At 37.7% G+C, this 70,649-nt stretch overlaps 1 protein-coding gene across 2 annotated transcripts; it reads right to left on the bottom strand.

Moving 5' to 3' along the window:
• Positions 1-20,816: 20,816 nt before the first annotated feature.
• On the bottom strand, positions 20,817-66,513 carry RAP1B (RAP1B, member of RAS oncogene family). Of its 2 annotated transcripts, XM_027106968.1 has the most exons (9): positions 66,302-66,437; positions 59,222-59,390; positions 30,263-30,344; positions 29,117-29,185; positions 28,391-28,447; positions 27,328-27,468; positions 25,174-25,317; positions 24,380-24,496; positions 20,817-22,141 (listed from the first exon to the last, which is right to left on the bottom strand). In XM_027106968.1, the coding sequence occupies exons 3-8, from the start codon at positions 30,317-30,319 to the stop codon at positions 24,410-24,412; spliced, it is 555 nt and encodes a 184-aa protein (XP_026962769.1). In that variant the 5' UTR covers positions 30,320-30,344; positions 59,222-59,390; positions 66,302-66,437; the 3' UTR covers positions 20,817-22,141; positions 24,380-24,409. The 2 variants fall into 2 exon arrangements, with proteins under 2 accessions (XP_026962769.1, XP_026962768.1); XM_027106967.1 differs by lacking the exon at positions 59,222-59,390 and having other exon boundaries at positions 66,302-66,513.
• Positions 66,514-70,649: the final 4,136 nt, after the last annotated feature.

The following is a 70,649-nucleotide window of genomic DNA, read 5'->3' as shown; positions in this document are numbered from 1 at the left end:
TCCGTGGAGTGGCTGGGCCCGTGAGCCATGGCTGCTGAGCCTGCGTGTCCGGAGCCTATGTGCTGCAACGAGAGAGGCCACAACAGTGAGAGGCCCACGTACCGCAAAAAATTTTTAAAAAACCGAGATGTCAGATGTGCACTGCACATAGCACTCATCGAAATGTTAATTTTCTCCTCCTCCAATCACTACTTGGGTCTCACCCTAGTGCTCTCTCATTTTTCCCATATCCTAATTTTCTTGTACAGAAGAACACTTTTCTCTTATGGAAAATGAAATGTGGTCTTAATGGTTTTTGTCAGTGCCAGAGGCAGGTTTATTCAAAGTATGAGCCAGTGTTTCAGGTTCTTGCCATGTGTCCCCTGGCAAGTGAATTCCAATGCGTTTTATTCATGTAATGTACTTGAAGTGATTGACCTTAAGGCACACAATAAAAGTGAAGAGCAACTTTGGGCAAAGGATTAGCTTAGTGTTCAGTTCATATGCAAAGACGGAACACTTGTTAAAAAGTGCACTGGGGTTCACTTTTGAAGCAATCGACTAGTAGGCATAAACACCATACTGAAACCGCACAACTCGGATGGGAGTCGAACCCAGCCAGAACTCAAACTGGGACTTGAACCCACTTTTTTTTTTTTTTTTTTTTCCCGGTATGCGGGCCTCTCACTGTTGTGGCCTCTCCCGTTGCGGAGCACAGGCTCCGGACGCGCAGGCCCAGCGGCCATGACTCACGGGCCCAGCCGCTCCGCAGCATGTGGGATCCTCCTGGACCGGGGCACAAACTCGTGTCCCCTGCATCGGCAGGCGGACTCTCAACCACTGCGCCACCAGGGAAGCCCTTGAACCCACTTTTAATTGAAATCCGACACCTGGTCTCAGGACTTAATGAAGCTCAGGGTCTTTATGTCTCGTTACAGAAAGAATTCAGTGAGAGACAAAGTGATAGGTAAGGAGTGGATTTATTTAGAGAGAGACACATTCCATAGACAGAATGCAGTCCATCTCAAAAGGCGAGAGTGAGCCCCGAAATATGGGGTGGTTGGTTTATGACTGAGTAATTTCATAGGCTAACAAGTGGGAGGATTATTCCAACTATTTTGGGGAAGGGACGGGGATTTTCAGGAACTGGGCCACGGCCCACTTTTTGGCCTTTTATGGTAGGCCTGGAAACTGTCATGGCATCTGTGGGTGTGTCATTTAGATGCTAATGTATTACAATTACAATGAGTGTATAATGAGACTGGAGGTCTACTGGAAGTTGAATCTTCTGCCATCTTGGACCTAGTTGGTTCTAACCAGTTTATGTCTTGTCCTCAATGGTTAGGCATTCTTTTAATGTGCCCTGCCCCCTTCCTTTCTGTTTCAGTTTTATGCCACTACATTTTGGGGTGGCTTGTTATGTAGCAATAGATAACTGGAACAAGTGGGATCAGACTATAACACTGTTTTATAAACGCTTTTTCACTTAACAGTATGAACATTTTAATCATATCAAATATTTTTCATCTGCAACATTGTTAATTTAGCCAAATATTTTGAAGGAGGAAACTTTGTCTCTATTTACACTGACAATGCAACTTAACACAGTCTGACTTCAACCCTCACTGCTAAAAGAAAACTGCTCCAAACAAGGTCACCAATGCTCTCTTTGTCAGTAAAAGTTTTTCATCTCTCATCATCTTGGGTGCATTTGACACTGCAGACCACTCTCTTCTCTGCCACAGTCCTAGGTCTCATGACTTTCCTCATGAACTTTTTTAAGTCTTCTCTGGCTTCTCTTGACTAGTCTCCTATGTGGGCTTTTGAAATCTGCCTTTCCCTTAAATGTTAATTCATTTTCTGCAGAATTCTGACCTAAGCTCTCTTTTCTTCAACTCTGCAGTATCCTCAGGCTTTAAACTACCAACTCTTTCCTCCCAGATTCCCAATCTATAGGTCTAGCCCATATCTTGCTTTTGTATTCCAGACTCATACATCCAATTGCTTACTGGGCATGTCCATTTTGAGGATACAGAGTATCTGAAATTTAACATGTTCGAATTCTAAAACAGCAGTTTTCTTCTTTGAGCTCAAAACATTGCAAACATGCTATTAAAATTTCATAATATTCTTTTTATCTAAAGAAGTAGAATTACAGTAAGATTAAGTAATTTACTTCAGGTCATGGACTTGAGCTAAATTGAATCACAAGCCAAAAGTATAGTAAATAACATGAATCATGAATTAAATACAAATACCAGTTTTTGGCTGAACTAAAACCACATGTAAGTTTTAAGACCTAGCTTGGCTCAGGAGACAATATTGCCTGGCCTGTTAAGAGCAGTCTTGGAAATCAGGTTTCCCAGGTTTAAATCTCAGTTCTGCAGTTTATCAGCTATTTAACTATTCTAAACCTCACCTCTATAAATGAAAATATTCTCTTAGGGTAATTGTGAGGACTAAATACAAAAATAGCAATAGAGCAAAGTGGTCAAAAGCTCAGACTTGAGAGTTGGATTGACTTGGGTTACATCCTAGCTCCACCACATACCAGCTACATGACCTTGGGTGCAAGTGTGTGCCTCAGTTTATTCTTTTTGGGTGTAATAATAGTATGAAATCATAAAGTTGTTAGGAGGATTTAGTGAGTTGATATGTGTAAAGCCTTAGAATAGTACCAGGCATTAAATGTGTGGCATATTATACATGTTCAAAAATTATCTTATTCTTACAATAATTATCAGTTCATTTTGCAACATCAAACTTAAGACATAGAGAAAGAGACATTAGTAACATAGATTGAACTAATTCCAATCCTTACTTTTCACCTCTGATGCAGAAGCATTTTTCCCTGTTTATATAAAGATCTCAAAATAACTAATACTTTATATTGATAAATATAAATATAATTGCAAAGTCTCCTTTTGTTCTCCATATAAAGTAGCTCAGTGGTTATAATCCTGAAGAATCCTTTATTCAACCATTCACAAATAATTATCAAGTGTCAATTATGTACCAGGCACTGTGCTTGTAGCTGGGAGATATTGACTGGGGAAAAGGACATTTGCTGATTAAAAAAAATAAATCATGTAAACTTACCTATTCAAATATACATAATTGATCACAAACTTGGAATACATAAATATTTTAGATCACCATTATAGTCACCAAATAAAATTTGGCGTTTTTTTTTTTCCTTTGGTCGTGCTGTGGCTTGTGAGATCTTAAGTCCCTGTGGAGTCAACCAATGGACCTTCAGGGAATTCCCTGGCCATTATTTTCTTAAAATATTCTTACTTAAAACCTGTTATGAGGTAAAACCGTTAGATCTCGTAAATTGGTATCAGGGCTTGATTGGCAATGTTTTATTCTTTTTCTTTTCCTTTTTGATGTCGACCAGCTCTTTCAGCTCTTTATTTATTTTAAAAAATTGTGATGACATATATATCACATAAAATTTACCATTTTAGCCATTTCCACGTGTGCAGTTCAGTGGCATTAGGTACATTTCACATTATTGTGCAAGGAAATATTTTAGCCTTAAACATAGAAACCAAATTATAAACCAAAATAAATCCAAAATTATTTTTTATTTAATTTGGCTTCCTGCTCAAGGTGCATCAGATCTTGGTAGTCAGAATAAAATGCTGACACACATTTCATGCATAAGTAGCAGTGATATTGTAAAGCAGTTATACATCAGTGATGGGAAGGAAAACAGAGCTTCGAATGGATTTTAGGGGGAATCTGCAAGATATGAGTTTGGTCCGGAGAGATCAGGGAGCAAAAAAGATAGAAAAAAATGTTAAATTTCAAGAAGAAGCAGCTCATGAATCAGGGGAGTAAATTTAAGTGTGGAGCGTAAACCTTGTGTGCCCTCGAAGATTCAGATGTGTTATCGGAACCTCACATATAGGAGAAATGCTAATGGAAGGACTTCCTGAGACATTGATAGGAGTCTAGGAAAGGATGTGGTCGTGGTGGTGACAGCACGAAGCTATTGATTGAGTACATTATGTCTTTTCCGATATGACATTTTTTGCCGAGGGTGGGGTGGGGTTAGTATCTGGTTTGAAGGAAAATGCTTTACCTTGAGGTCAAATGGGGTCAAAGTTTAAATACGGCACCTAGTTGACCCTTGTGTGTCTATCTTGCCTGTAAAGCAGAGTGTAGTGTAGTGTAGTGTGGTGGGTAGGGTCTTGTCAGTTCATATTTGATGAGTTATTTCACCTCTTTACACTTCAGTTTCCTCTTCTGCAAAACTGAGATAAGAGTACTGTCCTCAGAAGTTTGTACTCGTGATTAAATATTATTTATGTAGCAAATTTTTTTTTTACATCTTTATTGGAGTATAATTATGTAGCAATTTGAGAGGTGGCACAGAACACAGACTCCTTGGGTTGAATCCTGGCTCCTCCACTTACTCAGTGGAGCCTTGAACAAACTACCTCTCTGCTTCTGTATCACATAAATGATAGTACTTACCTGAGAAATTTATCGTGAGGATTAAATGAGTTTACACAGACAAATCACTTAGAACAGCGTTTGGTCTATAATAATAAACATAGACTAATATTACAATGCACCATGTATAGTAAATATTTAGTATGTGTTTGCTCTTTTGTTCAGCTCCAAGAAGGCAGGGACCATATCTGTTTTATTCATCTCTACCTTTTGTCACTTTGTAGGTGCTCAAATTTTTTTGAATGAGTGGGTCATTTCCAATCAATACAACTGCATTCCATTCCTCAACAAATATTCTAATAAGAATATCTACATTTATATAATCAGACTGAATTTATTTTCATTTATATTATATTCTATCATATATAGATATCTCACAGTACTCTCTACCACTTCAAAAGAGTTGTCATCTCAGTCTTGCGGAGCTTAAAAACAGGAAGAACTCTTGAATAATTTATATGTTATAGCTTCTCCTCTTAATCCTTTCAAATTTTGTTCAATGTGAAGAGGAAAACAGAATGGTGAAATGTAAAACTTCATAATTTCAAGTTACTCTGTTATTGCTAAATTGTGATTTAAACAGTGATGTCTGGGAGATTTTTAACATGAAATCATAAATATGTTATTGCTTCTTAGAATTCTGACAGTAAGGGTGAGCTCAATACAGTTTTCACTGCAGCTTGTGCTTCTAGTGTTGAAAGCATAGAGCAGTCAGTGACATTTTTAAGGTGGTAGTGAATTTGCTGACAAAAAGTTTGCTGGACAAATAAATCAATTGCAGTGACTCTTTACAGACATCTTAGGCGTCATCAATAGTGAACATGATCTTGGGGGCGATCAAAAAACTAAAATCGTTAATCCCTGTTGATACAGGACATGCTCCAGCTAAACGAAACTATTATTGCAGCTTCTGCATTTTGCTTTGCTGTTTTCGCATACTTCTCTGCTTGGCATAGAAATTCTGTAAATCAAATACGCACTCGCATTCCTGATGAATGATTTCTTAGGGCCTTTGAGACAGCATTGCTTTGTTCTCTTTTCTCTAAATAGCATGATTTATACTCTGTTTAACTTTTAATATGAAGAGAAGGTAGCTAGCATGAACCTTACCCCATAAATTCGACTGGCTAAGGAAAGTCACATTAAAAATTGTTTTTCTTATAATGGTCTTACTTCTGACTGAGCCCTCATCCTCCCTGGTTTGGTGGGTTGAAGGCAGGAAATTCAACCTCACACATCACAGAGGGTCTTTCCTCTTCTCTAGGGTTTGCATAAGAATCCATGCGGTGGCTTCTGTGGTGCTAAGAACACAGATAATGGCATTCAGCCTTCAGTCCACTTTACCAAATGCAGGTCATTGTCCAGGTCTCTGTGTCTGACAGTCAGAAAGATGCTGCATACCCAGTGAGTTGGAAGAGGGTAGGGAGGGGTTAAAAGAACACAGCGAAAACAAACACATCATTATCTAAATGAAAACCTTTTGAGAAACAATATAACAAGTAATTAAAAAACTTGAATGGATCCCATATATGTAGTTATCTTTTTCTATAAGTAAATATCTCCTAATTAGATCATCTATGAAAATGTATGCTATAAATCTATTCTTTAACAACAACACAATTTTCAAGAGGTTATTTATTTATTTATTTATTGGCCATGCTGTGCGGCATGCGGAATCTTAGTTCCCCAACCAGGGGTCCAACCTGTGTCCCCTGCATTGGGAGTGCAGAGTCTTAACCACTGGACCACCAGGGAAGTCCCAAGGGGTTATTTTAATGATTGAAAATGCAGTATATTTAGTTTGTAAATACTTTGAGGATATTTTGAGCTACAAACATATTGACATATAAGAGCCAACTATGCAGGTTCTATAAATAGAAGAGCATTTAAAATCATAAAATGATATAATGTAAGTATTGGCAGTGCACTATAATGCCAAGAAAAACCTGCGGCTGTCTTGAACACTGCCCTTGAAACTTGTTAGGACGCTGGAGTCTGTGCCGCGAAAGGGCATTAGGTACGTCTGTGCTTAGAAATCTGTCCTGGCTTCCTATTTGCAATTTTTAAAAGATTGAGTTTAATCTTCAGGAAACTGCCTGCCATCCTAGGGGAGTTCTTCTGCTTCTTTGTCCTTCACAAGATCAACTGAAGTTCTTCAGCTGTGTAAGAAGATTGAATTTCAGGTAACAGAAGAAAGTTAAACTCCTTTTGCTTTTTGAATGATGACTTATTTTTTTCTGATTTAGCTATGAAGTTATTACTTAATTACTTAATTTTTTAAAAAATTATTTTTTACTTAAATATAGCATAAGAATGTTAGGGAAAAAGAAATAATTCAAAAGTCATCCATATTACTACGGCTAGGACAGTTATTTTTGTTATAGCACATTATCCCCCATATGTTGATATTCATATTTTACATATAGCAATGAGATTCATACAGCTTTTAAAATTTATATTCCAGAAACTGTTATTTACTTGACACTGACAATGAGGAATTCTCTATGCCTTTGTGATCCTGTTTTGTTTTCCCACAGCTGTATTTTTGCTATTCTTCCCTTATCTACTCAGATCCCCCTAACTCTAACTTCCTCAACCCTCCCCTCCTCTAAAACCATGTTAACAACCTGGAATGTATTTTTCAGTACCTTTCCCAGGCTCATGTAACACACACACACAAACGTAACACAATCCTTCCATGTATTTTGCTTTGTTCACTTTAAATACCTCATAGAAATCCCTCTAAATCAACCATTAAAAATCAAACTTGGACTGCCCTGGTGGCGCAGCGGTTAACAATCGCCTGCCAGTGCAGGGGACACGCGTTCGAGCCCTCGTCTGGGAAGATCCCACATACCGCGGAGCAACTAAGCCTGTGCGCCACAACTACTGAGCCTGTGCTCTAGAGCCTGTAAGACACAACTACTGAGCCCGTGTGCCACAACTACTGAAGCCCGTGTGCCTAGAGCCCGTGCTCTGCAACAAGAGAAGCCAGTGCAATGAGAAGCCCTTGCACCACAACAAAGAGTAGCCCCTGCTCGCAGCAACGAAGACCCAACGCAGCCAAAAATAAATAAATAATTAATTAAAAAAACAAATATCAAACTTTTTTTTTGCCTTGTAGGGTCTTAGTTTCCCGACCAGGGATTGAATTCTGGCCTTCCGCAGTGAGAGTGGCGAGTCAACCACTGGACTGCCAGGGAATCCCCTCAAACTCATTTTTAATGGCTGCATAATATTCTATGTTATGAATGCATCATAATTTATTTAATCATTCTTTTGATGGTCATTCACCCTATTTCTGTTTTTCTACTACACTGTAGCAGTAAAGTACATATATATATATATATATATATATACTTTTATTTCTTTGGTGTAGCTATCAGGAGTAGGATATAGCTGGGTCAAATAAGCCTACTTTGACTTTCAATAGGTAATGGCAGATAGCAAATTAAAATTTTTGCTTACCAAAGGCTCTACAAGGCACATTTCCATCAGCAATATATGACTCCTTTCTTGCCCTCTAACCTCTCTTCTGGGCTTGTAGCGTTATCTCTTTGCAAATTTTCCCCGTGTGTTGGGTTCTTTAGTATATTGTTTTGCATCTCTCTGTCTACAAGTTAGTTTGAGCATTTTTTTTTAATGTTTATGGGCCATTTGAATTTGCTCTCCTCGGAACTGCCTAGTAATATCTTTCGCCCATTTTTCTTTTGGATTGTTTCGTCTCAATTCTTAAGAACATTTTGTATTTTATAGATATTAACCCTATATATTTTGTTATATTTTCCCACATGAACTTTGTAATATATTTTGTCAAATTTTAAATCTATAAATTCTTTAATTTCATTATCTTAATTTAAATATATAAAATATTTTTAGTATATTTATTTATTGGCTGCTTCAGGTCTTAGTTGCGGCATGCAGGATCTTTCGTTGTGGTGCGTGGGCTCTTTGTTGTGGTGCACGGGCTCCTCTCTAGTTGTGGTGCGCAGGCTTAGTTGCCCCCTGGCACGTGGGATCTTAGTTCCCCAACCAGGGATCGAACTGGCATCCCCTGCATTGCAAGACGGATTCTTAACCACCGACCGACCACCAGGGAAGTCCCATAAATATATAAAATATTTTAATTAAAAAATAGCTTTTTAGTTTCTTAAATTGGCTAAGAAAGTCTCCCCTATCTCTAGACTACACTTCCAGTCTCTTAGATTTCTTTCTTTTTGTTTTACTTTATATTTAATTAAAAAAATTTAATATATCTGGAATTTGCTTTTTGTGCGATATAAGGGTTGCACTTCCATTTTCTTCAAATGGATAGCTAGCTGTGCCAGCATTTACTAAGAAACATTCTTTCTTACTGAAATACAACTTTGTCATATATTAATGTTATATACTAGAATCTACTTCTGGACTCAGTTCTACTCTACTAATTAATGTTATTTCTTTTTTAAAAATATTTATTTATTTATTTTTGGCTGTGTTGGGCCTCAGTCACGGCAGGCAGGCTCTTAGTTGTGGCACGTGGGCTTCTCTAGTTGTGTGCAGGCTCAGTAGTCCTGTGCTATGTGGGAGCTTACCTCCCTGACCCGGGATCGAACCTGCGTTTGCTGCATTGGAAGGCAGATTCTTTACCACTGGAGGGCCAGGGAAGTCCCTTAATGTTATTTCTTCTTTCACTTGAACTTTAAGATCATTTAGTTCAATTTCAAAACTTCACCAGTTGAAATTCAAATTGGAATCATATTACATTAAAATGTTAATTTGGGGGAATTGATATTTCATATTGTCTTCCCATTCAAGAATATAGTTTGTTCAGATCTTGATTTATGTTCTTTAATGACTTTTTAGTAGCTCTTTTTTGTTTACTTTATTCCTTGAGACATTTATAATTTTTGTCTGTTACAATATTTACCCTCATATCAACTTTTAAGTGCTTATTGTGAATATAGGAAAAAAAAGCTATTGATTGGCATATTTATTTTGTATCCAGCTACCTTCCTAAGTTCCTGAATAATTCTAATTGACTTTTTGAGCTTTTCAAGTGTTTATTTATAATAACTTCCTTTTCTAGTGTTTATGTTTTATTCTATTGATTTAAGGCATCCATTAGCACTAATTGGGGACACTAATATCCCCTATTTCATAGCATCGTTTTGAAGGCTAAATAAAAACCTGTAAAGTGCTTAGAGCAGTGGGTGGCACATGGTAGGGGTCCAAGAAATAACTAATATTGTTATTACTTCTAAACTATCAGAGTTGATGAGTTCTTGAATCCCAAGTTTCTCATCAGAACATCATGCCAAAGAACAAGAATTCAGCTATCACTTGCTGGTTTTTCTTATTCTTTCATCATTCTGCATTTAAATTGGTTTTGGGGAGCATGGGTAACAGGTTTCTTAAGCTTTTATTTGTGATTCTCTCACCTTGATAGGATGACAGGAAAAGAGAGCAGAGAAATAGTCTATGTTTGGGGATGATTCCATAAATTGTTATTATGTAATAACAGATTAAAAAATAAAAATTATTACATAATTATTATAACAACAATTTCTGGAATCATTATCATTCCACAGGTACCTTCCTTTGGAAAAGAGATGTTATAGTCAAACTAGGTTTAAGGCTAGATACTGAATATGTTTTGGTTTAACTCATGGGGTGGTTTTGAATTTATTGTGTGCAGGTCAAGGAGACCTGTCACAAAATCTTTTGCTTCCTAGAATTTGTTACCTTTCTTCCTCGAAGTGAGATAAAGCAGTTGAGCTGATTGTGACTAATTCTACTGCTCCTCTCAGTGAGTTTCACAAGCAACTGAGCCAAGAAAAAAGTACTTCCTTATGATGTAATAGCCTTGGGGAGATGAACTCTAGGGTAGCTATAGCTCTCTTCCGGCAGACAGTGGGGCAGGGAGGTGGCACTGTAAATTGTCTTCACTTTTCAGGGCTGACATGGTTTGACATTTTAGTTCTTATTTGGATGACAACCTGAGACCTGTCCTCTTTACCCTCCCTGAACAAGAACCTTGGCAGGGGGCCCAGGGCTAACTCTGTATCTGGATTAGCCACATCCTGCTAAGGAGAGGATGCCCTGCCCATCAGAATATCCTGTACTGGTTCAGAATGGAAGGATGAAGGGAGGGGTGATGGGTGCCTCTTCCTTCTTTAGTGCCATCCTTTATGACAGCACTGGTGGAATGAAATTAATGGCATGGTGGTAGCTAGCTAGTATCATCTCTGTTTCTGAACAAGTTAAGAGCTAGCTGTTAGGTGTTTGACATAGTAATTACCAGCTGGTCTAGCTTCTGCAGGAGCCCAAGATGCATTTCAAGAATCATGACTGTCTTTTAGTCTAATAAAATAGACTCTATGTCTCCAGTTAAAATCTTGCACAATCCAAGTCATGCTTTAGTGAAGTCAGAAAACCCAAAGGAATAAATGAACAAAGTGAGAACTTTTTCCAGAATAGTTCTGATAGAGAATGACTGAATCAACTTCTGGGAACTGTAAGTTTGTATCTTAAACACATAAACCCCACAGATGGTTACTGTCCCCTTTTACCATTACTTCAAATAGTTACCAGAAATAACGAACAGATAAGGCCTATCTGGAGAAGGTTCAAATTCATTTTTGAGAAACCTCACAGAAACCTAATGCAGGATGTACTAAAAAATATAAAACCCCCAAATCCCACTGGGTTGAAGTAATCCCTTATTTGCTTGAGTGTTCAATGTACTTTATTCCAACCAAATGAATTTTTATCATTTAATTCTTGTGCCCATCCATTGCTCCCATTTCTAAAAACAAAGAAAGAAAGGCAGTAAATGAAACGTGCAATTCAGTGCAGAGGTTGAATAAAATCTAAATCATGACACTGGTTTCAGAAGCACTCATTTTCTTCTAATATGAATCATGTATGTCTGACTGAAGGTGAGGGGGTGAGGTGGAGGCAAAACCCTTTTTGTTGTGTCTAGAAATGAAAAGCAGAGAAAATAAAGTTTACTATTTATCACTCCTAAAAGTAAGTCAGTAGAAGGGGGAAGTTTCTGTCATCGCTGAATATTATAAAATGTCGGGTAGACTGGATGTGTGCTAACCCAAGTGGAAGGTAATTCAGTGGGATAATGATTAACAGCATTTCATGGACACTATATTGGTTCTGGAATTGTGGAACTAGCCCAGACTGGACCTCTTATTGATTCATGAAGGTCTCCTCTGACTTTAGGTTTCCCTTAGAAGGATCTCTGCAGAGTAGCTTAATTCTGGGGCTTTCCTAGGCGGGATCTTTCTAGGGAGACCCTTAGGTCGACTGATTCAATTTGGCATGTTTCGGATTATCCTAGAGTAGACCCATGCTGGTCTTTGTTACTGCAAAATTAGTAAAACGCTGTGTAGTAGGTTGATAATGGCTTCCAAAGATATGTTCCCATCCTAATCCCCAAACCTGTGAATGTTACCTTCATTTGAAAAAAGGGTCTTTTCAGGTGTGATTAAGGATCTTGAGATTATCCTGGATTATCCGGCTGTGCCCTAAATGCCAACATAAATGTCCTTAAAAGACAGATGAGACACAGAGGCGATAATGAAGATGGAGGCAGTTTGGAGTGATTGCGGCCTAATGCCCAGGAATGCTGGCAGCAAGGAATGACTTCTCTCTTGGAACCGCTAGAGGGAGCGAGGCCTCACCAACACTTTGATTTTGGACTTTTGGCCTCCAGAACCGTCACAGAAAGTTTGTTGCTTTAAGTCACCAAATTTGTGGTAATTTGTTATAGTAGCCCTAGGAACTAACACATACTGCTTAGCTAGGACACCAATGTCTTTTTAGAAAATAACAGAAACAAGTCGACAACATATGAGAACCCACTTAATAAATAATAATTTACCACCCTAATGCATTTTTGTGGGTAAAACACCAAAGTGCCATTTAAAAGAGGAACAAACATGTTTATATCATTGGAAATGCAGGTGGAGAAATATTTCAATGACATGTATTTGAAAGATGCCTTGGGGACGTGGTACAGCTGAATTTGAAAAGAAGTTTGTCAATACTGGCTCTGAAACAGACTTTATACAGGCATACCTCACTTTATTACAATTAGCAGACTACTGTGTTTTTTACAAACCGAAAGTTTGTGGCAACCCTGCAGCAAGCAAGCCTACTGGCACCATTTTTCCTACAGCACTTGCTCACTTCGTGTCTCGGTGTCACATTTTGGTAGTTCTTGCAATATTTCAAACTTTTTCATTATTATTATATTTGTTATGGCAATCTGTGATCAGTGATCTTTGATGTTACTATTTTAATTGTTTGGGGTGCCACAAATCATGCCCATATAAGGCTTCGAACTTAATAAATGTTGTGTGTCTTCTGACTGTTCCACTGATTGGCCATTCCTGTCTTGCCCTTCCCATTCCCTGAGACATAACAGTAGTGAAATTAGGCCAATTAATAACCCTACAATGGCCTCTAAGTGTTCAACTGAAAGAATGTGTTGCATGTCTCTCACTTTAAAAGCCAGAAATGATTAAGCTTAGTGAGGAAGACATGTCCAAAGCCTCTTGTACCAGATAGGCAAATTGTGAGTGCTAAGGAAATTAAAAGTGCTACTCCAACGAACACACAAATGGTAAGAAAATTACACAGCCTTATTGCTGATATGGAGAAAGTTGCAATGGTCTGGATACAAGATTAAACCAGCCACAACATGCCCTTGAAACAAAACCTAATCCAGAGCAAAGCTCTAACTCTCTTCAATTCTAAGACGGCTGAGAGGGGTGAAGAAACTGCAGAATAAAAGTTTGAAGCTGGCAGAGGTTGGTTCTTGAGATTTCAGAAGCCATGTGCATAACATAAAAGTGCAAGGTGAAGCAAGTGCTAATGTAGAACCTGCGGCAAATTATCTAGGAGATCTAGCTAAGATAATTAATGAAGGTGGCCACACTAAACAATACATTTTCAATGTAGACAAAACAGTCTTCTATTGGAAGATGCCATCTAGGACTTTCATAGCTAGAGAGAAGTCAATGCTTGGCTTCAAAGCTTTAAGAGACAGGCTGACTCTCTCGTTAGGAGCTAATGCAGCTGGTGACTTGAAGTTGAAACCAACGCTTATTTACCATTCTGAAAATTCTAGGGCCCTTAAGAATTATGCTAAATCTACTCTGTGATCTATAAATAGAACAGTAAAGCCTGGATGACAGCACATCTGTTTACAACGCGGTTCACTGAGTATTTTCAGCCCACTGTTGAGACCTACTGCTCAAAAAAAAATGTATATGTTCCTTTCAAAATAGTACTGCTCATTGACAATGCACCTGGTCACCCAGGAGCTCTGACAGAGAGGTACAAGGTGATTCATGTTGTTTTCATGCCCACTAACACAACATCCATTCTGCAGCCCATGGATTAAGTAGTAATTTTGACTTTCAAGTCTTATTATTTAAGAAATATATTTCATAAGGCTATAGCTGCCATAGTGATTCCTCTGATGGATCTGGGTAATTTGAAAATCTTCTGGAAAGAATTCACCATTCTAGATGCTATTAAGAACATTCCTGGGCTTCCCTGGTGGCACAGTGGTTAAGAATCTGTCTGCCAATGCAGGGGACATGGGTTTGAGCCCTGTCCGGGAAGATCCCACGTGCCGCGAAGCAACTAAGCCCGTGTGCCACAACTACTGAGTCTGCACTCTAGAGCCCGCAAGCCACAACTACTGAAGCCCACGCACCTAGAGCCCGTGCTCTGCAACAAGAGAAGCCACCGCGATGAGAAGCACACGCACGGCAACGAAGAGTAGCCCCCGCTTGCTGCAACCAGAGAAAGCCCACACAGCAACGAAGACCCGATGCAGCCAAAAATAATTAAATAAATATATTTTAAAAAAAAAAGAACATTCCTGATTCGAATGGCTATCATTAAAAAATCTACAATAAATGCTGGCAAGGGTGTGGAGAAAGGGGAATGCTCCTACACTGTTGGTGGGAATGTAAATTGGTGCAGCCACTATGGAAAACAGTATGGAGGTTCCTTAAAAAACTAAAAACAGAGTTGCCATATGATCCAGCAATCCCACTAATGGATATATACCTGGACAAAACTATATCTGGAAAAGACACATGCACCCCTATGTTCACAGCAGCACTATTTACAGTAGCCAAGACGTGGAAGCAACCTAAATGTCCACTGACAGATGAATGGATAAAGAAGATGTGGCACATATACTACGATGGAATACTATTCAGCCATAAAAAAGCAATAATGCCATTTGCAGCAACATGGATGGACCGAGAGATTATCATACTAAGTGAAGTCAGAAAAAGACAAATACCATGTATCACTTATATTTGGAATCTAAAATATGACACAAATGAACTTATTTACGAAACAGAAACAGACTCACAGACATAGAAAACAGACTTGTGGTTGCCGGTAGGGGGCAGCGGGGAGCGTTGAATTGGGAGTTTAGGATTAGCAGATGCAAGTTATTATATACAGAATGGATAAACAACAAGGTCCTACTGTATACCAAAGGGAATTATAAACCATAATGGAAAAGCAAAAAGAAAGAACATTTCTGACTCAGGGAAAGAGGTCAAAATATTAACATTAACAGGAATCTGGAAGAAGTTGATTCCAGCTCTCACGGATGACTCTGAGGGGTTCAAGATTTCAGTATAGGAAGTAACTGCAGATGTGGTGGAAACAGCAAAAGAACTAGAACTAGATGTGGAGCCCAAAGATGTGACTGAATTGCTGCAATCTCATGATAAAAGTTCAACGGTTGATAATTTGCTTCCTGTGGATCAAGAAAGAGTGGTTTCTTGAGATGGAATCTACTCCTGGTGAAGATGCTGTGAAGACTGTCGAAATGACAACAAAGAATTTTAAATATTACATAAACTTAGCTGATAATACAGCGGCAGGGTTTGAGAAGATTGACTTGAAGTTTCAAAGAAGTTCTACTGTGGGTAAAATGCTATCAAACAGCACTGCATGCCACAGAGAAATCGTTCATGAAGGGAAGAGTTGATCCATGTGGCAAACGTCATGGCTGTCTTATGTTAAGAAATGTCCACAGCCACCCCACCCTTCAGCAGCCATCACCACTGAGGCAAGACCCTCCACCAGCAAAAAGATTACACCTTGCCAAAGGCTCAGATGATGACTAGCATTTTTTTAAGCAATAAAATACTTTTAAATTAAGGTTTGTAGTTTGTTTTAGACATAATGCTACTGCACACTTAATAGACTACAGTATAGTATAACTTTTATATGCATTGGGAAACTAAAAAATTTGTGACTTGCATTATTGCAATATTCACTTTATTGCAGTGGTCTGGAACTAAACCTGCCATATCTCTGAGGTGTGCCTGTAGTTGCTGAATAGACATCCACAGACCTGGTACTAATCCGAGGATGGTATTTCTAAAACTATCCTATCATCTCCTTAGATTAGTAGCTAATTCCCCACCAAGAAGTATATAAAGAGACAGATAGAAATTATGATGCAACGAGAGAATGAACTACTGCTGGCCTTACCAGTGTAAACCAAGTAGAGGGGGACACTGTCTTGCCATTAAGAATGCTGTATTCTCTGGCTATAGAAGGCTATTTGCTGCCTTCTACACCCTTGTCTTTGTAACAGCAATCCTTTGTACTCCAACCTTTCTCCTCCCCATCCCACTGAGGCCAGGCTTTCTTACATTTCTTTCTCTATACTTAATCCTTATGAAAATAATTTCATTCACACTCATGGTTTCAGTTGCCTCCTGTATGTCGATGACTTCAAAGTCTAACTGTTAAAATCCACCTCTCCTCAGAAGATACCCTTTAAAACATTTCACTTAAAATAAACTTCATCATACCAAAAAGTTGTTTCGCTCATGCACTAAAAACCACGATTTCTTGTTGGCTTCTGTATTGTATCATCATTGGTTTCAATCCCTCTGGTTTGGCTCACATAACCCGGTATTTCACTCTTTCCTTCAGCTCCCACATCTAAGCCATTAAACAATTCTCCAGTTATTCCTTTTTAAAACTTTGTGGGCTCTCCTTCTCACCGCAGCTCCAACGCTATCACTTCATGCTTACACACCCAAGCAGCCTCCAAGCTGGCTGGGTTACCTCCAGCTCGACCATTTTACCTCCTGAGCTATCTTTCACACAGCTGTCAGAATCTGCTGATTAGTCATATTACTCCCACTCTATGCTGTAGCCATCTGATCTTGCTCCATTTCCAGTATGGAAAGACACTCATTTTTTTCTGCCAGCCATGTAGTTCTCCATCAGTGGTTGATTTGCTCAGAGAATCTAATTAACACTGACCTGAGTAAAACGCATAGAAATATAAATCAAATAGTCCATACAAGCAAAATACAATTTTTACTCTTAGTCACTTGGATTAGTGTGGATAATGGAGCATGAACTCTCTGTGGTTAGATATGAGGTACTAGATTTTTGCTTATGAGATACTTTCTGATTGGCCTTCCCCACCACTGATACATTAAGCACCTTGCCAGCAGTGACTGGGTTTATTCTCTCATTTACTTTTTCCTACTCCCCTCTCCTCCAAACACAGCACATTTCACATCTGACAGAAACAGAGTTTCCTGTTCTGAACTTAGTGCTCCCAGGGGGCATAAACTACCAAACTATAAATAGAAAGTTCAATGGGTAATAATGGTAGATGACAAAAACACTGAAGGCTTTGATCTCTGCCTATTTAAAAAACTGCTGTACCCTTTTGATTTAAGTGAATACTCTATTCACATTAAAACCTTGTATGATCTGCCTTGTTTAGTATTCAGGAAAAAACGTGCATTTTGACCCAAATGTTGAATATGGATAATTATTTAAGTCACTGTATCAGGAAAATCTGGTTAAACTAGGTTTGTAATATAACAAAACAGTAAAAATTCTCTCCACACCCTTTCAAATAAATCAGAATAGAGAAATTAACTGCCTACAAATGATAACATCTTTATACATATTAAAAACGATACCATGCTTTTCTAAAATCATTAAGTTGTCCCAAATAGAAAGTTCTGAGAGTTTGTTTTACACCAATTGAGTTTTGCTCATTTGTTGACTCCCCCCCTCCCCCCAATAGAATGTAAGCTCCATGTGAGCAGAACATCCCTGCTGTATCCACACTAGCATAGTGAACAGTGCTTGAACCATGGTAAATATGCAATACTCAATGTGTTTGTTGGTTCTTAAGATACAAAAATCAGGTGGATATCCCTAATTCTGGAAAAAATCTTTAATTTTTAAGGTCAGTAATCTATAGGCCACACAAAGGGTGTTTTAAGGGAACAAGTTCAAAGTATGTGCAACATATGGATTACTTCTGTAGCATTTAGAAAACCGACCTATTCAGCAATAAGTATTTTATTTCTACCTTTCAAAGATAAATTAATGTCAAGCCTACAAACTTTGTTGCTCCATTAATAGGTTTAGAATTTTGACAAGTATCATCAATAGCATAAAAAGGACTCATACGTTCTTCTTTCAATGGTCAGTTAACGGAACAGAAGTTTAGTTCTGTTTTCTATTTCACTTCTCTCATACATTCATAAAATACCAGATGTACTGACGCACTGTAACAAATTATAGAACAGATTAAAAAATTTTTGAGTCTTATAAGTCACAATTTGTTAAGGCTCACTGCTAGTTTGAGAGATAAAGACTGCAAACACTGGGACTTCCCTGGTGGTGGTGCAGTGGATAAGAATCCGCCTGCCAATGCAGGGGACAAGGGTTTGATCCCTGGTCCAGGAGGATCCCACATGCTGCAGAGCAACTAAAACTAAGCCCATGCGTCACAACTACTGAGCCTGCGCACCACAACTACTGAGCCTGAGTGCCACAGCTACTGAAGCCCGCGCGCCTAGAGCCCATGCTCCACAAGAGAAGCCACTGCGATGAGAAGCCCACGCACCACAATGAAGAGTAGCCCCCGCTCACCGCAACTAGAGAAAGCCCGTGTGCAGCAACAAAGACCCAATGCAGCCAAAAAATAACATTAAAATTAAAAAAAAAGACTGCAAACACTATGATTATTTCTAAGATAAGGCTGTAGGAGTATTAATTATAAAATACTGTAACTCTACATTTCCATGATTTAAAGAGTGGCAGAATACATGGGGATTAAATTCAATGAAGACACAGACAAACCAGAAGAAAAAATGTTGCAGTAATGAGTTTTGATTCTAAGCTATCTGCCCCACACCTAGAGACGATTTAAAAAAAAGCAAAGCAAAGTTATTCTCATAAGCAGAGGTTTTAAAACTTCCTACTCATAATATCCACGTGTGGTAAAGATTATATATTTAAGGAAAAGAATTGAATCAACATGCAAGTTAAAACAAGGTTTTTACACTTTTTAGAAAAATTACGTGAAATACCACTGTTTTTCTCCAAAAATTTGCTTTTCTCCAAGTATCCTTGGGGACATAAAAAGGGACTCATTAGTTTTCTGACTTAATTATTTTAATATTTTTGTCCATTTAAGTACCAGAAAAGTCAATCTACATATGATTTGCATTCCTAAGCTGCAGTTATTATTTTGTATGGGAGACAATGGTGTTTTTTGCCAAAACCACAGCCCCATTTCTGTTAGCAAAATACAAAATAAAAAGCAAACAAATATTGACCTGGAGGATGACACTGGCCATGTACTTCACTCTCTTTAACTCCTGTGAAGTAGATGCTACTATCATTCCCATTTTACAGGTAAAGCAACTGAGGAAACTAACCAGGGTCACAAGCTAGGAGGTGGCAGAGCTGGGATTAGAAACCTAGGAAATCTGGTTCTGGAGCCCATCCTTATTCACTGTAGTAAACTGTCTTTTTTTTTTTTTTTTTTTGGTGGTATGCGGGCCTCTCACTGTTGTGGCCTCTCCCATTGTGGAGCACAGGCTCTGGACGCGCAGGCTCAGCGGCTATGGCTCATGGGCCCAGCCGCTCTGCGGCATGTGGGATCTTCCCAGACAGGGGCACAAACCCGTGTCCTCTGCATCGGCAGGCGGACTCTCAACCACTGCGCCACCAGGGAAGCCCTAAACTGTTTGCTTTGTACCCCTAACACTCATCTGTAATTAATGTGTTGTTTCCCACCAGATCAACAGTTCTCAACTGGGGCAATTCTGCCCTTTAACACCCCTCTCCCCTTTCCCTGAATCTAACTTGGAGGACACTTGACAATGTGTGGAGACAATTCTGCTTGTCTCAACTTGGGGGCGGGGGTGGTATTACTGACATCTAGTGGGTAGAGTCCAGAGATGCTGCTAAAAACCCTATAATGTACAGGAAAGCCCCCAACAACTCATCATCTAGCATACAGCATCCACAGTGCTGAGGCTGAGAAACCCCAAAGTAAAGTATCAATCCTAGGGGGCCGGGTCCTAAGTTGATCTTGGATGCTGCTCTATCCTCAGACCCAGAATAAATGGCTGACAAGAAATTACTAAATTTATCTGTTGGATATTTATCTGTTTTTAAGAGCCTAGAACGCAGCCTGGCACATAGCTGGTAGGTAACAAACATTTATGAAAGTAACTGAATTAACGGTGGTGCCCTCAAAGAGGGCCAAATGGATGTAACAACAGGACATAATAAATTGAAGTGATTTTAGTGCTCCATAATTCCACCTCTGGCGGATTTAATTTTCTCCCAGTGACTTTAAATAAAACCAGTTCTGCCAAAACAAGTCTCTTAGTTAAGTGGGGTTTCTCAGAGAACATTTTTTTCTTTAGATAACATGGAACCTTTTAATATATGGAACTCTGTGAGTGAAATATGTAAGGAATAAGACATTTTTCTTTTTTAAAATGAAAGCTTTTAAATGTCCCATTCAAATATCAAGTATTTAGGGGATTAGCAGACATCCCTAAATTAGATGGTATCACTAGTTAATTGCTAATATGCTCAGTGGCTGGAAAATATTTTGATAAAAGTTTGAGTTAAGATTCATTTACAGATTTCAAAAAAGAACTGAATTACAGCACATCTAAGACAAACACTCATTATATAAAAAGAAAGTAGCACTTGAGTCCACTTCATTGAAAGATTTTTATGACCACAAGTACAACTGCGCCCTATTGTTTTAAAAATAATCTAAGTGTAACACCTGCCAAAGTATTTTCAATTCTTCCTCCTATACCTCAAAGAGCTACTGAACACTGCCCAGAAAGCATACGTTCATAAGTAATATTGCTTGATTTACAAAATTCTTTCCAAAGGAAAAATTCAAAAGATGGTTATGTGGATATTCAAACAATACTAAGAACAATATCTGACTTCTTTCTCTCATCATTTCTGTAATTAATGAGTCTGCCCAAATGTTAAATTATGAAACCACGCTATGCAAAATGCACCCATTCCATTTAAAAAGAAGTTAAACCCATATTTATTTACTAGCACTGTTAAACATTACACAAAACACATTCAAGTGGCAAGTAATTATAATGCAAGCCCTTGCATGGCAATCCAAATTTATTGAACTACTGATGCTAAGTTATACAAAATTGCACCACTTTAATTAAGGCTTTTAGTTTACATTTGGCCACCTCAAAAGTAGTTGTAACATTAGGTTGGTCAATTTAAATACTGTGGCTCCCTGTTGGATAGACACACAATCTTTACACCCAAACGTTAATGCATACAAAGCAACAAGGCATTGTTAAATAAAACAGCAATAGTTACTGCAACTTAGGCCTTGTGACCAATTACACATGATTAAAATTACTTCCCACATTCACATCCACAGTACTCGTCCACCATTTAACATCTCAACCAAAACGTTACACATGTGAAACAATCACTAACAGGCAAAAATACTAAACCTGTATATTTGGTATTGCAAATACACTTATGCATGAGCAAGCAGGGGATTCACAGTGAGAATCTACAGCTGCAGAAGCCTGAAAATGATTTACAAAAATTGTTAAATCATTAAAAAATTGTTTGAAAATATACACTTCTTGTTGTAGACCCCCACTGTACACACAACTATAAACATTGTTCCCTATGTAAACAAAAAAGGAAACATATAATAAAAGATTTGAAAAGTCTGGACATTTCCTTCCCAACAGATATTAAAGGCAACGTCTTTAATCTAAGACATACTGAAAGGACTATCATATTTTAAAGACAAGATCACTGTCTCCACAGGTTTTTAAAAATTAAAAAAACTATATAGCTGTGTTAATCAAAGCGCTTATTTGTACAATACAATGATAATGACCTTGAATTTCTTAAAAAAAATTACAATAAGCTACAAGTATCAAAGAAGCGAAGTTATCTGGAGTAGTCTATATAGGAGCTCTTTGGACTTTCTTTTATTATGCTAAAATAGTGGTGCTTTTAGGATTTACATTATTGTACTCTCCAATACAAAGTATAGGGCGTGTTAAAGTATACAGTACACCATTTTCATACATGTACAACATTGGTGGATGAAAAATGTCTCTTAGCAGTAATACTGGATTGTAGCCTCTGGTTTTACCAGCTGCATACTCTAGGACTATTATATAAGTAAAAATCTCTCTTGTGATACTGGAAAGTTATTAGAATGTGCAAACTGATGTAGTAGCTTTCATCCGCCTCTTAAAGGGTACCACCACAGAAAGTCCATTTAAGATGTTGGTAGGTTTAACAAAGTTGGAATGCTGGCACTGTTGAATTGGGCAACAGTTCTTCAGACCTGTCAAAATGAGAAAATTAAATTAATTGAAAACATGGGGTGTAAACAGCACACTAAAGATCCAAAGGACATATTAAGACAACAGTGCTAAAGTGTCAGAAATAAATATAATACAGGTTCTTATCCTCGTCATTACATTATGACCAGGTACCACGATTCATGGCAAAGCATAGGTAGACATTTTCATCTTTTTTGGAATGACTTCATCTATTCTGCTGCCTTCTTGAAAGTCAGTCAAATGTAAGTTGAGTGTACCTTAATGCAAATTTCTTTGTATTACCTTCCAAAGATTAAAAGCAAGGAAAAAAAAAAACCACCACATTAAAATTGTACATTAGGTCACCTTTACTAGAATTAGGATTATAAAACAGACATCAATATTAACAAAATGGCTGATCTATAAGTGTTTACAACCCTAGAATTACATGAGGAATACAGAATGCACATCTAACCAGGCTTTCTAGTATTAGAAAATCAAGACTTTTCTTCTCTACTCTTCCAATAAGAGTGGCTAAAAAGCTGGTGCAGAGAAGTGAACAAGATAGAATTTATTTCACGAAGGCTCTCTACAGTTGACAGCTATATACTTTTTAATTCTATATAAACAGATTCTACCAACTCTAAGATAGATGTCAGAAAAGGCTGTTATTACACTAAAATCATACCAAATTAAACTTAAAAAAATTTGAGTGATGTAAAGAAGGTAAAATCAGAACTCACGGGTCTGTCATTTATTTATTTAACTTTGGATGATTTTCTGCACACACGCCTGGGCTAAAAAAATGTTTCTTTTTTTTTTTTTAACTGGTTTTCTGGGAATCAGATTTGTTGCAAGCTTCAGAAACGTTGTTAATATAGATGTAGCTGATGAAATAATTTCCACAAATGCTTTGAACTTTAAGCCCTCGTTTGGAGTCTGAATGAGTTTTCTAAGTTTCCTAAATCTTAGCAGGTTGAATGTAGCAAATTGGAAAGGACAGATGGGAGTGTGTGAGCTCAGGCACATGTGTGCTGCTAAGAATGGGCATGTGGTTAGAAATGAGAGGATATAGAACATGAGAGGTTGTATCTCTAAACAGAAAGCCTTAAATGGAGAGTAGGGACAAAAACTCTAGAGAGATACAGAATCAGAGTTCTATGGTAGTATAGGGCCATTTAACACAGGAAGCAGCAGAGCTACAAACATTCAAAGTTCCCAAGGATAAGAGTACAGTAAGATATGGTTTAACAATACCTGGCAAACAGCAGCTAATAGGTAAGGGTTTACCATGTGCCAGACACTGAACTAACTGCTTTACAAGTATTAACTCATTTAATATGACTGTTTTCAAAAACTATGTTACAGTGTTGTATGCTCAGTTTTCCTTTGCTGTCTCATCTCAGGGTTGTATTTGTGGTTCTCTCTTCCTGGGAACTCTTCATCCCCTACACAATTTCTACTTATCCATCAGATTTCGACTTACATGTATCTCACTCTGACAGACTTTCCCTGAATCCACAGTTCACATCTGACTGGTCTGGTGCCCCAGTTAAATGCTCCAATAGCACCCATAATAGTGACTAATTATGGACTTGGGAGACAGATCACAGTTCAAATTCTGAGCGATGTACTCAGATCACTAGATTCAATTCTGACTAGGCTATTCACTAATTGCAGGGCTTGAACAAGTAACAATCTTTCTGTGCCTCAGTTCACTCATCTGTAATATGGGAATTATAATAATTCTGCCTCACAGGATTGTTGTGAGAGTGCAATTAACATATATAGGCAGTACTTAAGACTGCCTGGCACATAATATATAAGGGGTTTTTTATTATCAGTACCATGCTGGACTTATTCTGCAATAGCATTTATCACATTTTGCAAATGTTTGTCTAATTCTCCAACTAGACCTTAGTTAGCTTAAGGCAACAAAGAAGAAAGCAGAGAAGAATGGTTTTCATCACCACTGTATTGTCAACACAAACCAGTGACCCACTGAGGCATGAGTATATACTGGATAAACTCATCTAGAATTCTCACTTATGTGGAATACCTTACTTCTGATGATGATATATAAATGAAATAATTATTTTAATTACTAGGATATCATATTAACTCGTATCTTAAAAGGGAAGTAACCATTTCTCTTTCAGGAAAAAAAATCCTATATTTACTTTCTTAACCCTTAATAAAGTTGAGGTTAAAAATTAGAGGAAACAAACAAACAAAACAGAGGAAAAGATAAATCAACATACCTGGCTCAGAGCTACAATGCATTTAGTATATTAAAGCAGCTGACATGACGACTTTTTGCGGGCCTTCCCAGGCACTGGAGTTTTTCTGTTAATTTGCCGCACTAGGTCATAAAAGATCTGCAAACACATTAAATTTTTAAAAAAATTTACAGGGGAAAAAAAGCCCCCAAAGAACTAAAAGTGAAAGAGTAAAATGAAAAAATTGAACTTTCCATGAACTTTTCCCCAGAAAGCAAATATTCTGTTCAGTTAAGGAATGAGAGTAAAGCCAGGTATTCTTATAATCGCCAAGTTCTTTTCTGTTTATTTTTTGGGAGGGCTAAAAATCGTTCTCCTCAAAATAAATACGGAGTTGAAGGAGCTGCAGGGATCTTAGTTCAGACAGAACATTTACCACCATCCAAAGAGAACAATTATGTACTCTTCTTCAACTCTATGTATCCTTATTCTACAACATTATTTTAAGTCCCTTCAAGGCAACAACCGTTCATGCCTTTTTGAATTTGTCCTTGCCTTCATATACCTGAAGACTTAATCTGTCTTCCCCACCCCTATTATTTTCTGTCCAGTTTTCCTTCATTTTATGGTAAATTCCACTGTACCAGTATTTAATAAAGAGGCTCAAAGAGCATTATTGCTTATTAACATGCATTTACTTAACACAAGACTTCTGCCTATATGATCAACAAAGCACCCTGAGTACTAATTAACCTGGGGTTGTGTTAATATAGACTCATTATTTTCCATTAATTTTGAATGCTAAATTCCAAATCATGAGTTCTATTTCACCATACCTCATTAACATTTATTTTTGATTTTGCAGAGGATTCTAAGAATGCACAGTTGTTCCATTGTCTTGCTAAATTTTGACCTTGTTCCTTTCCTACAACTCTTTCATCTTCCAAGTCACACTTATTACCAACCAGAATCATTGGAACCTAAAAAGGGTAAAAACAAGTAAACAAATATGCAATATAAATTCAAATCAAAATTCAAATTAAAATATTTCTAAGGATTACTTTTTATACTATGCCAGAAAAAATGCTAAGTTAATAACGTGTAATAAAATTTACAGTTAAATATGAAAGCCTTGACAATGTTAATTTAAGAACTTTTCACATGAAATTTTTTTAGAAAACAAGCTATGATCTACTTATAAAAGAGGGTGAAAAACCCTTAAAATTATAACACAATGGACTTTTATTTTATTTCGGCCATACCGCATAGCACGCGGGATCTTAGTTCCCCAACCAGGGATTGAACCCGTGCCCCCTGCAGTGGAAGCTCAGAGTCTTAACTGATGGACCGCCAGGGAAGTCCCTCACAGTGGACTTTTAACTAATTATAGTAAGCAAAACACAAAACCTTTTTAAAAGGAAGTGCAAAAGGGTATACCATAAAAAGCCAATATATTCCAAAATTTTAAAATGTTTCTCCAAGGGACATAAATCAATTTAAAATTTTCTGGTTTTCTAACATGTATTTATTAAATAGTCATTCCCAATTTCATAACACAAAAAGGAGAAATCTGGAAAGCCCCCAAAGCAGAACTTTTAGCTTCTCATACAGTGTATATTAAAAAGCCAAAAAGTAAAATCATCTTAATTTACTAAAAATCTAGACCATATTAATCACGTGTTTGGATACATGTGATGTTTGTAATTTTAGAAGGACACTACAGGGAAAAATACTACGTATGCTGCAAAACTCCTATTAATCATTTAGAGATTGTCTTTCTAAAGAAGTTTTGGAAAAAATCCAAACTAGAAAATCAAGAATTTTGGCTTTTTACACAACTACTGAGCCTGCGTGTCTGGAGCCTGTGCCCCGCAACAAGAGAGGCCGCGACAGTGAAAGGCCCACGCACCGCGATGAAGAGTGGCCCCCGCTCGCCGCAAGTAGAGAAAGCCCTCGCACAGAAATGAAGACCCAACACAGCCAAAAATAAAAAAAAATAAAAAAAAAATTTTAAGAATTTTGGCTTTTTAAGGAACAGATATATAGTATTATATTAATAAATACCTGTTTAATGCAACTGACAGAAAACCATAGTAGTTACCAGAGACACTGGTAAACAAACAGCTTTACCGAGGTTGCTGTAAGTATGTCAGGGTCCCCCAAAGTTCTCCTGCTTTAGAAGTCCAGGAAATGGCAGCATTTCCCATAGGTGCCCTCAAGCTCTCGAAATATTTGCTATAATTAAACTATACATAGTACAGTGGTTCTTAAACGTGAAGTGCCCAGACCAGCAGCATCAACACCATTTGGAAATCTGTTAGAAATACAAATTCTTAAGCCCTATCCCAGACCTACTGAATCAGAAACTCTGAGAGTGAGGCCTGGCAATCTAACCAGCTTTACAGGTGATTCTGATGCAAGATCAATTCGATGCAAGATGAATTTATATATAGTGAAGAGGAATTAAAATAATCCATTTGAAGTTTCCTAAAGGGATTAAACTCCATTATGGTGTACTCTGAAGGGGCATGTGAATTTACATTAGAATCGAATGTATCTGTTGCCTTTCTTTAAAAATTATTATTATCATTATGCTCCTTCTGTCATAGTTGCTTGAGATCTGTTCATATGTTGTTTTGATTCATGTTAAAAAGGCTCTTAAATCTGCCAGAAATGTGGCCAGAACATCATATGCTCTATTAGTAATATTTGCCACCAACACCTCTCCTTCTTCACCAAATCATGATTTTAAAACAGGAAGGGTATAAAGTTTATTTTACACAGGGGAGAGGAGGGTATTTCTCACTTTTTACATTATATATAGTGTTAAAGATATGTTTTTCCCCATCAAGGAAAAGCTTTTGAAAAACAAACAAAGCCCCCCAAATACATTAACTTTAAACTGGATTTAAATTCAAACCTTTAAGTTGGATATCACTATAATAAGGGTTTGAAACAAAATATATTTATTTATTACGAAGCCAGCTTACATCATCAGTGTCTTTAACTCGAAGAATCTGTTCTCTCAGATCTTGTAAATCATTAAATGTGGACTGTGCTGTGATGGAATAAACTAATGCAAAGCCTTGTCCGTTTTTCATGTACAAATCCCTCATTGCTGTAAATTGTTCCTACAGTAGAAAGAAAGAACCATTAAAAAAAAAATAATGTTAAAAAAATGTTTTGACATAATTTGACAATTTTCGAAGTCGATAATTAGAGCTCAAAGAAGAATGCAGTAGTGTTATGTAACATCTCTTAAAATTACAGCCTGTGGCTATTTGAAAAAATCAGTATTTCAAGAAATAAGTGTTTTACTTAAAAATAATACACCAGAGCAGATTTATGTGCAGTAAATATACTCAAGTGGAACAGAAATGTCCTGTGTCCAAATGCTAAAGGCAGCTTTTTAATATATCATAATGTGTAAGGCACCCAAATCACATCACCACGTTACCCACAGCTAGCTCACAACGCTCTAGTTCTATGGGGGCCACCAGCACGTTACCTGTATCTTGCCATTTTCCCACACTTTTCCTCCTTCACTAAACTGTAAGCCTTTGAGTGTAAGAATACAATACACAGCACATATCAGGTACTCAAACATTAGTTGAATGAATACCACATATCCAGAATAAATTTTCCCTTCACCTTCAGATACCAACAAATCTAGTTGGTCTGTAAATATATTGAAGGAGGAAAGATAGCATTCAAAATACTTCATACAGCCACTGAGGAATAAATGTACACTCTAATATTATTTTCCACATTATTTAATAAATGGTAATACAGTTTAACTTGTTTTAAAAGTACTAGCGGGACTATGAAAACTTTCATACAAAATTTCTACTTATTTCTTCAATAAATGACCCACTGCAATGGCAAAGCACACACACAAGAAAAGAATTCAAGAGGATAAGGAAAACAGCTTTAAGATTTAATGCAAGCAGTACTTTTAAATAAGCTTAACTAATGTTTGTCTACAGAATACTAGCATCTAAAGGTCAATACTGCACAAGCTGTGCATATACTTTGGTACTCTGTTTTACATACCGTTCCTGCAGTATCCAAGATTTCAAGCATACACTGTTGTGCATCTACTTCAACTTGCTTGGGGAAAAATTAAAATAGATATTCATTTTTTTAAACGTATACAAGACTACTTTAGTATACCCAACAGCTAATATGATATTTAAAACAGAGACACAGATTATAGCAACTTCACAACTAATTTCAAGCAATACTCACTTTAACAAAACAGGAGAAAAAAATAGCTAGAAAACAGGTCTACTGACCCCCAAATTGCATTAGGTGCAAAAACCATGTGTTCTGAATTTAACACAAGGATATCTATTGATACAAGATACACAAGATCCAACCTCAATATGAATCACTCAGCACTTAAATCTGGAGAGGAAACGATTTCAAAATAGCTCAAAAAATTATTTTAAAACCAGTAATAGTTCCAATAATACCAGAAGTAACTGTCCATCTCAATTCTCCCATACTTTAGATATATCTTCATTTCTCTAGATAACCACATCCCCTTCATCATATTAGAACAACAAAATTTCTGGGAGCAAGGAAGCAGAGGAGAGCTATCAAATAAATTATATACCCCTGCTACCCTTTTAATAAATAAATTAATTTATTAATTTTATAAATTAACTCTGCTTCTTCGTCCTACTTTGTAAACAACATTTAATAATTATTAAGCTAAAACAAGAATTTATATTTATAGTAAAGTCAAAAGCAAAAGGCCTTCTAAAGTTAACATACCTTTCTATAAGAATCTTCTATCGTAGGATCATATTTTTCAACAAAAATTCCTTGAACAAATTGTACAGTCTGAAAAAAATTAACATACCATTATACTCCCCCCCAAAAGAACATATTCAATTCTGCACATTTTAAAGTATTGACTTCATATAGCTAGTTGTACCATTGATTAAAAAAACATAACCGCAACTATATTTGAACATACGCATGTGGTGGGAAAATTACTTTAGAAAGCTTTTTTAAAAAAAGTTAATAACCACCAAGCTCCTTATTGGTTAAGTCTAAATTTAGAGATCATATATTGAAAAATCATTAAATGGCTCCTGTTTCAGTCCTAAGGGCTTAAATTTGAATTTTAGTTAGAAAGTGGCTAATTATCTTGTGTACACACATATGTGCACACTCACAACACCTCCCCATTACTTTGGATATATTTACAAATGAAAAAGCAGTTCATGCTCCATTGTACACACTTCTCAGTTTGATCCAAGCATGTCAAATTCTGTGCTAGGTGTTTAAGTGGCAAAGTAAGATGGTCAATCTATCTTACTGTGGGGCTTTGCTAAACTCTGAACTGTGCATCAAGTTATTTCCCCTAAGTTTCTCTCCTTCCCCACCCACCACTGTCAAGTTGTGTCTTCTTTCTTGCTTTACTATTTCTTGATACAGAAAACATGGTGGGACAGTCAAAGGTAATCTTTGAAAAAGTTTTTTATATAAGGTGTATTTAATTTTTGTAACAAAATTTGTATTGTAAGCCAACTCACAATGAGATGGACCAAAATTTATTCCTGTCTGGCTCTGAAATGCAGACACCCATTTATATGCGCTGAAAGTCAGTCAGTTAAAGAACGGACTCACTTTGGCATAATACTTCTTTGTGTTAAATCTCTTTATGTGTTCTTTCCCTTCCATGCTTAGTCCAAACTGTATTCTAGTCTGGAACCCATGTTTCAGAGAGAATATGATCTACCCAGATACAACTAAAAGTTGACTAAATTACAAGAAAAATATTATATTACTTCTAAAATCATTACGGGATTTCACCTTAACAAATAAATAAAGACAAATAAGCAAAACCTAAAACTCAACAGAAAAAGAACACGTCTTGGAGTAAATAGCTTGGGTACAGTGAGAATGTCTTACCAGAGCAGATTTTCCAACTCCTCCAGAGCCAAGAACGACTAGCTTATACTCACGCATGGTGCAAATTTGTAAAATCTAGTACCTTATTAAAGAAAAAAAAAAACAAAAAGAATTCTTAAGTACTATCTTTGTATTCATGTCCTTCTTATATAAACAAGACATTCAAGCATTTATTTAAAATGACTACTATACCATATTAATATGGAGCATTTCATAAACAGACTTACTAAAGGATGCTGCTGGTGGTGCCCTTTACAAAACATCAGAGGAGGAAAGAAACTGCAGAATTATAGACGTGACTTTTAGCCCTATCCTAAATTCAATTACAATAAAATATTTACTCCATCAAGAAAAAAAGGGAGGAAGGCTGAAAAACAACATTAAGGGGCCTTCTGTTAGCTATAAGATGGCAATAATAGACATGTTATCCCCCTTTACTGAACCATCTGCAACCCTGAATCACAAGTAGTTGAGTGCCTACTAAGTACAAAGATATACCCAATGAACAAAAAAATTCCTGACCTCAACTGAGCTAACATTCTGGTAAAGATGAACACGATAGGGGAGGGGTCTGCAGACAAATCCAACTGACTACCTGTTTTTGTACATAAAGTTTTACTGAAATACAGCCACACCCATTCATTTGTGTATTGTCAATGGCTGCTATCTTGTAATGGCAGAGCTAAGTCATTATAACAGAGGCTGTCTGGTTCACAAAGCCTAAAATATTTACTATGTGGCATTTATAGAAAAAACTTGCTGGTCTGAGATACATAAACGGTAAGTGAGTTAGCAGAGAAAGCAGACCAAATATATATTCCTGAAGTGGGTGTGGGGTGTGGGGTTGGGGGACAGATGGGGTGGCACAAGGAAACTGAAATGGTCAGGAATCAGAAGATCTCAAGAACACGAAAGCCCAGACTGAAAAAGTCTACTGAGTGTTCAGTATGCTGAAATGGTGGAAATCAAAACAAAATAAAACTGAAAAGAAACAATCCATACCAAGGCTCATCATTAGAAAATTTCAGTACACTAAGGAGAAAGAAAGAGAGATCCCGAAAGTTTCAGGGTGGGGAACAACATGAGAACACAAAGCTCCCACATTCCTAGAGAAAAATAATTGGCCAGTGGCCATGGTACAAAAGTAGCCACCAGAATAGGTTTTAAACCTTCTTAATCAAGAAATGACAGTTCTTTAGTCATAGTAACACAATACCAGGACTGGTTTAAACACATTTAACCAACCAAAAACCATTTGCTTCAGTGAATATGCTTCTGCAAACCAGCCTATTATTGATAGCCCCTTATTTCTGAAAGTCAGTCAGTTAAGAATGGACTCACTTTGGCATAATATTTCTTTGTGTTAAATCTCTTTATACGTTCTTTCCTTCCAGTCCACACTCTTAGAAGATAGCATTTGTTTTACCTATCTCTATATGCCATCTCTTTATTTCTTCTCAAGACGCCATGTCTAATTCCAAGGACTTCTTTTCAAAAATTTCTCCTTCACTCCCACCTTTAAATACATGGATTATTTCCTGTGTTTTCTCCATTCCTTAATGGCGGGGTGGGGGGGTCAGGGAAGCAAATATAAAAACCACCAAAGAAGTCGGCTGCTGACTTTCTCACTTACTAGTTCCTACATTTCTAAACTTACTGAACTCATTATTTCCATAGACTTTTTTCAGTTCCGGAACACTGTCTCCATAACTTTTGTGAACTGCATGGTTCTTACCAGATATGATTTTAGGAAAAAGGATATGAAATAAAAGTTGAATCACCTTTCAGCTTTAAGAATATTCCACATGGTAGTCTGCATTTAATTTGGGACAAATAAATCTTTCTTTGTAAACATATAACTCCAGTCAGGTTTATTTCTTTTAATGTAAAAAATCATTTAAAAATAGAATTACTGGGCTTCCCTGGTGGCGCAGTGGTTGAGAGTCCACCTGCTGATGCAGGGGACACGGGCTCGTGCCCAGGTCCGGGAAGATCCCACATGCCGTGGAGCGGCTGGGCCTGTGAGCCACAACTACTGAGCCTGCGCATCCAGAGCCTGTGCTCCACGACGAGAGAGGCCACAACAGTGAGAGGCCCGCGTACCGCAAAGAAAAAAAAAAGGATTACTTAGGTGATAATTCTATTCAGTTCCATGCACACATTAGCCAACCCCATGGACCTACATTAATATTTGAGAAATATTTAAAAATAAACTTAGGATTTTCATGAAAGATGCCTTCAAATAAATTTTTGTTTCTGAACCCATCTAGAGGGAATATGGTAACTTTGGGGACAAGAATTTCCTAAACATCCCAAAGAGCAAACCAACTAACTGTAACACAAATAAAATTAGACTCATCTCCCTGCATCTTTTATCCTTTAGGTAGCTGGGCTGTGTCACTTTTTGATGCCTTCTTTGTCATTGTTTATCATTAACTTAAAAAAAAAAAAAGAAAAAAAGACTCACTTCAGTGAACACGCAGCAAAATGCCAACCAATCAGCAATTGCCTCACCTGAGTAACACTGCTTTTTACTTGTTGACATTAACTCACTCCTGCCTTTGAAAGTCTGTGAATCTTTGGACTCTGAAATTCCCTAAAAACCCTATAAGACTAGCAATCTGCTCTGCTCAGGGGAGGCAGTATCAGACCAGGATAGCTTTTCCTTAAGTAATCAATAATTTCAGCTTTGTGTTTTCTGTTTATATATTGAATGGTGTCTCTCGTTCTTTGGGACAGTCAACCTAAGACCCTCATTTGGCATCACTCCAAATGATGCCCTTAGACAAACAAGTGTACTGAATGGGCTGCCTGTGTCCAACTTGTTTGTTCTTTGATTTTCCTATCAGATGAGTCAATCTCAACAATGACGGGTGCTCCAATCAGTGCTTGAGCTCACATTGCTAACTTTGTTACCCTAGGATTTGTACCAAGTAGGTTTTTGTATAAGGCAGTTAGGCCTTTTGGCTTTGGCTTGGAGTGTCCTATTTGATAAATATTTTTGCCATTAGTTTATAATTCTTCAGCTACTTGCTTTGCTTTTGTTCATCTACTTGCTCAAAATTTTGTCTCACGTTTTGTTTTGTCCTGTACTGTCTTGTTTCCATTCATTGAATAAGGGAGTGCTCCGTGTGGAATGGATGGACACAGGCCTGAGAGCCTCCAATGCAATTCAAACTGGCCCCAAGCACTAAAGGTTAAAGATGAGTAACATCAGTGACCAATTCAGGCAAAGTTGAGTGATGGGCCAAACATCACCTCGGGTCACTTAAACTTTCACGACAGCATTACAAGGTCAATAACCATGGGGTTTATTATGTGGCACCTTCCTAACTTCTGCTTGATCAGGGAACCTGAGAATCTGTTTGTAAGGACACATTTGTTAAAAAAAATTTTAAACTCTTTCTGCCATCTTTCTGTGCTGATATAATGGTGCACACGAAAGTCCTAGCTGATGCTCTCAAGAGCATCAATAATGCTGAAAGGAGAGGCAAGTGCCAGGTTCTTATTAGGCCATGCTCCCAAGTCATCATCCAGTCTCTGTGATAATGAAGCATGGTTACATTATCAAATTTGAAATCAATGATCACAGGGCTGGGAAAACTGTTGTGAACCTCACAGGCAGGTCAAACAAGTGTGAAGTGATCAGTCCCTAGATTTGATGTGCAACTCAAAGATCTAGAAAAATGGCAGAAAAACCTGCTCCTGTCCTATCAGTTTGGTTTCACTGAGCTGACAACTTCAGATGGCATCACGGACCATGAAGAAGCAAGATAAAAACACAGGAGAGAACATGCTCTGGAGCCCACCCTCTGGAGCCCATGCGCCACAACTAGAGAGAAGCCTGCGCACGGCAACAAAGATCCCATGTGCCTCAACTAAGACCTGACAGCCAAAAAAAAAAAAAAAAAAAAAAAAAAAAATTTAAAGCACTCTTAAGTCATTTTTATCTAGGAATAATTTACATCCAGTAAAACAAGCAGATCTTAAGCATACAATTAAATGAGTTTGGGCATATGCCAATACCCTCACAACCACAAACACAGCCCTCATTCAGATTTAAAACACTTCCAGGGACTTCCCTGGTGGTCCAGCAGTTAAGAATCTGCCTTCCAATGCAGCGGATGCGGGTACCATCCCTGGTCGAGGAACTAAGATCCCACATGCCATGGGGCAGCTGAGCCTGCGCACCGCAACTACTGAGACTGCACGCCACAACTAGAGAGAAGCCTGCACGCCGTAACGAAAGATCCCGTGTGCTGCAACTAAGACCCGACACAGCAAAATAAATATTTGAAAATTTATATTAAAAAAAAGATTTAAAACACTTCCATTACCCAGACAGTTCCCAATGTGCCTCTTCCCACTTAATTACCCCAACACCGTTTTCTTGACTCTAGTGATGTCTTTCTTATTTGCCAAGGCCATACCTCTTCTAGGAAAAACTTCTGTGTCTTTTACAAACTTCCAATATAATCTCAACTCTTGCACTTACACTGGTAAATTACAAAAACGGTGACTTTGACAACTGCAACATAACAACAGGACTTACCGCCAACTTTTTTTTTTTTTTTTTTTTTTTTTTTGCGGTACGCGGGGCTCTCACTGTTGTGGCCTCTCCCGTTGCGGAGCACAGGCTCCAGACGCACAGGCCCAGCGGCCACGGCTCACAGGCCCAGCCGCTCCGCAGTATGTGGGATCCTCCCAGACCGGGGCACGAACCCGCGTCCCCTGCATCAGCAGGCGGACTCACAACCACTGCGCCACCAGGGAAGCCCACGGCCAACTTTTAAAATGTCAAAATTAATACTTTAAGAGGAATTATAAATATAGAAAAATTATGAGACAAAAATAACATTCAATAATCAACTTCTCTAATTGGTATTCTGAAGCCTCAAAATAAAATGACTAAGATTGTCTCTCTTTACTCCCCTGCTCAAACCTTTGGAAACCTACCCTCCCTGAATCATTGTCTCTTTATACTATCCACAATACCCTTCTATTCCATCTGCTCCTTACCCATACCTCTGAAATGAACTACCTTTCTTGGGGGTTTCTCAGCAAAGGAAAAATTATACTAAACAACCGCCTCTTTAAATTGCTGAAGTGGAAGTCAGAGCTATAGAAACTGAATTTAAAGACTGGTCTAGAATTTAGTTGGGAGTTATGCTTAAAGATTTTTCTAAATCTCAGGTAGACTGACAGAAATTTGTTGCAGGATCCCAACTTACTTACTAATTACTTAATTTCATCATAGAGGAAAAAGGTTAAAAGCAGCATGATAGTCAAGACCAGATTCAAACAGCCCAGCCTGTTAAAAAAAAAAAAAATTGGCCTTGAGAGAACAAGAACCTATTTAGGAAATACACTATTTCAGGGCTAGATTGGTCAACATTTAGTATTGTAGACAAAATGAACACTACATGATAGGAAACAAAATAAAAATTGACTCCAGGAAATTTTAAAGGGAGACATGTCCCTTCTTTCTGTAAATGGGCTCAGACCTGAATAGGAAACTGAAAATGTAATATCAGAAAATCTACAATAGTTGAGCATTTTCAGAGATCCTCACAAAGTAAACAAGCTAAAAAGAAAAACTAAACCAAAAGGTCTTTGTTTTCTAAGAAATGGGGGCCTATGGGTGAGGAAACTTGTACATACTGACTAAAAAAAGTAAACATTTATGTGAACTGCATTTCTTAATGCGATGCCTGGGGTCCTACTTCCCAGTTGCTTCATTTACCCATAAATGAGTATTACTTGTTGCTAGAATGAGTCAGGTTCATCCATATTATTGCTTCTATCAGTAATTTGTGTTCCTTCTATCTCTTTATTATTGATAAAAAGCAGATCCACTGTATGGATATAGATAACATTTTCTTTATCCATTCACCCGCTCATGGACATTTGGTTTGTTTCCAGCTTGTGGATATTATAAATAATGCTTATCAATTTGTTTTAATTTTAGTAACTCAACCAAGAATTTTTACTGCAGATCTCTAAGATCACAGGAAATTGAGAACATTTCAAATTTTGAAGTAGGAAATATGAAAGTCATCAATAGACTTTCAAATTTAAAAACATAGTGACAAAACACATCTAACTTACCAATAAGCAGCTTTCTAACAAGGAACACTGGTAAGTAACAACCATAAATGAACAGTCATTCTCTTTCATTAATTTCTTTGGCCAGTATTTCCTAATATGGACAAACGACCAAAATATTTTTATTTAAATTCTAATAAATACCAATGCTACGGATATTATTTTCCTTAAAAAAAAAAAAAGTCTAGCAGTATGAAAGCCAAGATTTGAGCTAATACCTGTTTTTCAAATCTGTGCCTTCTACTACACCAGCTTTGAAAAACTGTTCACATATTCTAAGCCTGGGATAAAACGTGGATTTCATTATGAATGCCAACTCTGATTGACTGGCAATGACCATTACTTCTGTTTTAAAAATTTCATGCACAATTTTAAGATGGGTAGAGTTATAACAGAATTTCAAAGGGATTTGTGATAACTGCTGTTTGAGACATTGAGAACAACTGTTCTCTTTCACTGAACTCCAAAAGAGGGACAATTTTGACAGCATAGCATAGTGGTTCACAGCACCTAAGTTTTAAATCCTCGTTCTGTATAACCTTGGCAAGTCATGAAACCTTTCAGAGCTTCCCTTTCCTTACAGGGAAAATGGAGACAGTAATGCCTACATGGTAAGGTTGTGAGATGGATACACAAGAGCATAAACTCCACAAAAACAACAATTTTTGTCTGTTTTATAATATCCCCGAACCTCAAACAGTGACTGACATATAGTATGTGCTCAACTAATTAAAGAATGAAATGTAGTGATTTCCCTCAAGAGTACTTACACATAGTAATAATCAATAAAAGATAGCTTTAAAAATAATTATAACAGCAATGGTCTGGGCTACTGCTCAATACAGTGTAGGAGAACTGATGTTCCCTCAGTTGAGAATCACTGCTCTACCCTTTTACCTACTAGCTTAATAAAACATTAAGAATGCAGGAGGAGGGCTGTTATCCAGCTTCTGTCTAATTTAGAAAGTTTCTTCTAGTTAGGCAAAGAGGTACAATGCATAGCCAGAACTATTTTATACAATGCATAGCCTAAAACTATTTTCCAATCATATGTGGGTTTCTATCCTTAATTTAGTCCTCCTGTCACTACAACCAGTTTGGAACATGTTAAAATCAACTGAACTATATTATAATTCTTTAGCTATACTTACTATTTAAGCATCATCTAAGAGGCACTTTTATTTATTTTAAACATCTTTATTGGAGTATAATTACTTTACAATGGTGTGTTAGTTTCTGCTTTACAACAAAGTGAATCAGTTATACATATACATATGTTCCCATATCTCTTCCCTCTTGTGTCTCCCTCCCTCCCACCCTCCCTATCCCACCCCTCTAGGTGGTCACAAAGCACCGAGCTGATCTCCCTGTGCTATGTGGCTGCTTCCCACTAGCTATCTGTTTTACGTTTGGTAGTGTATATATGTCCATGCCACTCTCTCACTTTGTCACAGCTTACCCTTCCCCCTCCCCATATCCTCAAGTCCATTCTCTAGTAGGTCTGTGTCTTTATTGCCATCTTACCCCTAGGTTCTTCATGACCTTTGTTTTTTCTTCTCCTTAGATTCCATATATATGTGTTAGCATATGGTATTTGTTTTTCTCTTTCTGACTTACTCCACTCTGTATGACAGACTCTAGGTCCATCCACCTCACTACAAATAACTCAAATTCGTTTCTTTTTATGGCTGAGTAATATTTCATTGTATATATGTGCCACATCTTCTTTATCCATTCATCCGATGATGGACACTTAGATTGCTTCCATCTCCTGGCTATTGTAAACAGAACTGCAATGAACATTTTGGTACATGACTCTTTTTGAATTATGGTTTTCTAAGAGGCACTTTTAGAATACATTTTAACATCTCTGAAACTGGAATGTACCTTATAGCAAACTCCCTTGTCAATACAAAAAGCTAATTATATGTCAGTATTTTTAATCATTTAAAAATGTAGTTTAGGGAGAAAGACTGGGAAATAACTCTCCTGTAAGTCTTTAAAAAACATTACAATGGGGCTTCCCTGGTGGCACAGTGGTTGAGAGTCCGCCTGCCGATGCAGGGGACATGGGTTCATGACCCGGTCCGGGCAGATCCCACATGCCGCAGAGCGGCTGGGCCCGTGAGCCATGGCCGCTGAGCCTGCGCGTCCGGAGCCTGTGCTCCGCAACAGGAGGCCACAGCAGTGAGAGGCCCGTGTACCGCAAGAAAAAAAAATATATATATATTGGTAACTACTGGCAGTTAAAAAAAGGGGGGGGGGATTGGATGAAGGCAGTCAAAAGGTATAAACTTCCAGTTATAAGTGCATAAAAGGGATGTAATGTATAACATGATAAATATAATTAACACTGCTTATATTACACAAAAGTTCCTAATAGAGTAATAAATCTTAGGAGTTCTCATTACAAGGAAAATATTATTTTCTATTTCTTTAATTTTGTATCTATACGAGATGATGGATGTTCATTAACTTATTGTGGTAGTCATTTCATGATGTATCTAAGTCAGTTCATTATGCTGCACACCTTAAGCTTATACAGCGCTTGTACGTCAACTTTATCTCAATAAAACCAGGAAAAAAAAGTGGCCATTAGAAAATCAAAAATGCCAAGTTTAGCCTGTCACTCAACTCACAATGAATTATAATTATAAAATATTCATGTTGGCAAAAAAGGGAATTTTTCAGATAAATAACATGCTGATTGTGATGTATGTTTAAAGAAAAGACAAGCTTAAAAGAACCAATTAAAATTCTTTCAATTCTATTTTTAAACCTTAATAACTAGTATGCCTCTTCTCAAAAAGGGCTAAGAGTTAACTATTAAACATTACAAAATTAAACTTATTATTTTAAGTGCTTTATAGAAAAATACTCTATACAATGTAAATATTGACATTTTAAACATTTTCCTCTCTTATATAAGCTGTATTTGTCTTTTTTATTAATTATCATGCTAAAAAATCTGGAAAGAAAAGATAAATAGGGTAGCAAAGTATTTAAGTTCTAAGTACTTGGATTGTATTCTGAGAAGCCTGCTGATCTGTTGTGCCTTCTTGTACATAAGTAGGAAATAAGGATTAAGACACACACAAAGATACAAAGTATCTTAGAAATTATTAGAAGTATATTAGAAATTACTGACAGATGGTAACTAGACATCATGGTGATCATAACTTTCATAATGCATATAAACGTTGAATCACTTGAAACTAATATAACATTGTTATACTTCAGTAAAAAAAATTTACAGAGTTCTGACTATTATGTATTATTGCAGTGGACTGCCATTTAAAGAGATGGGAAGAACAATTAAAACTATTTTATAATCAACAGAAAAACTGACACTGAAAGAGACTTTAACAACCTTCAAGTTAACGGCAACACCATCAAAAAGTGTTAGATGAAGATGTCAGCAATGGCGGATATCTCGGCTAAACATTTTGCCAAGAATTATGGTGCTATTGGTCAACTGTAAAACATTCTAGTTTGATTTCCATTGTAGGTGATGGGATTTGATTTTGTTGGTTTATATATGCTCTCTTTTATGGCATTTCTTGTACGTAATGGCATTTATCCAAAAAATCTGAATGCAGTTTGGAAGTTATCTGTAATGAATTATAAATTAACAATAACCTGTTTATATATTAATCTGAAATTCCAGAATTATTTGAATCAAGCTTTAATCTATGAATTCACCAATTATATTAACTCATTAGTTAATGAGGGAAACTCAGATGCCCATTTTTTGGGGGGTGGCTAAACAGGCAAGAACATAGAATACGTGCAAAATGAATTTATCAGTAGTGCCATTTCTCATTTATACTTCTTCATCAGCGAGAAAGTGCATATATACAAGTAGACATTTATCCAGTTATAAATATGAAGCATGATTCACACAGCTTCTCCAACAATCTAACATTCCAGATGAAGAAAATCAATTAAATTTGTAAAGAACTATCAAAACACGGAAAATTCCACTATGGTTACAACTGGAAGTATTTTCTACACTAATTTTTCAAATGTATAAATATTTCTGCTACTTATCTATGAATAAAAAATTTAGGGGGTAATTTTCGGTATTATATGTCGTTTGCATTTAAAGATTCCTAATTTTAGTTACTTATATAGATCCCCTAAAATTTGTAGGACTACAACCAATTCCTGAATCAATCGAAGTAAGTGATACATTAGAGACTTATCTTTGCTTTCATTGGTTCTTTTTATCAATTTAAGCAAGAGTTTAATTCTAGTCTCAGAGAAAATCATAGCAAAGATATGTAATGACAAGAAAAACCCCTATGGTTCCTTCTCAAGTCAAGTTTCAGTGTCGGCTTTGTAATTGCTTGAAATGAAAGTTGAGGAAAGAAGACACAATCATATTCTACATAAAGTTCAGTGAATTTATTTAAGATAATATTTCATCAATCAGAAATGATTGGCATTTTTACAAAAATACAAAACAATAATGGATGCTATAACGATTCTGAGCAGAAAATTCTGAAGACATTTATGAGTCAAAGAAAATAAAAATCAGTAAAGTTTTAGTCTAAATGTATTCACTATATAAAAGTACATATCAAAAAGCAAACAACTGATTCAATTATCTACCATTCTGTATTGCATATTTTTCCTTAACAAGACCTAGGGCACACCCAAGTTCAGATATTACTGTCCCCAATTAAGAACTATAAGAGTAAATCTAAATATCATCGGGGGAATTTTAAAAAGCATTACAAAATGATAAACAGATGTACTAAAAAAAACCTCTTGGCTATTTACTTCATGTTGACATTTACTGAAGACCTACAGTGAACCAAGAATTGTGCTAGAACCTGATGATTAAAAAAGAAAACCTAAGACATGACACCTTCTAATCAAGATTACTGTATTATAGCATTCAATATTCAACATTCATATGTGAGTCCCTTCTGTATGTTAGGCTCTGTTCCAGGCAAAGGGAATAAAGCAGTGAATAAAAGACACTGCCCCAATAATTTACTGCCCCGGGGTGGGGTGGGGGAACAAATAAAATCAATATAAAATATGTCAATCTGACAAGCACTATGGAGAAAAACATATAAAACAAGTTAAGGGAGATAGTGTGGGAATGGAGAGATTATAGCTCAGTACCCAGTCATTTCAACAAATTGATATTAAATCCTATTTTTAACAAAACACTCTACCATTAGGCTTTGTTCTGTTCAGTAACTTTAATATTTTTGGTGGGATAATGTTCCAACTAATTTGTGGCTGAAGTTAAATGTGGATTGGGGAGAGTCACAGAGATTTGTCTAGGATCCACGAGAGAGCTCATGGCTTCTATGCCCCTTCTTCCTTTGCTAATAGGGGTATAAATGGGATTTCTGGAGGAATCTAAACATTAGCTGGGCTTAGGAGGTACCGTTATTCAACATGTACAAAATGCCCCTCGGTGATTTCCTTTGCCAGCTCTGGACAGGAGGATATTCATGATTCCCCCCATTGTGTAGAAAGAATAACACATAGATCAGGATAGAAGAGAATGCTCCTGACTCATGAATACTCAGGATGCAGTCCTTAGGAAGGTAGTGTCCAGGAAACATCTTTGAAGTATTCCTCGCACTATCTCAGCCCACATTGATCGTTCCTCTTTCTGACAGGCTGCACCAAATACTTTAGGATTTAATCATACACTATCTTGTCTTCTAAGAGGAGGAAAAAAGCTGTAGAAAGCAACATTATCTTGTGATTTAAGAGGCTTGGCTCTATTTTAGAAGTTAAATAATTTGAGATAAATAAATTTATTCTCAATTTCCAGGTTCCTTTGTCTGTAAAATGAGGAAATAAGGGAAAGTGAAGTATTGAGCAGAGATGCCTTACTCAGCCCGGTAGGCATGCAAATGCCTCAAGCAGCAAGGTGTTAATATTAGGGAATGGTGTGGATTGCAGCCAAATAGAGCGAATGCTTATACAGCTAAAATCTTTCAAATTCTAAAAACTGTGAATATTGTGAAAACCAACAAATCTATTTGAGTTACGGAGATTTGGACACCAGTTTTTTACTTCTGGACTGGATGAACTCTAAGGTCCCTTTCAATTCCAAAATGTACTGTTACATCAAGTTTTGAAGAATTATAATTCAGATATAATTTTTAAAGTATCCTAATGTTATATTCCCTCTTCTTAATTAATATAAAAAACGAAACACAGTTGACCCTCGAACAACATGGGTTTGAACCATGTGGGATCCACTTATACATGAATTTTTAAAAATAAATACGTACTACACAATTGGAGGTTGGTTGACTCCTTGGATGCTCAGGGCTGACTGTAAAGTTATACTTGAATTTTCGACTGCACGTGTATTGGTCCACCTAACCCTCGTGTTGTTCAAGGGTCAATTGTAAAATTCTATGTTTGTAATAAAATTTAATGATAATGTAAATATTCTTTTCCTAACTTCATAATGGAGGGTTAATATTATATAGACATTTTAGAATTATCATCTTTCAAATATAATATAGATAAAACTAAATAAAAGACTGGAAACAATACGGACAATCTCCCTATTCATAGGCTGTCCTATGGGAAAATCTGTCAACAACCACTGGGCATTCAACCAAGGCAAGATGCAAACGCCTTCTACATTTTCTTCTTCCTTCTGGCATGCTAGTCCAAGATGCTTTGTGCAGTTAAGGCTTCTTTCAAAGTAATTTAAGATTAGGGCATGGGCATGAGATTCTCCCTCAGGAAATATACTTCTCTTCAACTATCACCCCAAATGAAGAGATTGGTTGTAGAGGGGATTATACATATTGATTATGGGGATTAAGATTGGGAAGTAAAATATAAAAAGAAGTAAAAAGTGGTTGTAAAGGAGAAGTCTATATATAAAATATGCAAAAAATGTGGAGTGGGGACCAAATGTCACCAGGCTGACCCATAAAACATTGAATAATAGATTCTAATTAAAGACTGCTTTAATCCTATCCAGGATAAAATATAATACACCATCAAACCAAAGGAATTAAGGAAACTTTGGTTATATTAATCCAGTAACAAAATTTGTATCCACAAGGTTACCTTGAAAATGCTTGAAATCAAGATTATCTTGAAAAGCAAATACACTGATTCTTTGTTTTTAAATGATGGACCTATGTTTCAATAACACAAAGCAATCCTATATTTTAAGCAAAACAAATAATCAACTGATATTTTTAGAGACATTCCTTAACCAAGTGTGGCTAATTCATTATCAATAAATAAAGAAGCCATCTGGCTAAGTTTGAGGACCAAACTTAGTTTTTCCTTATACCATAAAAGTAAAACTTATACTACCTTTGCAGCCCAGGGTGGTAAAACATGGATTCTAGAAATAAGAAGACCTAGAACTGGCCACCTATGCAATTTACAAGTGACCTGTCACTTATTTCTAGGCTTGTGTTTTTATGTGTAAAATATGGACAATGATAATACCAATTTCACAGAGTTGATGGGCAGATTAAATAAGAATATATATTATCTATAAAAGCCTTAAGTGTTAGTCATTAACATTATCAATTAGATGCAGAGTAGCCATTATTTATTTATTTTGGTGTTCCCTATTTGGTCTAGAAATGTTTGTTGACTAAAAGAATGACTATCTAAAGACTAATAATTCATTTCCAGCAAAGGAAAGAAATACTTAGATTTTTAAAAGACCACTAACAAGTTACTTTTTTAGGTAAATTGCCATTTAAGTTCATCAGTTATTGACAGATGTCATGAATTCCAATGGAATTCTTGACATTAAAAAAAAATGAGGGGGACTTCCCTGGTGGCAAAGTGGTTAAGAATCCGCTTGCTAATGCAGGGGACACGGGTTCAAGTCCTAGTCCAGGAAGATTCTCACATGCCGCGGAGCAACTAAGCGCGTGCGCCACCACTGCTGAGCCTGCACTCCAGAGCCCGCGAGACACAACTACTGAGCCAGTACCAAAGCCTGTGCACCTAAAGCCGGTGCTCCACAACAAGTGAAGCCACCGCAATGAGAAGCCCGCGCCCCTCAACAAAGAGTAGCCCCCGCTAGCCACAACTAGAGGAAGACTGAGTGCAGCAACGAAGACCCAATGCAGCCAAAAATAATAAAATAAATAAATAAATAAAAATAATAAAAAAGAGAAGACTTAAAAAAAAAAAATGAGGGGACTTCCCTGGAGTTCCAGTGGTTAAGACTCCGCACTTCCACTGCTGGGGGCATGGGTGTGATCCCTGGTTGGGGAACAAAGATCCAGCATGCCACGCAGCGTGGCCAAAAAAATAAAGAAAGAAAAAAAAGAAAAGGAAAAGAGGGGGGGAGGGGAGGAGAAGAAAGAACGTTTGAGATGCTTTGGGCATATATCTTTAAAAAAATTTTTTTTTAATATTAGTTTCTTATATTTGCCCTGTAGGAATTGTAATTTCAGTAGAAAAGAAAATGCTCTGGGCTTCCCTGGTGGTGCAGTGGTTGGGAGTCTGCCTGCCAGTGCGGGGGGGACACGGGTTTGAGCCCTGGTCCGGGAGGATCCCACACGCGGCGGAGCAGCTGATCCTGTGCGCCACAATTACTGAGCCTGCGCTCTGGAGCTTGTGTGCCGCAGCTGCTGAAGCCTGGTGCCTAGAGCCCGTGCTCCGCAACAGGAGAGGCCACGGCGATGAGAGGCCTGCGCACCGCAATGAAAGAGTGGCCCCCACTCACTGCAGCTAGGGAGAGCCTGCACACAGCAACGAAGACCCAAAGCAGCCAGGAATAAAAAAAAAAAAAAAAAAAAAAAAGCTCTACAGCACAAATAGTATTAAAACCAACAACTTTTGGGTTCCAGAGACACCTACTCTCAACCCCATAATCTGACTTATTTATTATTATTTTTAATCTGACTTATTCTTTAAATCAGTCTCATTAATAAATGTAAAAAATAGGTTATAATAAGAAACAATACTTAAAAAGTGATCAGCGACATTTCATAGTTCCTTTCCATTAAAATTCTCCAAATAGCTACAGTCAAATTAAAATTCTTCCAAAACATTGGTAACTAGCAATTTTCCTATCCTCAAGTTGTTCAGCTACGACCTCCCCCCTTTCATCCCCCCCAGTTTGAAATTCTGTGATCTTAAATTATAAATAAAGGGCTAAGTAAAAACACTTAACTACTGGTTCCTGAAGTCAAGTGACACTACTCCCACTAAGCACTTTCTGGGGAGATGATACTTGATTTCTCCTTTCCGCCTCCAACTCCCGAAGTAGTATTTTAGCAGCTAAAGAGGATTACTGTGCTCTCTTCTCACTCCTAAATAAAATTAACTAATTCAAACATTAAAAGAAACTGGACTAATCTTTTGGACACAATGACAGTGTTCAAAACTTCTGAGCAGATTAAAAAATTATTTTTTGGAGGAAAAATTAAGAGGTCCAAACATTACCTCACACCCTCTTTTAAAAATGTTTCCAATCTTACTAACTTAAATTCTGCCAAGAAAGGTCTTCTCTGTGAACTAGATTTCTAAATCTAGTCGAGCATAGAATTTGTAGACTGTCAAACTGTTTTACAGCATTTTCTCTATTCTGACCATATTTATAACACCTCACAGAGGAATAAAATTCTTCCTTTACCCTTTTCATGGACTAATGTTGCCAGTAAATGAAGCTTATTCTAACATATACTATGACATGCAATTTAAAGTCATGTTTCCAGTTTTATTACTGGACTTTTCACTGTAGTTACCTTTCGAAGTTCAGTACTTGATCACATCTCTGAGAGAATATATTAACTACAGCATAAAAATTTATCACTAATCTAACAACTGCAGAAAAACCATATAAAGAAATCTTAATAGATTTCTCAGTCAACAATACATGAGCAATGTAGTTAAGTGACCAAAAAAACAGAGATCCCAAAAATGTTTCAAAATCAGGCAAGAAGAAATAATGGGGGCTCAAGATCACCATATTAGTTTCTATCAGATCCCTCCAAACAGGTTGGATTTGGACGGATCTGACAGATTCCTCTCCCCTGCTCCCCAGGTCCTTGGACATGTCCTAAAAATTAACCTGTCAGTTTTTTTCCTCTGTCAGATCTAGCTGTAAATTCTATAGGCATACATAACTCAAAATCTGCTGTGTCTTCTGAACTGAATTTAGGTAACCCAAGTATGGACATTAACTTTATTATTTGCTATATATCTTAGAATCTGATACACACACACACATACTCACTCACTCACACGGAGGCCTTAGTTAACTGTATTTTAAATTGAAAAAACAAACAAACAAATGGTAAAATAGGAAAATATAACAACAGTTAAGAGCACAGGGCTTCCCTGGTGGCGCAGTGGTTAAGAGTCCGCCTGCCAACGCAGGGGACACGGGTTCGAGCCCTGGTCTGGGAAGATCCCACATGCTGCGGAGCAACTAAGCCCGCGTGCCACAACTACTGAGCCCTCATGCCACAACTACTGAAGCCCATACGTCTAGAGCCCATGCTCCGCAACGAGAAGCCACCACAATGAGAAGCCTGCGCAGTGCAACGAAGAGTAGCCCCCGCTCGCTGCAACTAGAGAAAGCCAGCACACAGCAACAAAGATCCAACACAGCCAAAAATAAATTAATTAATTAAAAAAAAAAAAGCATAGACTTTAGATCTGATTTCCTGGATTAGAATGCCAGTTCTAACACATATTAGCTAAGTGACCTTGGTCATGATATTTTAACCTCTCTGTGCCTCATTTCCTCATCTGAAAATGCGAAAAAACAGTACTTCTTAAAATTAAAAAAATTTCAAATAAAATAAATTATTCCATGCAAAATGCTTAACACAAAATAAGCAGTCAGTAAATGGTACTTGAAAATTTTTTTATCCTATCTAGCTGTCTACAGTGCTTAAAACTTGAAGCACCTATAAGACTTCAAAAGCATACTATAGTATACTACAGAAAATTGTATACCCTAAGGAGTTGTCATTTGTCTCTCTTCTCCACCCCATTACCAAGTCTGATCCATTCTACCCTGATGTTTCTGAAATCAATTCCATTCTCTCCACTCCATTACCTCATAAGAACTCTCATTTCTCATGTGGAAAAAAGGGGGATACAGGATGCAAATATGAAGGGAAAACGTTAATTTATTATACACTTGAGTGTCCATGAACAGATTAGAGATGTTAGTTTTAACTGTGAAGACAAAGAGGTAGGGCATTCCAGAAATCTGAGAAAAAACAAATATGACAGCTATATTTCGGTGGCTTTTACATCCCCGAAGATGCTTTGTAAGTATGGAACTTTAAAATGTTTATAGTGTTTGTACTGTGTTAGCTCGCAATCAAGTCAATTTTACAGAACAAAATGCTATGGGTGCAGAGAAGAGAACTGTCTGACTGTAAGGATATATCAGGCAAGGTTTCACTAAGTGGATATTTAAGCCAGACCAGTGGATATTTTAAGGGAATAGGGAGGTTCACTGAGAGATAAGGGCATTCCAGGAAAAAGGACTAGCATGAGAGAATTCATTACATCATGAGTGCATGGGGAAGGGGGTTAGGTACAAGAGGAAGGGGAGCCTTGACCTGCATTCTATAAGAAACAGAAACAAAGTTTACAAGTTGGGAAATGATATGAACATATCTGTGTTTTAGAAAGAATACAGAAGCAGAGTATTAGTTTCCTGAACTCTGGGAATTCAGTAGGAGTTTAATGCAGGTAAGAGATGGTGACCTAAGTCAGTGTAGTGGCAGAAGGAATAAAGAGAAAGGATATTTGAGAAATTTCTAAGTCAGACTCAAGAGAACATGAGGACAGACAACACTGGGTGAGGAAAGGAAGATGAGATGCAGCATGATCAAAAAGATGGATAGTGACACCATTAAAACAGATAGGGAGCCTAAGAGGAACACACTTGGTTTAGTAGGTATCTTTTATCTTTTGGAATAGGTCTCAAAGACAATGGAGGAAAAACTGACAACAGTATGGACATGGCAGTAGCATCTTTTATTCTCAAAGCGATTAGAAAGAAGATGCTCAATGCCTGTGTTCAAAAGGCTTCAGGTACAGAACGGACACTGATTTGTTTAGGAAGATTATAAATGTACCATGTGTAATTTGTTTCACTCAATATTTCTGGTGTATTAATTTGAAATATACAATTTATTTAGATGATTACAAATCTCAATTTAAGGTTTTATAATTTTAGTTGTAAGCCTTTATCTTTGATGGAGTCTTTTGCCAGTTTATGAGAAAAAGGAATATGAACAGAAAAAATTAGCACTGTACAAAACCAAAAATCTTTCTAGGCTTAATGAGCTTCTCAGTGTAAAATACTCAGTGACTAGCTTGTATTGTATGTACAATAAACCATAACATATAAAAATCACTTGCCTAGACTGTGTCTTTGGACTTGGTCCTTCGTCCTTTTCCTCTTTATCTTAAGCCTTCTGTAAACAGGGCAGAAGTAAGCACCTTACATCCTATTTCTGATTTCTCTAGGAATAAATAGATACTACGGCTATGGTGACACCATTGCTAGTGTTTACTCAACATTCTTTTAAGGTCTAGTCTAAAAATAAAATGTATCTATTAAAAATCAACAAAAACTACTACAAGCAAAGAAATGCAGATTTCCTCCTTCTCTTGTGAAAAGGACACCATTCTTTTTTGACTTTAATCTAAATGTTCCCATTTTCTTGTCTTCTCAAGTCTTTTCATCACCCAAATCTGACCTTTACATTTCTATACAGGAATATAATGTTGGATACACTTGCTTTAAAGGCTCAAGTAATTTTTCTACAACAATGTCCATGATATAAGCTGGCAAGTCTCACAAGGTGGCAAAAAGAACCATAAAAAGCTAAAATAACAAAAGGACTCTATTCACATTCTTAAAACAAGAAAAATAATGAAAGGATAACAACCAAGCACACCATCCCAGAAGAGCCTATTTTAGCCAATAGATTAATCAAATTAAGGACATCTTTTTGGTATAAGTAACAATATTTTTAATGGCTCCTTTCCATCAATACTACCAGGCACAGTGCATGTCTCAGAATAGTTTATGTCCCACAATGGCTCAACTGCTGACCAAATTTGTAAGGATTTTTAGTAGCCACTTTAAGTTATATACCTGCTATTAGAGAGATCTCAGCCATGGTGTTCTCTGATTTACATAACATGAACACATACAAAAGCTAACTGCAGCACAGGAATGACTAGGCACACACTACCCTAGATGTTTCCTTACAAACACCGTCTCTGTTAATCTGTGATCAAAGCTTAAACTGCTTTAAGAGGAAAATTTCAAGCTGCCTAGGACTTTGCTATATCTAATAAAGTACATTTAAATAAAGCATTAATCATCCGACAGATGATACAATTTTTAGTTAAGAAATTTAGTAGCACCACCTTCTGATAAGGACACCATGATGTCATACACAAATATATTCCTAAATAATTAATCAAATGCACTTCTGTATTTTCATTTGAATATTAAAGAACATCTATCCAAAATAAATAATATTCAGAAACTTAAGAAATAAAAGCCCAAGTGTCCCAACACCCCTCTCCCACTAAGCCAACTGTCTAGTTACCAGGCATTTATTAAACTGTGCTAACACAGTGATAAGCAAAAAAGATAGCCACATCAAAGTGAAATCAGGGTGACCAACAGTCCTGATTTTAGCACTCAGTCTTATGTCCCAAGAAATCCTCAGTCCTGAGAAAAACAAGGTGGCTGGTCGTCTTTTGTGGAATACATATTGATAGGAATTTGCTTCCTCTCATGTTTCATAATTTTAAAGATGTGGAACTGTGAAGGCTTAGAAAACATCTTGCAGGGACTTCCCTGGTGGCGCAGGAGTTAAGACTCCACGCTCCCAGTGCGGGGGGACCCAGGGTTCGATCCCTGGCCACGGAACTAGATCCCACATGCATGCCGCAACTAAGAGCTCGCATGCCACACCTACGGAACCCGCCTGCCACAACTAAGGAGCCTGCCTGCCACAACTAAGACCCAGCACAACCAAATAAATAAATAAAAACATCTTCCCGGCAATCAATAAAAAAAAAAAATCTTGCAAATGTACAACAAGCTTATTTTTTTTCACAATGTGATCATACTCTTCTCTGAAATAAAACATGGACACTAAAAACCAAACTGTGTACATCACTTAGTATAAGAGCAAAGTTTGAGTGTGTATGGTAACAAACAATATTTGTATGGCCTTTACAATTTACAATGTATTTTGACACGACTTTTCTCATTTGGATAAAAATTCAAGGAATCTGTCATGAAGGAACACTGTCCCTTAATTAGAAAAGTATAGCTTTCATAGAATTAGTATCTGAATATGCATTAATTGCAAGTGATCACAAGGGTTACAAAGATGAACGAAACATACTTGCTCTCAAGAAGCTTACAATTTTGTAAGAAAGGTGAGACAAAAATCATGGAAAATATCATGAGAAAAACAAAAATACTATGGAAATTCAGAAAAAGGTCGGCAGCAAAATGTAGGAATATGATTAGATTACAGTAGAAAGCACGGTCTGAGTGGACCTCAAGGTACAAAGGGACAGGAAAAAAAAATAGCAAGAGAGTCTACAGTTAAGATAATGAAGATCTCTGAGTATTAGTCAAGAGATCTGACTCATTTTGTAATCAACAGTACTGGATATTTTGAAGAAAAACATACCAATATTGAGAAAAACTAAAGCTACTTTTTTTTAAAAAAATTAATTTTATTTATTTATTTTTGCTGTGCTGGGTCTTCATTTCTGTGCAAGGGCTTTCTCCAGTTGTGGCAAGTGGGGGCCACTCTTCATTGCGGTGCGCGGGCCTCTCACTATCGTGGCCTCTCTTGTTGCGGAGCACAGGCTCCAGACGCGCAGGCTCAGTAGTTGTGGCTCACGGGCCTAGTTGCTCCGCGGCATGTGGGATCCTCCCAGACCAGGGCTCAAACCCATGTCCCCTGCATTAGCAGGCAGATTCTCAACCACTGCGCCACCAGGGAAGCCCTAAAGCTACTTTTTAAATAAAAGGAGTTCTAACAGAAATCTGGACAATACATCTAGAAAAGTTAAGCATTTTATTAAATATGATTAATATGTGGCCTACTTTTAAAATGCATGGATTGATTTGCAAGAAAAACCTGTAACAAAATGAAAACCAAAATTAAGAGGTCAGAAACAATATGCTGCATAGAGGAAAGAAGTTGCAAGGGACTGGCAGAAGATAGTTAAGACAACCGGTAATTTCAGTTTTATCCCACAACGCCGTACGAACACTAAGTACCTACTATGTTCAGGCAGTACAGATACTAGATCCACACATCTTAAGCCTCCCCCTTTTAATAACAGGATGTTCACTTTGATACCACAGCATCTGATATTTAAAGCATACTGAGATTACTTTTAGTTAACACCACGACCACAGAACATGGCACTTAGGGTATTTGCCTAAGATCTCACTTGTACTGACAAATGAGGCAGATGTATGGGCCAGGCCATATTTTTCCTCAAAAAGCCCCTTTGGATATGCCTAAAGCATAAAAAATACTCAGTTAAGGCTTAAATAGTTCATGGCCAGAGATCTATGTATAATGTTAATTGTTGCATAACCAACACTTAACATAGTGCCTGGAATACAGAAGGCAATTATTTGTTGAATGAATCAAAACCAGTTTCTTGCCCTAGAGCAGGGGTTGGCTAATTCCAGCCCACAGGCTAAACTTCACCATGTCTGTTTTTCGTAAATAATGTTTTGTTGGAACACAGCCATACAACTGCGTACTGTCTATGGTTACTCCTACTAACACAGCAGAGTTGAGTGGTTGTGACAAAGAATACGTGGTCCACAAAGCCTAAGATATTTATTAACCGGCCCTTTACAGAAAGTTTGCTGATATGCCCTGGAAGAGATAAGGATAGATCTTGTCCATTAATTCACTGATGGCAAATGGGTTTTAGCTCAAACAGCAACTCAAAATATTAATGGCTACCTGGAGTGCAGTGTTAATAATGATTCTGGACTCAAAGGGAAAGAGTTCTCAATTATCAATGTCTACTATGGTTTAGGGAAAGGAGAAACAGGACTGTAACTAAAAAACATTTGAAAATTTCTGCTGTAGAATATTTCACATAGCTAACATGTTGTCTGATAGTTTTACAAAGAGGAATTAGCTGCAAAATAATATGCAAAAACCTCTACAACAACAACAAAACCTTGAAAGGAATCACTGAGGATGGTCCACCTGAATGCTTAAGACTGTCTATCAAAAACAATTTTGGTTCTGGCATAGTTGATGTTGCTCTATTTTATAACATTCAACAGGCACCTTATACACTTAGTCAACAGATTCAGCTGTCAAGGCCATTTGTGAGGATGATAAAAAACAGTGTTGTTAGGGGAACCTAATGTAAGACCCCAACATATCCCAAAACTCCATCAAGCTTTACAGATAAAACTGAAAAGGGTATCTTGGGTAAAGCACTAAATTTTTACATTTGGAGCTAAATCTGATCTATTAGATCTGCTCACTTTGATTTTGGAAGTAGTTAACATAATAAACAGCTTAAGATTAAAGCATTCATGCCACTAGGGCTCTGCAAAGTTTCCTTTCAGATTTGTTTCAGAAAAATCCTTTGTGTCTTGGTCCTATGTTAAGTACTTGCACCCTAGCTACCAAGAGAGGCTGAAAAACCTACCATTTTCATTTTCTATAAAGCAAGGTTATACATCAAGACTCATTTAGGTCTGTATCTATTCAGACACTGATGAGTCTCTCTAAAGATAAATGTAAACACACACATCTGTATGTCCATATAATAAGACATTTTTCATCAGATATTATGTTTCTATTAGATGTAGCCTGGCCCATATGGGCCACACCCTGGCATGATAGGAAGTTAAGGAGCCAGGCATAGGGTATTTGAGGAGGTGGCAAAACAAAATCACTGATGGGAATGGTGGGAGGCGATGTCTCAAGGTCAGATCAAATTTAAATCTGAAGACCCAGAAGCCTGGGAGAAATTAAAGTGACATTAGAGCAGTGGTTTCTGTGATTATTGTAGGGAGTGGGAGTGTGTGTGTGTGTGTGTGTGTGTAAGTTTTAAAAAGCACCTCTGGAAGACTCTTAACACCTCCCTTCCTCCTTAAGACCCTAAGACCTATATCCTACCAAAGAAAGATCAGGGTCTATCAGAGCTCATATTATTAGTCTTCTTTGATTCCAAGTAAGTGTCCCCTAATTTAGCACAGAAAAGGAGGGTCTCTGTGTTCCTCAGGTCTCCAGAAATCAGTATTTTAAATAATCCTCAGTCATTTAAATAATCCACTCTTAACATCTTAGCTTCCACATGTCACAGAAAAAAAGGACAACACCACTGCAAAGGGTTAAGAAGGTTAACCAGATGTTTTACTCTGTTCCTAGTGAAGCCACATTTTCTCCAAGTCTCCTGAATTTGTGATTCCAGAATGTAACACTTACACCGAAGGTGCTCAATAATGTTTGCTGAATAGGTTGCAGAATGAGATGATTACATCAACCACAGAGATATCCCCATTAGTTAGGGAAAATATGTGCTTTCATGCATTTTAAGAAATCAAAGTGAGGCTCTTTACTACCAGCAGACAGACCAGAATTCAAGTTAAGGGTAAGGACTCCAGAACAAACCACACCCACTTTTATGACTGGAAGAATGCCACAAATATTTCTTTTAACATAGATACTCAGATTTTATAATACACCGCCCTCCACAAGGATGGGGGAACATTTTTTAAACAATTTTACAGTCTATTTCAACACAAGGTTGAATTCAGAAATAAACAGAATTAGTCTTTCATGAGAGAAGGAACAAATGACTACAATTTTTTTATTTCATTTTACTGTTACCTTCCTAAGATTAAGACAAAGCTTAATATGACTGCCCCCAAATGCATTTGAAGCCATAATAAGAATGCCATAATTTCAGATTGTGGGTTTATAATCTGCATTACATTCTAAATGAAATTTCAAGACCAGGACATTCCTAATGGAAAATCCCCTAGTAAATGTGCCACAAGTTCAGAGGAGAAAAATTAACCAACTAACAAAAAACAGTGGAAGCACAGGTACTTCTCATAGTTTTCGCTAATAATTTTAACATCTTAATCTAAGCAGCAGTTTATGCTAGTTAATGCCCACACCGGCTTGTGCAGCTAGCTGTCTTATAAAGTTGTTTTAGACTAATGTAACAGTTCTTCCTTTTATACTCTAGCCTCTTCAGTTTATTCAAAGAGGCATTTAGTACCCAGTATAATAAAGACCACTTAGAAAAATAAAAGGCACGCCACACTTTGTAAGCCATAAATAATGCTTACATTTGGCTTTTCCATACATTATTCCACTTACTTGCATAATTATTAGGTCAGTAAGCACTTTTATTTTTTATGAAGTAGTTTTGAAACATGCCTATCTTGGCAATTCTATAAGATACAAGTCAATATACAAAAATAGCACACACATGTCTTCATTCTTGGACATTAATATACACCAAATGAATGGATAAAGACAATGAGGACTGAATCTGGGTGTTAATTAGGTTGCAAGAATAAGGAGAGCAGTGGGGAAAACACAGAAAGCTAGCAGGCACTTCTTATAATCAATCCTGAGTTTCAAAGTAGCATCTTCAGATATTTACTTCTTTCCTTGTCAATACCAAGTGATTCCATCAAGGATGTTAAAACAGATTACATTAGTCCTACAGTATTCCTATTCTAACCTTCTCTTGTGCTCTTACCTCACAATTATATGTATTATGTAATTCTTACAAATCTATCAATTGGGACACAAACTGCAGGGTTTAAGACTTTAAAAACTGATAAAGAAGAAATCGCATCTAAAATATGAGCTCTCAAGCATTACACTTTTTTTTAACATTTACTATTTTCCAGGCACCTATATACACTGATGAATCTCCACTACTTCCAAACATTTAACCGGACTCTAAGGAATTAGGTGGTTCTCCCATACCTGTAAAGACTCATCACCCTCAGTAGTGCCTTCCACCCTGAGTCTGTGTCAAAAATTCCTTGGCAGAAACTGTTTCTAAGCTAATTGCCTCAAACTAACATTTTCAGACCTTGATGTCCTCCCCAAAGACACAAAGTAATAAAGAGTAAAGCCTTTCCAACTATTTCAGACCCACTTCTCACAGAAATTCTGAAATCAGAAAATCTCTGAAATCTGCAAGTTTAATTTAGCGGCAAAACCTGACCCAACATAAATTTTTTTCACAGCAAAACTTCACCCAAGCACTGCTGTGCGGCTATTTAGTTTTTATTTATCCCATTAAGTGTAACTATTCATATTTCACTTTAGAAATATTAAGTGCTTGATTACTCTTACTAATATGCAAAATAAATCTTTCCAAAAAGTTCTGAATTCCAAAATACCTGGCACCAAGGGTTATATAGGTAAGGTATTACAGACCTATAATCCATTTCACAAACATCTACTAGAGCAAAATACTCTCTTAAACATACTCTGCACTTTTCAATTTCTAAATTGTTGTCTACCCTGATTCACTGTTAGTCTAAAACTTACGTACCCTTTTAATATCATGTACAGATCCCACCTCATTTTTTTTTAATTAATTAATTAATTTATTTATTTTGGGCTGTGTTGGGTCTTCGTTTCTGTGCGAGGGCTTTCTCTAGTTGTGGCAAGCGGGGGCCACTCTTCATCACGGTGCGTGGGCCTCTCACTATTGGGGCCTCTCTTGCTGTGGAGCACAGGTTCCAGACGCGCAGGCTCAGTAGTTGTGGCTCACAGGCCCAGTTGCTCCGTGGCATATGGGATACTCCCAGACCAGGGCTCGAACCCGTGTCCCCTGCATTAGCAGGCACACTCTCAACCACTGCGCCACCAGGGAAGCCCCCACCTCATTTTTAATGTCTTCTTGGACTACGAAAGCCTAAAGGTTTTCACTTCTTCCTTTGATTCTATAAGCACTCATCTATATCACTCATTTGGGTATTATTATTTTGAACTATTTACATTTCATGATGATTAAACTTTCATGTCTTTGCTAAGAACCTTTTGTGCATAACTACTCAATTTAATCATAACATACAGCAACTGAGATCAACCAGCTCCAATTATAGGCAGTCAGATGAACGACTCCTCAAAAGACAGATGCCCTAAGTAATGAGGGATTATAGTTGGAAATAAATGTAACACTTAAAAAAATTAGTGTAAGAAGTAGCCTATGATGGGAATTAATAAGGACAAACCACTGAACTCTTCATGTATTCTTCCAATTAAAATAAAACAAATTTGAGCACTTACTATGTGTGCCAATTACCATTTGAGACTGTGTTGGAAAAGTGACATGGTGTTTCTTCTCTATTGAAACATTTTCGAGGGGAAGAGAGGATAGATGAATAAATAAATATAATTATTTGGTAAGAACTGTGAAGGTAATAAAGAGGGGATAGTCCTTCATATAAGGTGATCAGGAAAAACTTCTCTGCAGATGAGACATCTGAACTGAGATGTAAGGTTCAGACTAAGGCAGAACTGCGGACAGCTGAAGAAAGAGCATGACAGACAGAAAGCAGTTGTAAGCACCAAAAACTCAAAAGGTGGTAAAGGGCTGGTGGGGTCAAGATCAGAAAGAAGTCCAGTATGGCTGGAGCTTAGTGAGCAATGGAAAGAAGATAAAGTTGTGAAGTAAGCAAGAACTGGACCTGGTTTTTATTTTAAGCCACTGGGGTAGGAAATTGGGACTGGAGGGTATTACATGATCTGGTTTACATTTTTAAAGGATGACTTTGTCTTCTGGGTGAAGACTGAGGAATGACAACAAGTTAGAAAGTTCCTGTAGGAGTCCAGGCAAAGATGACTGCGGCTTTAACAAGGGTGATATCACAGCAACACAGCATTTTAGAGCTCAAAAATACCTTAACTGTTAATCAAACTTTGTCTACATAAAGATAAGTTCTAAGAGAGGAGTTAACTTGTTCTAGGCTTCATGGCCTGTGCCAGAGGGAACTGAAGCCTAGATCACGCAGGTCAAAGTTACCACTACTAAACCATGCTACTTAAACAGGGTAGAATCAAACTACTCAAAACTAGCACATCAGGACTTCCCTAGCGGTCCAGTGGTTAAGAATTTGCCTCTAATGCAGGGGGTGCAGATTCGATCCCTGGTGGGGGAGCTAAGATCCCACATGCCTCGGGGCCAAAAAACCAAAACATAAAACAGAAGCAATATTGTAACAAATTCAATAAAGACTTTAAAAGTGGTCCACATCAAAAAATAAATGCAGCATATTCTAAAACAAACAAACAAACAAAAAAGCAAAACTAGCACATCATTTCTCAGTTTAGCCCTCATGCTCAATGGAATCAGTTAAAACTTATGAGAAAAAGTGAAATAAGTAAGTGTCCAATCCGAGCACCTGAAGGTTCAGAGAAAAGTGCATAAGGGCCTGTTGGGAGTAAAAAGAGCAAAAGTACTCTCAACTCACACTGCATAATTATGAAACTTCTACTCTAATACCATAATCTCTAACTGATAGAAAATATCAATTTATCCTCTACATAGGACCCACTGGTGGACAAGACGTATCAATCACTAAAGCACCGTAAGTGCTTTTCAAAGTGGAGTTTATCATTTTTGCTCAACCAGAACTCTAAAGTGAATAGCAGTAACAGCAGCCCTGCTCATTAGACAGAGAACCTCTTAATCACCATCTTCACTCTTTTCTGTTCTACTTCCTGCCCTTCCACCTCTTCACTATTATCACCATCATCACTTTCATGGAAACAATAGAAAACTTTTATAAATGCTCTTCCGTCCTTAAAAGCTTGCAAATCCTGTATTCTCTTTGTTCAACGAAGATCAAGTAAGGTGACAAGGCTCTTGGAGGAAAAAAAAACTTAAGTATAAAAAACCTAAAATACAGGGAATTTCAAATATTTTTCAGCTAGCAACTTAAACTATATAAGCAATAGTGAGTGGCAACTTTGTGACTAATTTGGATGTCCAGGACATAAAATATGATCTCAGTATGTTCCCTAATTCAGAACAGCTGACCAGTTAATTATTTAATATAGGGAGAACTAAAGCTTCCTATTAAATGAACACCCCCTACTGTGGGATTAGCTCACGGGGGCAGGAATTCTATAGGGCTTATTCCCTGAAGCTATCCTGAAGCTAGTTTTTTACACTTATTTCTTCCCTAAACCACTCCGAATCTTTCTCTTTCTCTGATGCCAACCCTGTTCTTACAAACAGTGGTGTTCAGACTCAATACTCTCTTTATTCACACCCATTTTATTATTCCTAGGGAAATAACTGGCACTAAATTTCCAAGAAACTGGGTGCAAACTACAACTACAAACTACAACTTATGTATCTTACTTCTTTCATAACCTGAAACTTGTTACTTGAACCAAATGCAGGTTGTCCTAAAAATCCTTTAAAATTTGGAATGGTCCTAAGACATGACTTTTATGAAAAGAGTTGTTTAACAAGGATTGCTACAATTATTCTTAAATAAACATGAAAAAGAAAAAACTTTCTCCCAGAAGGTAAAAACATTCTCATTTGTTTTGGAAAAGTATCTAGACAACATCAAATTCTCAGGTCAAGGACATCAAATTCTCAGGTCAAGGACACATGATTAAACTAGAAGTGGGAAAAAGTACATAGCTTTACTACATGAAAGCTACTACATATCCTAAAATTGTGAAAGTCAACTATTAAAAATCTGTTTAGGGTTATGTCAAAACTTGAACATATAAGCAACCTATCTATGGTTGAGTAATCAGACGTACAAAACAAGTATTAAAACCAAAAATTGACTTAAAAAATAACAATTACCTAATCTCCTACTGCAATCCAAAGTTGAATGGGGGGAATTCCCTGGCGGTCCAGTAGTTAGAACTTGGTGCTTTCACTGCCAGGGCCTGGGTTCAATCCCTGGTTGGGGAACTAAGATCCCACAAGCCGCGCAGCGCAGCAAGTTGAATGGACTGCTCAATGGAAAAAACTGCAAAGAAATTAAACTTAAAATGATTATATATTAATGAGATTCTAAGATAAAGCACATGAAAACACTGCCTCACATTTATCTATGGTTCCTATTCTTCTCTACTCCTCCAACAAAAATATGTTCAATATACTGCAAAGCATGGAAAAATGAGTAATACACACAAAAAAGTAAATAATAACCAGACATTTGGGAATATTTTAATGGCCTTTCAGATAAATGTGGATATTCTCCTTTGATACTATACCAAAACTCAATTGGCTGAAATATATTGGAATGGGTAACCTTATCAATAAACTCTACATTCACATTAAGACCCACTGGTCTTGGGGGCTTCCCTGGTGGTGAAGTGGTTAAGAATCCACCTGCCAGTGCAGGGGACACAAGTTCGAGTCCTGGTCCGGGAAGATCCCACATGCCGCAGAGCCACTAAGCCACTACTGAAGCCCACGCGCCTACTAGAGCCTCTGCTCTGCAACAAGAGAGAAGCCACCACAATGGGAAGCTCATGCACCGCAATGAAGAGGAGCCCCCACTCGCCGCAACTAAAGAAAGCCCGTGCGCAGCAACGGAGACCCAACGCAGCCAAAAATAAATAAATTTAAAAAAAAATGATCCATTGGTCTAGCTAGAACTTTGTTTCTTATCCTTGCGTGATCTTATAATATCATGCACTGGTGACTTGGAAAATATTGGCTTACAGAGTCATGTGGATCTTCAAATATTGACATATTTCATTATACATTATTTTAAAAATCATGTCCATTAACATCACCAATATCATCGGAAAAATCTTCCAAAATTCTAATTTTCCCTTGAAAACCAGAACTTTATCATTGCCCGTAAATACTGTCAATCTTTTCCTTTTAAAGATCCAGGTTCGCTTCTTGAGAAAATGTCAGTCTAATACCCAAGTCTGAAAGACTTCTTCAGTTTGTCAAGCATTCTTTCAAGTAAAAATGGTGTTCATGAAAAAAGTGGCTAATTCAGCTTGCAACTCAAAAATCACACAAATGCTTTCCCTAGAGGCAACCATATTTCAGTATGACAGCAGAAAAAGCGTTTTAAGCATACTTCCTATTTTGTCACAGTACATTAAAATGATATGTACAAAGTTGAGATCTGATAATTTTCTTTTTACTTCTTCATCAAGTGCATTTAGACTTTTTTTTAAACTGTGAGTGCATGGCACTGAAGGATATGTACCATGACTGCTAATACAGGGAGGTACTCTCACCTGATTTGTTCTTAGATGTCAAAAGTTTTACCCACCTTTGCTTTTGTACATTGGTATAGATGTCAACACAGAGAAAAGGCAAAGGACATCTCAGTATTATTGTAAACAGTTCTGTACTTGTAGACTCCCTCAAAATGTCTAGGCAATCCCCAGGATTCCTTGAACCATACTTTAAAAACCACTGAGCTACACAATTTATTTGGTCACAATCACAATTATTCTTCCTTACTTCTCATTCATACCTTAATAGGAATCTTAAAAATTAAGCAATCTAATCAACTTCAATTGGCACTAGCGATGCTACAGGTGAACAGAAGCTTTATACGTCATCTTTCCCACTGAGGAAGCAAAGAGGTTTGGAAAGCTTACAAACTTTGCCTAAAAACTCACTGCACTGGTATGATTACAAGCAATACTTATTTTCTTCATTATACTTTTCTGTATTCAAAACACTTTAGTGCAAAATCTCAAGTTCAACAATTTCAAGAGCAGAATAACAGATGCACGTTTATATACCTCATTACTATCCCTTGTTATTATCTGTACAGTACAGAATTCAAAGTTCCTGAGGAATTCCCAAGTTTTGCTATAGTTACTGAGGAGCTTAATGATAACTTATAAATCTTAGAAGCAACAGCTATAACTATGTTAGCATAATGTAGTCTCACTGCAATCTAACAACACGTAGGTAACAGTTGGATGCGATATGCACACCACTTTGACACCTACAAACTATTAATTAAACAAAAAGAGCTTATATTTATAGTCTTCATTCCCAGTAACTAAGAACTTTTAGAAACTCCCCCCCCTTTTTATAGAATACAGTGACTTGAAAAATATATTCTAATAAGAAGGATAAATTATAGAAAACTCAGATAATTAGAATTTTGCATAACATTTTCCATTTCCTTTCTAGAAGCTTTTGCCAAAAACTGTTATTAAATGGACAAACAGATTTTCTTTCATCTTTGTGCCCTTCCCACAAGGCAAAGAGGAGGAAAGCAACAGGTAAAGGTGATCCACCAATGGGGCAATTAGTTCACTGTATATTTTCAAAATAAACTTACTTAACAAAATGCTAAGTTTTAAATAGAGGAGAGAAAACTATTTAATTAAAAGTACATATTTACTGAAATAAATATTCAAGGCAACTACTGAAAAACTCAGCAAGAAGCTCCATGATGTAGCAGAAGTGATGATTCCAAGAAGTCAATAACTGAAAATGTTCAAAATTACGTATAACTACTTTTAATGGATGCTCTCTTCCTTTAACATCTTTAGTCTGCCTGTACAACAGTTAAAAACATTCTATCCCCACCACTAGAAAAGATTACCTAGCAAGTTATCTCATGGGATCAGAATCCAGCTTAAATTTAAAATGTCTCACTGAAATAAATAAATACATACATACATACGCACACACATACAACTACAAAATTACAAAACAGCATAACTACAAGAGTTAAGCGTTAGGAACCAGCCCAATATAAAATTCAAAATCAGAACGTTAGATAATTATTCTGTATAGTTAGACTAAGATTAATTTAAAAGTGAACACATTTCTAGTACCTGAGCACCTCATATATAATTTTAAGTGTGGTAATACTCCAGAATATTGTTCTGTATAGTAAAAACCAAATGGAAATTCTGCAATCTATGTTGTAATTTTTTATTTTTTATTTTTTGGCCGCCGCGCGGCTTGTGGGATCTTAGTTCTCTGACCAGGGATTGAACCCTTGGCCCTCTGCGGTGAAAGTGTGGAGTCCTAACCACTGGACCACCAGGGAATTCCCCAAATATTCATTTCTTTCTTTTATAAGTTTTAAGGTTCCTTGGAAACTGTTTACAAATTTTGATCCACTATTGATGCAAAGAAAAATTCTTCATAAATCGCTACTGAGATAATAATCAGTTGCTGTTGTAGCCTTAATTTGACTAACATTGGGAATAAACGCACCAGTGTTAGGAAGTATGGAGAAGTGGTATTTCTTTTTGTTAGTGGTGTATTTTAAGAAGCGATTTTAATTTTTTGAAGGCAGCACAAAAGTTCCTGATAGTCTTTCTTCTCTAAAATACAAATTCTATGACTAAAGGGATTGGTCTTAGAATCCAGTGATCAACTAGGTTCAAACAAAGTACAAGAGATTATACAGCAAGCCAGTCTTTACTGCAAATAGATAAATTCATCCTATTCCTTGTACCTAATGCTTCCATTGTGTTCATAACATTTCCAAAGGACTAATAAATGAAAAGACTTAAGTTCTCAAATGGTAATTAGTACCTTTAAGTACTATTGCAAAATATCTTAACACTGAAAAACATCAGGCTTTCAGCACAAGGGTAAGCCACAGTACAGACCTCCTGCTTGCTGAAAAATCTATCCAGTGTTAACAATGAATCATTGCATCAGCCAAAATATCTGTTTCTTAACTTTTTCTAAAAGAAATCCAATTTGAAAAGGGTAACTGTAAAAACTTCAGCCTAATCTCTGACTCTAAGGGTCTCAAAAATTATAGGAGGGGGAAGAAAAATCAAGGCATAAATTCAGTCACAACCCTATATGGTCTTACAGAGTTTAAGATCAATCTTCATCAAGATTTTCTATAGACTGAACATGTGACATTACTGCCATAATACAAAAGACAGCTTTTGAATATTCAGTTCATAAATACTAAACTATTCCTGGTGCCAGTCAAATCTAAACACTACAGATCAATACCCACCCCTTCTTTACCAATACATAACACAGAAACACATTATTTTGAGCCTTTGGGAAAATGACGACACATGCATACCAGTAAGACCTTGATATTCAATAATAAAACTCCCTACTTACACTTTTGGAAGAAAAATAAACGACACCTTTGCAAAATCAGTCAAATCCTATTTGTATGAGATCCAGTTTCCCTATTTAATTTCACTGCCTTAATAAATATTGATCAAATACCTACAACAGAAGTCAAAGAAAACTGACCATGGACAGTTTCTCATTCAAATCTTAGACTTTATATTTAATACAACATGTATAATTAGTTACTATGTTATCAATCTCTGCATAGGTCTTCTACCAATCTTGAATTATATTGGAAGATACACCTGTAAGATCCTACTGTACATGGATCAAAGTTTTTTATGATGAATTCCCTATCACACCTCGCTAGACCCTCCTTACATGGTGGCTCCTTACCATGGGGGCTCACTTTCCCTTTACACAGCTAAGAGAAAATACTGAAATTCCACAGTAAAGGACTGTTTTGAGGATAAAATCGAAATCAATTTGTAAACTTAAAATGGTTCCAAAACCAATGTGGAAATGTTTCTTTTTGAAGGAAGACAAAGTTCTCTTCAAATATCATCTCTTTAAATGTTTATTACAGTTAATCCCTAAATCTAAGTGCTAAACACTTACTATGTGCACAGGCAAGGTTCTAGTAACTAAGATACAGTAGAAAATAAAATGGACCAAGTCCCTACCCTCATGGTGTTTACATTTAACAAACTGGTATTGTCTCTGTGCAAAGAACACATCCTGTCCATGGAGTCTATAATTTAGTGGGATAAGAAAAAACACATATAATGATAACAGGAGGTAGGAAGTGACGCTTGTCATAGAAAGGAAGAGAGATGACTTTCATAGGGTGGGGGAGGGTGGGAAGGGGCAGAAAGAGCAATCATTTTCATGAACCCATACCAAAGTTTAAAATTAAGCCAGTTTATTATTGGGTTCTTCAGTTGTATTCCCATACTTGGCACATTAAAACCAAACTGGATACACGTGTTTCAAAGACTTACTTTCCGGCTTCTTCAGATAAGGGAGCTTCACAATTTATTATGAATGACAAAAAGAAAATGCAAGTGAAACTACTTTCCCGTAGTGCAGAGATCAAAAGCATGGATGGGCTCAAATAAGACTATCATTCAGGGCTCTGTGTCCTTAAAGTTAATTCACCATTCTGATATCAACTTCCTCTCTTAAAACCTGGTAATGAAACTACCCAAATGATTCTACACTGTTTGACTAACGTACTCACCTTTTTTGGGGTATGATGGGACGACCATTCTCTGTAAAATGTAATTCACTATAAAAATGTCATATATTTCCCTCCAGGTTCTCTATTATGGTACGTTACTGTCCTACAAGTCAGCAGGACCACTGACTAGTTATCTTATCTTTTCCAGGCCTCAGTTTCCTCCTCCGTAAAATCAGAGGGTGGGACTGGATGATCTAAATAGCCCTTTCCGGCCCTTAAAAAGTCCCATGACTCCATATGACTCAAACACAATTCAAGGGTCAGCTTTTAGGAGTAATACCAGCCTTAAGTTAAATGAACGTCTACCCTTTTTATGTTACTTCTTGCTAAGCTAAGGTTTTGTTGAACAAGTCCAAATAGCATTCTAATTACAAAAAAGAGGGTTAAAAAGTGAATTTACGAGTTGGAAGCTTTAAGTTTTATAAGCATGATAAATTATATTTTAGATATTTATATATTAGATGCTGTGCTACTAGCAAAACAAAAATCCAATCAGGTTGAATTAATTTTAAAATATTAAAATCACAATCTTCATTTAGCGTCAACTTTCTACCCCGTTAAAAATGTGATTTCCCGTTACTGTAACACAGAACTGCTTATGTTCACACAAGAGCTGCAGGGCAAAAATGTTGTTCTGAACTAATAAAAGGGGGTGGGGGATCAGGAGAAGGGGAAGAAAATCGTCTGCTTAAACTCAGCAAGAATGATCTTTTCTCCAAAAGCCATCAGGTTTTTTTCTTTTTTCCACAAGAAATATTCGGATGGCCCGATTCACTGGGGGTAGTTTTAAATAAGATTCACGGCGCTGACAGTCAACGTTAGGATTACACACATCGAGATGGCGAAAAAGAGAAGACAAACTTCCTGGATTTTCTCTCCCTCTGTAAGAGAAAGAGATTTCCTCTTGCTGACGAAGGGAAAGGCCCCTTTAACAGTTTTTCTCTACGCGGTGGCCGCTGCCAGACTAGGTGGGGCTCCCTCCGCTGCCTTCCTCCTGCCACTTCCCGCAACAAATGGAGCAAACCAGCCCCGTTTCAGGCAAACTTTTTCCCTGTCAGGCTCGAGCCCGCAGGACGCCGGGGAGTGGTTTCCCCCGAACGCTCCTCGCCCCAGCTCGGGACTGGGGGAAGCTGGGTCTCCTCAAAGGATAACTTTCTGGTTTCCGTTCTAACTTCCACTCACACCCGGGAGGAAAAGAGGCGGCCGGCGAGGGGGCTCCGGGGCAGGGGGGACGAGTCTTACGGGGAGCCGGCGGGGGACCGCGGGCAGCCGGAGAGGCTGCGGCGGCCGCGGACAGGAGAGAGCAGGCGGGTGGGGGTGGGGGGGGTCCTCGGGCTCTCACTTCCTCCGCCATATTTCAGACATTTGACCCCTTCCGCAAAGCGCGCTGTTCCCCCGCGGCGGCGGCGGCTCATGCCCGCCGGCCTGGGAGGCAGCGCACTCGCCGGCCGGGCCCGAGCCCTCGCACCACCTGCCGCGCTCTGAGGCCGCCGTCGCCGCCGCCCCGGCCCCCTGACCGCCGCGCGCGCGCCCCGCCCGGCCCGCGCCGCACCCCACCCGCTCCCCTCTGCCGGCGCCCGGCCCCCGCCCCGCGCGGCCACCGCCGCCGCTCCCCTCAGCGGCCACGCACGCACTCTGCGAACCTCTCACGCTGTCACCGGGTCCCCGCAGCCAGCGTCGCTTCGCGCTCCCTCCGGGTCGCTGCTACCGGCGCCACGGCGGTCCTGCCGCTACCGCCGCCGCCGCCGCTCCGGCTGGCTTACACGCCTGACTCTGGGCGAGGTTTGGCGGTGTCGCCTTGACGTCAAGCGTTCAGCCTCGCTCTCGCTTCCGCCCGCGGGCGGGGCGCGCGGGTGCGCGGCCGGGAAGGGGCGGGGCCTAGGGGAGGGGCGAGGGGAGCCGAGGGGCGGGGCCTTCCGCGTCCCCGCAGCGCAAACCGGGAGCGCGCGGCGCTCTTCGTGGCGTTTCACCGGCGGTGTTTTTCTCTCCCTCTTACTGCCTCTTCGGCCTTCCCTCGGCTTCCCAAATCCTAGCGGGTTACAACGGTGCGAAGAGCTTAAAAACCGTACGAATTCAAAAGGTGCCTTTCATGCAAACTGTAATTCAGTCACCAACGCCACCAAACATTTGGTGCTCCCGTACTCCTTTGTGCTGGGGAAAGTGGCTGGAGAAGTAACAGCGCTCAATTTCCACACCTAGAGCTCCCGTGAGGGTGCCTTGAATAGGGCACAGTCTTTTTCATTCTTGAAGTGGTTTCTCGTGAATTGTCAAGCGTCTTCACCCAGGACAACTCGTTGCAAATTATTCTGTCAAACTCAGTTAACTAATCCAAGATTCCAAACAACTTTGTACCTAAATCAACTATTTATATGAGTAAAATAAATCGCACATTTAAATGCGTGACTAGAGTACTTTAAAGGGTTACCCATAGGTGGTCTATGATGTAACTACTGGGCAACAGAAAGGACTTTCTGTTCCAAATGCCTTGTTTCAAAAAGGGTGGGAACTTAACAGTGGAATTTACCATTATTAGAGAAAAGACTAAAATACGACTACCCTTTATACAAGATATTAGCTTTTTTATGAAAACTGGGTTTTGATGGGCAAAAATATTCAAAGAGAGAGCAAAAATATTCAAAGATGGGCAAATATGCAGGGAAAAGTAGGGGTTGGGGGGTCATTAAAGGCTAATTTTTGCTTAGTTCAGAGTTTAACTGGGCCCTGTGTTATAAGGCATTCTTTTTTTTTTTTTTTTTTGCTGTACGCGGGCCTCTCACTGTTATGGCCTCTCCTGTTGCGGAGCACAGGCTCCGGACGCGCAGGCTCAGCGGCCATGGCTCACGGGCCCAGCCTCTCCGCGGCATGTGGGATCTTCCCGGACCGGGGCACGAACCCATGTCCCCTGCATCGGCAGGTGGACTCTCAACCACTGTGCCACCAGGGAAGCCGTATCAGGCATTCTTGAAATAAATTTTTATGAACTTTTATGAATTTGGAAGATGAGCAAAAAATATGATTAATTTCACTCCTTTTAAGAATACTAGTAATTGAAAACTAAAGGAATAGATAAGAATGAACTATAATTATCCTAAGTTTTCTGTATAAGTGCTTTCTAGGTGTTTCACGATTTAGGTTAACTGAATATGTTGAATATTTTGGTAATTTCTGTTTCCTTAGAAAAACCGTTTTTTGATGGGAATTTCAAAGGCACGTGTCAGAGCAGTCTGTAGGAAATATTGTAAATTCTGAATGAATGAATTTCAAATAAATTGACTTTACTAACTTTTCAATTATTGCATGAAACTTTGAGAAGTCTGAAAGCCTGAAACTGAGTTCATGGGAGAAAATGTTACCTGGGTATACTGTTTTTTCTTTTCTCTCTCTCTCTCTTTTTAACTCTTTGACCTTTGTGCAACTGATTTTCTTTTTTCCCCAGAAAGAGTCAGTTTCAGAAGATTGGAGCTAGGATTATTTAGAATTTGAGAGAATATGTAAAATAGATTAAAAATACATTTGTTTTCTTCTGTTACACTGGAAATCGTTTCACTCGTATTAAGCTATTATCTCTATGCAGAGAATGCCAGACTGTACATCTCTTAAGCACCGAACTCACTTATGGGTTTGAGCTCCTCGTTCCTATCCCCTTGGAAACTTCACCAGGATATTCCACTGGCAACTTGAACAGGTCATGTGTGCAAACTGAACTCATCACCTTTGTCACCAAACCAGTTTCTTCTCCTTTTGTTAACTGTATCGCCATCTTTTAAATGACCCAGTCTTCAATCCTGATACTCCTTTTTCTGCCTTTCCTGAAACCATCAGTCAATTGGCACATCTATTAGATAGCAATTCATTTCTACTGAGACCACACTTGTTTGGGTTGGCATTACTTCTCAACTCCTGGACTTCAGGTGAACCTTCCTACCTTGCCTGTGGCCTCCTGTCTGTTTCTGCTGTGATCCATTCTACACATTGTTGCCAGATGAATTATCTTAAAGCATACTGACCAAGTCACTCTCTTTGCCAAAGAGCATTCATTTACTCCCCTGCCCTACTGAAGTTAAAAATCCTTGTATCTTATTTTTCCCTTTCACTTAAAAAATGCCTTACGGTCAGGTAGACTTCTCATCTTGCCCAGACATAGTGCTTTCCCACTTCTCTGGTGTGCAGAGGTGATTTCCTCTGTCTGGAATGCCCCTTCCCACCTCTGCCCGTTATTCAAGGTCCATTTACTTTCTCCAAGAAAGAGCACCTTTTCTGATATTTCCAATTTAATGTGGGCTCTCCTCTATTGAATCCCCATAACACTATTGCTCTCTTTTTTTGTCACTTGTTTTCTACCCTCCTACTAGAACAAGGGCTTGCAAACTTTTTCTGTAAAGCCAGATAGTAAATATTTAAGGCTTTGTGGGCCAGATGGTCTTTGGTACAACTACTCAATCCTTTGTTGTGCAAAAACAACCATAGGATACATAAAGAATGAGTGTGGCTGTATTCTAATAAAACTTTATTTATGGACACTAATTTGAATTTCATGTAATTTTCATGTTTCACAAATCTTCTTTTAAAAAAAAATCATTAAACATGTGAAAACTATCCTAGCTCATGTCTGTAACAAAAACAGGCTGTCATTGTTTGCCCTTTTGTACTCAGGGCCAGCTTCGGGGGCATGTGACAGGGCCCTGTGCTTAGAAAGTCCCCATGATCCTTTTCATGCTCTGATGGCACCATCTTGAAATTTTTAATGATTTTTCAACAAGAGGTCTGCATTTTCATTTTGCCCTAGGTCCCTCAAATTATGTAGCAGGTCCTACTGGTACTAGGAGATAAAGTCCATAAGATAAGGATAAATATTTCTCATGTTTGGTATGGTGGTTTTCATATAACAGGCATTGTTGAATTTTCTGTTCCTAAGGTACTGTGGAATAGTGGACAACACGAGAGTCAGAGTTCAGCTCCACTGCTTATTAGCTGCATAGTCTTGCACAAATTCCTTAATCGTGTCGAGGCATAGTTTTCTCATCTGCAACGTGGGGATATATAACCTCTGCCTTACAGAACTGTTGTAAGAGAAAGTAGAGAAAATAGCCATGTCTTAGCCCCTGAGACTAGAAGAAGCTCAAAATTAGTTTTTCCCTCTTTAGGGGAAGTGAATTAATAGTGTGCTAACCCATAACTCTTGCTGTATTTAACCTGATATGGTATTTCTGATTTTCCATGTATTTGCCTCTTTAGAAGTTTTACTTCAAATACCATTAGTTTCATTTAAAAAGTCCACATAAGTAAAGGTCTTATTGCAACTGCAAAATTAGATTTAAAAAAACCTTCACACTTACAATTTTCCTAATTAATGGTTAATGATTATTTGCATTAACAAGAGTCATGCTGTTTAACTTCCAATTAAGCATGGTTATCAGTAGCATTGAGAGTCATTAACCCTAAATATTATGTTATTTCATTCACAAATGAACAATATTGAAATTTGATCCTTCAAGGCACATTGTTACTGGTTTTTCCCTCTGTCGTGTAAGTGTGTGTGTGTGTGTGTGTGTGTGTGTGTGTGTGTGTGTGTGTGTATAGTATATGATTATATAAATGTAGTTCTATTTCTTTGCAACACCTTGGAGGCTGGGGTTGGAGGTTGAGAAGGATAAGAGGGCTGCTTGTTGATACAAAAGAGGAAAAACAATGACTTAAATCCCAAGTTAGTTTTGTTCTGTTTCCTTGGTCCAAGATTGTTTCAAACGCTATGCAGTTATTTTAGAAATTCTAGCACAATCACGTGAGAGACCAGGTAAGAGCATATTAGATCATTGCTATTATAGGAGAACAACTCAGGACTCATACTCTCCTAGGGTAGTTTGTGTTTCTCTAAGATTTCTGTTTTGGGGAAACCATGTACTTATATATAAGAAAAATGAGGCAGTTTGGCATGTTTTCTACTCTGTGTAATAGCATAATAACTGCTTATTTGTCTCAAGACATATTTCA

Source organism: Aethalodelphis obliquidens, unplaced genomic scaffold (assembly GCF_003676395.1).
Source record: "Aethalodelphis obliquidens isolate GAN/ISIS:26980383/991018 unplaced genomic scaffold, ASM367639v1 scaffold8, whole genome shotgun sequence".
NCBI lineage: Eukaryota > Metazoa > Chordata > Mammalia > Artiodactyla > Delphinidae > Aethalodelphis > Aethalodelphis obliquidens.
The sequence above is the reverse complement of the archived record's forward strand: the minus strand, read 5'-3'. Positions and strand labels throughout refer to the sequence as shown.

Coding starts and splice junctions, on each gene's coding strand:
- RAP1B (XM_027106967.1), bottom strand. CDS start 30,319: ATGCGTGAGTATAAGCTAGTCGTTCTTGGCTCTGGAGGAGTTGGAAAA. Junction 29,186..30,262: donor GAGTTGGAAAATCTGCTCTG/GTAAGACATTCT, acceptor AATTTTTTTCAG/ACTGTACAATTTGTTCAAGG. Junction 28,448..29,116: donor TAGAAGATTCTTATAGAAAG/GTATGTTAACTT, acceptor TTTTTCCCCAAG/CAAGTTGAAGTAGATGCACA.